Here is a 72,089-nt window from a genome sequence, read left to right as displayed (position 1 = left end):
GCACACAAAAGAGTATATAAAAGAGTACATGACGACATGTCTTAAAGGGTATTAAATAATGTCTACATAAAGACAGTGACGTACCCAAGATTTTTTATTAGCGGTGTCATAATTTTAAAGATTGAATAAATAATAATTCATTATAACAACATCATATTAAAAAATATAGTTAGAATCATATTAATAAAACAACTCAAGAATAGTAAGTGAAATTTTATTTTTTTAAATATACTCAACAATGTCATTAGAAATAATACTAAATATTTTTTTTAATATAAAACACAAGACAATTACACAAAAATTCATCATTCCTTCGATTTTGCACATCATTCTTACTCAATTTCAATATTGAAAAAGAAGATGACAGGAAAAAAATACCTGAGAAACTTACAACAAAAGTCAAATAATTTAGTGTTGCATAAAATATGCTTTTATTTGTAGATGCGGCTCAAGAAATGTTGAAACTAAAAATGAAGTTACCATCCTTTGTACTAGCGACCTTTCCTTGGAAACTGTCACATTTGACCGAATGAGCTAGACAATTGTTTTTGTTAATTGGTGTCACTTTATTGCATATAGCAGTTACTTTATTTTTGAATTTTAATTTTATATATATAATAAAAATTTCCGACCAAGCGGTGTCACGTGACACCGCTTGGCCAAGGTAGATCCGAAGAAAGAAACACACACCTGGTTTAGTTTTTATATATTTGCAATCTCTATATCCAATTGAGAGCCCCATTTTCTTTACTTATTTATTGAGATATATGGCTAAAATTTGGAGTGTAAAGTAAGGGGAGTCTATGACTAACTAATGACAAGGGGGAAATTAATGTTAGTATTAACATTTAAATGGATTGGATCCGTAGGAAATTGGATAAATCTTCAAGAATTCTCAAGTGAGCTCAAGTTAGAGGTTCGACTCCAAGAGATAAATTTTCTACCTCGTACCTAAATACAATTATGGAATAAGTATTTGGGATATCATGTGAAGTAGAAATCAATATATAATTTGAGTTTCATGCCAGTAAATTAAACATACCAGCTAGTCATAAACTAATATAGATATAAAAGTTTGTGCAATCAATATATACAACAACACCAACAACAACGACCCAGTGAAATCTCACTAGTGGGTCTGTGGAAGGTAGTGTACACAGAACTTACCCCTAGTCTGAGGGGATAGAGGGGTTGTTTCTGAAAAGCCATCGGCTCAAGAAAACGAAAAGAGGCAATATATTAGTTCCATCAATAGAAACGATAGAACAAATAACATAATCACCGGAACTAGAAAATAAATAAAAAGCAAAATAATAATCAGTAGATAAAGCTCGGCACTAAATAAAGTTTGTGCAATCAATAAATTTAGGAATAGATGCTTCTAACTGTATTACTTTGAAGAATTAGTTTGTGTAACCTAAAACGAAGAAGAAAAGAAAAGAGACATAATAAAAATGTGAAACATAAAAAGACTTTGATCCGAATTCAATAGCCGCAAACTATTCGATCTGAAAAAATTAAATTATTAAGCAACCCCTGTGGAGATGTCTAATCACATAAATCCAATGTATAGCGAATTTGAATATAATATCTACAGCTAAAAGGTGGAATGAGAGAAACGAGGTTTTACATAATTAATTTGATCTTTAGTTTCTAAATTATTAATATACTCTCTCTATCTCAAATTATATATTATGATTTCTAAAAAGTAGTTGTCTCAAATTATTTGTCATTTTAGAAGTTCAAGACAAAATTATTTTTTTCTCATTTTACCCTTAACAGTAATTGTTTTTGAAGATGGAGATGACAAATAAATAAAATAAATATTCAATAAAAATAAATTATATCTTAAAGGTAAAATAGTCAAAAATTGTTTCTAAGTAATGTTTCTTAAAAGATGTGTAAAAAAGAAATATGACAGATAATTTAAGACGGATGGATGGAGTATATATCTACATTCGAACACCAATCAAGATAATTTATTGTATAACTAAAATGTCCCATGACAGAAATGATACTGGACCAAAAACTTTCATTATACTAGTGTTAAACTTTCAACCAAAATTACACCATGATTTACAAAACAAAATTACATTGAGAAGAAAAGTGTACTTATGAGGAATACAAAAATTTCCTCACTCGAAATTCATCCAAAGAAAAGGGAAAATTTTAAACGAATGCTCGTATTTCCCATGTAAGAACATGAATTTACATTGTCAGTATATAAAAATTAAATCCGATTGTATTTAGTGACGATGCAATATGGAAGAATATTTATTCTTGATCCAACGGAAGCTGTCACGTATAGAATCCTTGAGTTTACCTTCAATGGTATAGGATTTGTAAGAGGCAACACGTTTTCTCCTCTTTGCTTCTGAATTCTTGTTTCTTTTTGTGGGAAATGTATATGATTTAGGTTTTGAAGACGATTTTGTTGATCTTTGTGGATTATTTTCCATGTGATAAATAGGTTGTGGATTATAATCTTTCATTGCATAATTGCCTGATTGAAACTTTTGGTTTAATTGGTTAGAGGTAAAAGACCAATATGCAGATCGATAGTCATTCATTTTTCCTCTCGTCTCTCATTCTCTCTACAGTAATGAATGTACGAGAGACAGAGAGGGGGAAAAGAAGGTAAACAGTTTTACTCTATTTTGAGGAATATTTGAAGGAATGCAAAACTAAGTTACATGTTTTATTATATCGTATTATTATTTTAATTAAATATCATGTTTGTTTTTATTATTACTTAAATTTTATTATTTCATATCGTTATATCCGTTGTTACGTAACAACGAAAAGTATCACTTTATGAAACGGCCGATTTGGAATGATCGCGTCGATACCTCCTTTTCTTTTCCTCTCATCTTGCCCTTCCTTATTATTAAATAACTAGTGGATTTGTCGCACTTCGCGCGGTTATAAAAGACATTAGTGAATCTTTTTTATAAACAATACATATTTGGGTTAATTTATGGGTTAGTCCATAACTTTGGTTTAATATAAAAATTCAATTTAATACTCCTTGAAGTTACGGAAAATTCATCTTAAGACTACTAATGAAACAAATAAATGAAATATTATTGATCGTACATTAGAAGATCAGATTTATGTAAATGACGTATTAACTTTCCAATTAGCATCAAAGGGTCGTTCGAAAAGACTAACGTCAGCAAAATAAAAAAATTGGTATTGAAGTCTTATTCTTGGAAGGTAGATATATATAGAGCAAAAAAAAGTTCATATATATATAACAAAACCATGGATATGAAGGAGTAGCTTTATTATGTTATCTAATTCCTAAGTATCCACAATTTATTTACCTCCCTGGTAAGAATTTACCCAACACACGGTGTTGCACCTATTGGTTTGATTAAAAACCAAGTTCCTACCATTTACCCTTTATTTATAACACCCTTTGCAGTTGGAATGTTGTTTAATGTATTATACTGCCATTTAAAATATTCTTTGATGATTCACACACTATTGAGTAACTTCAGTATTAAAGATAATTACACACAAGTTAATTAAGGAATAAAAATCATCAAGTATCTCATCACATTCAAAATAAAATAAAATAACCAGTTAAAAATAGACCCAAAAATAAAAAACGGCATCAAAACTACAGTAATTGAGTTTGTTAAATTAATTTAGTAAAAATTTGATAATCGTGTAACAAATAATCATGAACTGCACTAATTCTTAAAAGATAGTCCTATCACGTTACAAATAGACTTTAAAGAAGAGAAGGAACCAAACTTAGTTTTGTGTAAATCCTACTGCTAAGATACATTCGACTACGTAGAAGACATTTATGAACTTGCAAAGCTCCATTTGCGCTAAACCTCCATCTTTGTTTCCATCTCAAAGGGTAAGCACGACTCTTGCTCCCTCGTTGCCAGACTTACCTAGTTCTTTTATGTATAAAAAAATATGAGCTTCTATCTTCTTTCCCTAAGGAATAAACGAATGTTGGCTTCTTTCAATAATTAGCAAACTGAATTCTGCCAAAGATGTCATTGTTGAAAGATTTTGGTACATCACAAACACAAGTTATTAGACTATGATATACCTCAATGAATAAACGTAACAGGTTGAAAACTAATCACAAGCCAACAAATTGTAGTTGATCCTTAGAAATCAGGTGATTCCTAGCTATTCTCAAACTCAACCCCTTTAGCAAAGGGGTTCCCACACAATTGCTGCCAACTTCATTTGTTCTAGTATTAGCCTCTAAATGTAGTCATTTAAAGTGATGAAAGCTAAAATGTCAAGTTGAGAAGAATGACAACTACTCTAGATTGAGCGGCTATAGACCACACGAAGAATAAACTTGAGAATGAAAGCAACTCAGAGAAAAAGAATAGATGTTTGATTCTATATTTCTTTTAGGCCGACGCAATTATACAAAAGTCTGTTGCCTGAGGTAGAAAAATAACTGACTTCAATTTCACATAATACTAACAAATAGTGGATTCAATTTCACAAAATATTCTATAAATGACTGATTGGCAAACTATGGAAGGAGTAAAATATACCATTGAGTCAATCATGCTCCAGATTGACTATACTGCAAGGTTATTCACATACTCATATGGAAAAAGAAAAGCAAGAAAATTAGAGCTGAACCATTAACGTTTTGTAAGTATGAAATCTTGATTGGTGGAAAACAAAGGAAATTTCAACTATTTCAATACCTAGAATAGCAGAGATTGTCTTCAAGGCCTTACGCTTGTCGCTGACATTTAGGACTCCAAGTTCAAGATAAATTTTAATTTTCAATAGAACAAAGTGGAAAAAATCCCAAAAAATCAAATTTTCGCGAAATAGAAAGTAAAAAATAGTAGGAACAATCAAACATAGCATGACAGCTAATATAACAGATCTAAATATCTATTAGCACTAATCAAATGAAAAAGTTATCAACCACCACAAAGTTTATGTTGAAAAAGAATGTTGGAGACAATGGAAACTAAAAAGTCCAATACCCAAAAAGAATCAAAAGCAACAGTTATAGATTTTGTGAAATATTCCAGAAGTTGAATAACAAAAGACAATCTTAAATATTAAAATTGGGAATAGATAACAATAGAGATACCATCATCTTGCAGGTAGAGGAAACAAACTAAACATGAAAGAGAATAACTATGTTCCAAAATCACAAAGAAGAGATTTACCTTGAGAATGAGAGAAATAACTTCTCAGTGGCGATCTGAAAAAAAGAAGAGTACTAAGAAACAGAGGATGAAGAGAAAGACAATTATGGTCAAATCTTGTATGATAAAAGATAAGAAGGCATCCCCAAATTTGTAGGAAAAGCAAGTTGTTGCTTCAAATTTGCCAATTATTGATACTGCATCTTTTGCAAGAGTAAGTGCATGTAGTTTATATCATCGCGCCATTGAGTGTTCTCTTCACAAGCTTCATTTTCTCAATTTTAAGAGCATCACAAAACAATTGTCCCCGTTAGATTGATATTGCCCCATTGTGGTGGGCAATTATAATGGGTTGATTGAAAGCTAAGGTAAAAATGGGGTGTGAGAGAAACTACTGGTTTTGCAACTTTAATTGTCACCTTTATTTTAATAAGTTTTAACCGTTCCGATAGCTGTTAGATAGGCATTTTCGTTATCCCTCACCCCACCCCCAACCCCCATTGTATAAAAGTTGATCACCTTATAAGCTATCTTTATACTTCATTTAAATGTCAAACCCCCCAAAAAGACAGAAACAACATGATCTAAGGAAGAGAGAGAACACTTCGATAAAAAGGCAAGAATATGAAAAAAAAAATGTAAAAACAGAATTCCTAAGCATTGCAATGTTGCTGCAAATAAGTCATTTTCTGATCATTAAAATGTTGCTTGTATGTTAAATGCATTAGTCGCTCGTAAATAAGAACATGAAAGAGTAGAGCAGTAAATAATAACAGGAAAATATAGTAATACTAATATACAAGAATTCGGTATAATCAAAAGAAAATATGAATTAACAGGAAATTAAGAATCTAATAATCGAAACTCCATATGACTAAACTATAATGAACATTTAGAGACATTGTATAATTGAACGATCAATTATACAGGTGAGCACCCTCCACTTCCAACCAAGAGGTTGTAAGTTCGAATCACCCCAAGAGCAAGGTGGGGAATTCTTGGAGGGAGTGAGCCGAGGGTCTATCGGAAACAGTCTCTCTACCCAGGGTAAGGGTAAGGTCTGCGTACACACGACCCTCCCCAGACTCCACTAGTAGGATTATACTAGGTTGTTGTTGTTGTTGTATAATTGAACGATCACAATTATTCAAGGACGTTTGTTTCGTTTTTCTCCACACTATACAAGAGTGTAAAACAATTACTGACCTGCATCTATTGAGTGGTTTGTCCTGCAGCCATGGAAAAATGTATCTCTATAGGGTTTTTTGTCGAACACTTCATGGGCATCACCGTAACATGTCCTGTTAATTTGATTTTTTCACAGAATAAACTTAGTAAGCACTTGCAATAAGCAACAATTAAAAATTTTGTGAAATATTTCAAGAGTTAACAACAACAAACAAAGAATATTCATTGAATAATAAAATAACAAAATATTAAAATATTGAAATTGTGTCATGACCAAGTTTTTTCTTCAAAAAGTCATATAGACAGGGGCGGATCTAGTGTTATGGATACGGGTTCAATTGAACCCATAACTTTCGACAAAACCCGAGAATATACTGTGCAAAATTACTGAAATATGATCATATATTAGTGTTTGAACCCATAGACTAAATGAGGCTATGGGTTCAGTGGTAAAACTGATGGGCGAAGTTTCACTTATTGCGAGAAGACTTGAGTTCGAATCTCTGTGTACACAACTTTTATTGCAATTTTATTTAAGTTACTGTTTGACTTCTTTGTTACTTATGGGCTTTTTTTGCCCCTTCTCATTTAAAGAGGTCCGTTTCTTATCCTTAAAAGATGAGGACCACCTAATTAATTTTATTCTTTAATGTGTACTTCATTAATTTGTGGGGCTTTTTAATAATTATAAACAAGTTGGTCTTCACAAAACTTTAAGAGATCAAAACCTTTCATTTTCAGAAGGTTCACGGTTTCCAAATTTTTAAAGCTAGGGTTTCAAAAGAATCAAAGCAAAGGCTCTTCTTCAGTTCTTCTTGGACATAAACTGCAAGTCTGCAATCAATCCTCTTTTTTAGTTTTGCTGGTATGCCTCTATTGCTCTTTGTCAATAATAATGCAATAATATTTATTAATTATAAGTTACAAGATTTGCCACTGCTGTTCTTGGTTCTTGCATTTTGGTTAAAAGGATGTGTTTTGACTTTTGATCTTGTCTTTTTTTTTTTTCTTTTCACAAAGCAGTTCAGCTTATTTTTATAGAAAATAGTTAGAGAAACAAGGAATAGAGAGATGATAAGATTGCTTTGTATTGATGGGTTTTGTCTTGATTCAACTTGTCTCCTAAGAAAATACTGCTCTATGTACTATAGAAAGGGTGTGAAATGTGAACCTTACATTGAGAAGTTTAAGATATAATAATTCAAATAATAATTAAACTTTAAGTAAATTAATGAATTTAAATTTAACTTTTTATATCAACTTAATTACTAGTCAATCCTTTCCTAAACTAATCTTACTTTTAGGCCTAGGGATATTGTATCATATTAACTCCAACTTCATAAGTACTTAAGTTGTTGAAATATTAATTTGGTTGGATTAAGTTTCAATTACACCTTGAAGCGTAATTTTTTGTTGTTGTGATTTTTAGGATCTTTTTAGTGAGTGTGGATATGATCACGAAATTTTTCAAGGCTATTCCAACTCCTCAAAGTTCTGGTTCTGGTTCTAGTCCTCCTATGCCGAGTTCTTTTTCATGTCCAATTATTCATGACAATCTCAATCCTTCGGCGGTCTCAAACAAAGAAAAAATATTGAATTTGAATCTTGAACCTGATCCCGCAGAAAGAAAGCAAATTTCAAAGTATCCTCCGAATTTACGTGACCGAGTGAGAAGATATTATATTCAACAAGGACCTTGTCAACCTCATAATTGTAGTTTTCCAAAAAGAGATTTTGGTGGATTTATGCGTCAATTTAATCTTGAATGGTTTAACACTTCATACTCTGGATGGTTAGAATATAGTGTTAAAGTTGATGCAGCATTTTGCTTATGTTGTTACTTGTTTAAAAATGAGCATGGAGGACATGGAAAAGTTGGGGATTCTTTCACAAAGAATGGTTTTAGAGCTTGGAATAAAGCTACAGAAAGGCTTAACGCACATATTGGAGAGGTGAATAGTCTTCACAATAGATGTTTTATGATGATGAGAGATTTAATTAATCAAGAGCAATCAATTCTAACCTCTTTTGACAAGCAGTCTAAAAAAATTAAAAGTGATTATCGAGTTCGGTTGAATGCTTCGATTGATGTGGCAAAATTTCTTTTAAAACAAGGAATGTCTTTCCGGGGCCACGATGAAGGTGAAACTTCTATTAAAAGAGGAAACTTTGTAGAACTCTTACAATGGTATGCAGATAGAGATGATGAAGTGAAAAAAGTTGTGCTACAAAGTGCTCCACAAAATAACATGATGATTGCTCCAAATATCCAAAAAGAGATCGTGAATGCTTGTGCGAAAGAAATAATTAAAGCAATAGTTGAAGATTTAAATGGAGATTATTTTGGAATTTTGGTTGATGAATCTAAGGACGTCTCTCATAAGGAACAAATGGCTCTTGTTCTATGGTATGTCAACAAAGAGGGAAAACTTATTGAGTGATTCCTTAGTATTGTTCATGTTAAAAAAACAACTTCATCGTCATTACAAAAAGCAATCTATGATTTGCTTTTAGAGCACTCATTGAGTCCATCTCAAATACGGGGACAAGGTTATGATGGAGCTAGTAACATGCAAGGAGAAATCAATGGTCTTAAAACTTTAATTCTGAAAGATAATCCTTCGGCATATTGTATACATTGCTTTGCCCATCAATTGCAATTGACTCTTGTAGCCGTTGCAAAAAAATATTATGATGTAGATAAATTTTTTGATATTGTTGCTAATGTCTTGAATATTGTTGGAAGTTCTTTTAAGCGTAGGAATATGCTACGAGAGGATCAGGCGAAAAAACTAGAGGAGCTACAAGTGCTTGGTGAAGTTCATACAGGAAGTGGACTAAATCAAGAACTTGGACTCCAAAGGTCAGGTGATACCCGATGGGGTTCTCATTTTAAGACAGTGCGTAATTTTATTGCATTATTCTCGTCAATCATTAATGTACTTGAGTTTCTTGCAAGTGAGGGTGTAAATTATCTTGAGAGATCAGTGGCAAAAAGTCTAGTAAATGACATAAGATCTTTTGAGTTTGTGCATATGATATTTTTGATGTTAAAATTATTAGCAATCACAAATGATTTGAATATAGCTTTGCAAAGAAAAGATCAGGATATTGTAAATGCTATGAAGCTTGTTGGTTTCGCCAAGAGGCAATTGCAAGTGATAGAGAGAATCTAAATGGGAATCATTGATAGATGACGCCTCTTCATTTTGTTCCAAGCATGATATTGTGATCCCTGAAATGGATAAGAACTATCATCTTGGAAAGTCAAAGCGTAGGAGTTCAAGTGTTACATATTCTCATCATTTGCGTGTCGAAGCTTTTAATACTGTTATTGATTTGCAACTTTCGGAGCTTAACAGTCGTTTTGATGCAGTGAATAGTAATCTACTTCTTGGTATGGCTAGTTTGAGTCCGGATAATTCTTTTGTAAATTATGATAAAGACAGAATTATAAAACTTGCTACACTTTATCCTCATTAGTTCAGTGGTTCAAAGCTTGAAGATCTCAGTTACGAGCTTGACAACTATATTCTCTTTGTGAAAGAAGACAATGATTTCTCTAACTTGAAAGGACTTGGAGATCTTTCAGAAACATTAGTTGAAACAGATTTGTACAAGACTTGGAGACTTGTGTTTTTGCTTGTGAAGTTAAGTCTGATATTGCCGGTCGCTACTGCAACAGTAGAAAGAGCTTTTTCTTCAATGAAGTACATCAAAAATTACTTGCGTAGCAGAATTGGTGATGAATTTTTGAATGACTGTTTAGTTTGTTATATAGAAGATAAAGTATTTGAAAGTGTACCTAATGATGCGATTATTGATCATTTTCAAAACATGACAACCCGTCGGGTACAATTGTAATGGTGATATTTATTGAACATATATTAGGTTAGATGGTTCGGTACTTGTTACATATATATTAAATATCATTGTTCGTATTTCATTCGATTATTATTGTATAGTACCTTGAGGTATATCCTAGAGTCTAAATCTTGAACCCATAAAATTAAATTTCTGGATCCGCCTCTGGTTAGAACGCGGAGAAAACAAACTAAACATGAAAGAGAATAACTATGTTTCAAAATCATAAAGAAGAGATTTACCTTGAGAATCGAGAGAAACAACTCCTATGTGGCGATTGGAAAAACAGAATTGAGTAATAAAACACAGAGGATTGAAGAGAAAGCAAGTATGGTAATTAAGAGAGGGAGAGTTAGCGACTGTTACGAAAGGCATGTAAGGAGAAGCGACTGATGGGGGTTTCTGCCTTGATACATGACTGTAACCGATGGAATTTACAAAAATACGAGACAGTTTATTTCTCAGTCGAAAAAGATTTTCTCTTTATTTAAAAAGACAAAGCTCTAAGAAAAGAGATAAATAGAAACCTTGGTATTTGAGAGATGCCACGACGTTAGGTTTGTATTGCCGGGCTTTATATAGATTTATATAGATTCTATTTTATCTGCAACCCTACCTTTTATATATAATAATTTTACTTTAAACTTTATTTTTTTTTAATAATATTACAAGTTTATTTTTCATATTGTTGGTGCATGATATCATGAAACGATGGTAAACAATACAACCTATCCTTGATGATTTAAAGATTTTATATATATATATATATATATATATATATATATATATATATATATATATATGAACTGCACAGGTCTAAAAATAATAGTAGTATGTATTATGTTGAAGATCATTCTAAACAAGCTCTGGGAATAAAAGAAATCCCGGACATGGAGCGAATTTTTCTTTAATGAATCGTACACATATAAAATGAATCTAAATTAACTAGATAAGCAAATTCTATATATAAGATGATTATATATAAAAAGGAAGGGTCTATAAAAGGAAGGGTATTTTCATATTTTCAAAGTTTAAGCACACTTGGATAGTCTTTTATCATTTTACTCCTGAATAATACCTTTTCTTAATCAAATAATTAGATGCATGTTGAAACTAACATCTCTTTGGTTGAAATAGATGGCCTTCTACTTCCTAAGGTTGATAAGAGGGAGTTGCTGTGAGACCTCCAATCAAAGCAATGTGACATGGCCTTAAATTTTTGTTGAATAGAAACCTAAATTTTTGAATTTTTTTTTGGAATTCATGTCCAAACGCCTACTAATTTTCTGCAAAATTCTAAGAGGCAGGTACGCAGATAGTCATTATCAGGGATGTTATTTAGATATTAGTCAGTACTTATTTTGTCCTGAAATTTTAAACTAAAAATCTTAATTTCGGGACAATTCAGGACATTTTTATCTTGAAAAACTGAAATTTAGAACGCACTGACTAATTTCTAAATAACAGCCATTTGGAGTGGTTATCTAGTGTCATTTTTACAAATTCTAAACAATATCCTATTTAGTTTATAATCTTAAATCTGTTGATGGCCCGTCCCTGCAAAATAATTTGAAGAATTGGATTTTTCCTCCGGAAAAAAGAATTAATAAAGATAACGAAATGATCAAAGAAGTCATTACCACTATCTGCCTTTCCAATAATCCCATGTTATAGATGACCAGCTCAGCTCACGGAATTTTTAATTTACTTGTTTAGTGTGAGGCAAATAATTAAATAATTATATGCTCAGAATATTTGACAAATATCCAACTGTTTTACATGTTCAAATAAAATAAAGCTCCTTATCAAGTTGATGACTTAACCATGGTTATGGGAACTTTTACTAACCTCTTTTACATTACTCTATACAGTAAATGGTAATATCTAGATCCTTTTCTTGAGGTCTGATTATTATGTCCTTACAAAGGCAATGTGTATGTTTTATCTTAAGTACCCCACAATGGTATGCCTATCCTAATTAAGGAAGAATATCTAATAATATCTTGTAAATTTAGCATGGATTATTAGTTTTATTCTTAAATTATTCGTAGTCAAAATTCCAATTGTTGTTCTAATATTATTAAAAACTAGTATATGTACTCGCGCGATGCGCGGATCGATTCAAAGAAACAAAGAGCGGAGAAAAATAGTAAAAACATATGTATATTGCAGATTAAATTTAACCAATCGCAATCAAAATAATTAAAACCAAAAAACAAATAGATGAATTTCATCGGATTATCTCTATATTATTGTTACCAAGGAATATCAATCCCAAGCGACTTGTTAAAAAAGGGCCTCAGCATGACAGAAGAAGATGAAGATGTCACGGCCTAATTTTCCTACAGGCTGTGGTGGCACCCAACGTTGCCACTAGGCAAGCCAACGGTACACTAACCACGTGTTTATTCTTTTAACATTTTAGAATAAGTTAATTTTTAATTATTAAATAAGAGGTGAGAAGTTTAGTAAAATGAAGTGTAAACAATTATAAGAGCAAATGTGGTGAAGTAAATACTCAAAACCATCAAGTGTCTACTAGCGAAATTTCAAGACCTGGTGTCACAAGTGTATTAGCTACTAGTAGAATATACAAAAATACTAAGCTACTGTCTGAAATAAAATAGGCAAAAAACAAAACATCAAAGAAAGACTTTGGGTGCTGCAGAACGGGCTCGGGAAGCAGCTCACCGCTAAGTCTCGGGGTATTAGGAGTGCGCGTCGGGATAACCACCAGATGCACCTGCCTCGGAACCTGCACGGTTAGTGCAGAAGTGTAGTATGAGTACATAAACAAATGTATCCAGTAAGTATCTAGTCTAACCTCGAAGAAGTAGTGACGAGGGATCGACATCGACACTTACTATGGGCTAACAATAAAATGCAGGAATTATAAATAAGCAAGGATTATGTAAATAATTAATACAACTTAGTAACAAGCATTGAATAATAATTCTTTCACTAATAATAAATTTCAAGTCAATTCCTGTCATTTAAATAATTATAACCGCTCAAGCCATAAATTAATACCAAGTATAATTAGGCTCCGAGTGTTATCACACACGATTTATGCCGAAGTCGTACGGCCCGATTCAGAAATATACTGTGTGTACTGCCGAGGGTCGAACGACACGAACCATAGATGCATCTATTAACCTACCGAGACGAACGGTCTGCTCCCATGAGAGTAGGGGAAATTTACCTCACTCGCGGAACTACTTGCGACGCGAGCGAACATGGATTTATCAGAGTTATTATAAAATTCTTCAATTCTTTCCAAACATAAGAAATCCAAACTAGAGACTTTAAATCTAAAAATCATTAATCTCAGCTCTATTCAAGACAATTAATAAGCATAATCAACATAATAGTGCAAACAAGATATGATGTAAATCTAAGACTACTCGGACATCACATGGAATATAGCTACGCACGGGCTCTCGTCACCTAGTGCGTACGCAGCTCCCCACATAAGTAATTCACAACAAAATATACCTAAGGGGGTGAGTTCCCTCTTACAAGGTTAGGCAATAGACTTACCTTGTTCTCAAGCTCACCTCCGGTCCTCAAATCCGTCCTAAAGCCTCAAGTAGATGCCAAATGTCACACCTCTTTTTTTTCGGGAAAAAGCATTTTTCTGATTTAAGTGACATTATTTGAAAATGGATTGTTTATTTTAATTTTAAAGAGTCGCCACTTGGAATTATGTATTTTCGGTGTTCCAAATCATCAAATTTATTAATCCCAATCCAAGGAAATTTGACTCTGAATATGGTCCGCGAAACACAGAAGATCGGGTAAGAAATTCTGTTAACTCAGAAGAAGGTGTGAGGCACTCCTGAATTCCGTGGTTGTAGCACGGTCGCTTAATAATTCATACTTGACTTAATTATCTGAAATATCTTATGTGTTTAAAGCTTATGTACATTTTTACCTTTTTACCGCTTTTAGATTACTTTATATTTATAATTATGGAATTATCTTGAAACGTACCGCATGTGCGTGTATTCGTTTTATTTTGTATGTCAAAATCATGTCACGAGTACGTGTACACAATCGATAACACTTTATTATTATTAAGATTATTTTCCCCAAAGTTGCGCGAACGCATACCTTAGTTTTAAATTTGAAAATCGTAATTATGTCACGCGAACGTATACATAATCACGATAATTTTATTAATTAAGAGTGTTCCTAAAAGCACACTAACATATTCATGAATTGTTAATTTTCGTTACATTTAAAATTATTGTGAGGTCATGAGTTACGAAAGTCTTTTGTGGATGAAGTGTAAAATTTAATTAAGGAGAATTAGCAAGATAGCTGATATATCTAAGTTGGTGGAAGCATTTGATAATTATGAAATTTTAATTATTAAACAAGCCAGGCGATAATCTATAAATTAGTAATCATTTAAAATAATAAAATGAAACCATAAGATCATTACACATCCCAATTACGTAATCAAAATGGCACACTTATCAATTTAGACCAATTACTAGTAGATTTAAACCAAGTAAGCTATTATAATAAAATCTGCAACGATACTTCATATGAACAAATATATATATTTCAAGAAAAAGCATCATCATTTATCCAAATCTTATGGCAGAAACCATATACGAATTAAAAGGGGCAAAAGCAATAGAGGAAGGATTAAGAATGCACCTCAATATGACCCTTTCTTTAATTTATAATGAAATTTTACATATAAAACTCAATAACTACTAGTCACGTCTGTTTAGAACATATCAATACGAAGCTTACGGGATCGGAATCGTGAATCTCGAACAAGATCTCAATCGAAGACTCGACAACCTCGCTTCACTCAACTTTGGAGCTGCTCCTTTTGTGCGAAAAGGGGATTGTTTTTAGGTCATTTTCGTAGCTATTTTTGCTGGGTTTAACGGGTGTTTGTGGTTGATTTTTGAGATAGTTATTGGATCTGGATTAGCAGCTATTTCAAGGTGGTTTTCGGTGAAGAATAGCTACTTTTTTTGTGGCTAAAACCAGTAACTAGTGATTAAAAGGAGTAAAAGAAAGCTACTTATTTTGAATGTGAAGATGACGAACTTAAATGCGGCGCTTTGACGCGAAGAAGTTGCCGATTTCAAACTCTTGTTTTAAGCTACTCTAAGTTTATTTTCTCTTTCTCTTTCTTTCTTAATTACTCAATAGTTTCTTTTTTCTTTCGTCCCCTTTTAAATGCTAAAAGTGAGTGTATTATATAGTGCATTGTGTGAGTTGTTGATTATGCATAATGTGTGTGCAGATGATTGTGTGTGTAGATCGTGTGACGTGAGAGATGTGAAGTAGGGAAGGATGTGAAGGGGGAAGTTTATTAACAAACTTATCTAACTTCATTATGTTTTTTTTCTTCTTTTTTTATCCTTCACTTCAAAAGATAAGGTTAATTATAAAAATAATAATATTGAACAATCACTTTTTTACTCCAAGATAAATACACTAAGAAAGATTCTATAACTTACTTATTAAAATTCTAATTAAAAGATACCATGTACAAGTACATAAATATAATTTTGATTTTTTTTTTTTTGAAATAAAATTTATACTGTAAGAATGTGAGTATTTTTGTAGTTTTTAAATTTATTTATTTTTTAAATAAAACCTATTAAGAGTAAGATACAAGTTTAAAATATCAAGATTAGACCGAAAAGAAATATTTACACTAAAATAGTATAGAATTCAGGTGTGGTCAAAAATTAGTTATTCACACCAAACGACACGAAACTAGTCAAATGTTATATAATTTAGTCAATACATGTTTAAAAGTTCATAATTTAACTATTAGAGTAATTACCCAACCCAAATTGGAAGATTCCCAAAATTTATCCCCAGACCCACATGTCCGGATTTCGGAAATTTTTCAATAAAATTATTACCCATAACCTTACAAACTCAAATATATAATTTTTATCCCATTCCATAATCATTTTCGTGGTTAAATTTCATTTTTCATCAAAACCTAGGTTTTTCATCTAAATCAATAATTTTCACAAATTTGCATGTTAAAATCTACCAATAATCTATGTATTTAACTCACATTTGATAGAAATAACTTACCTCCAAATTGCTAGGTGAAAATCCCTCTCAAAAAGCTCCAAAATCGCCCAAAAATGAGAGTAATATGTTAGAAATGGCTCAAGTCCCGTATTAAATTAAGCCTTCTGCCTCCAGGACTTCCGCATCTGTGGTCACAGGGTTGCATCCGCGGCACCACTTCTGCGGAACAAGGTCTGCTTTTGCGGAAATGCCTAGGTTGGCTGGTTTCGCTTCTGCGGACGGGATCCTGTTTCTACGGTCCCGCTTCTGCGGATGGTGAAGCGCATATGTGGGTCCCCTCGCACTTGTGGGCTACTCATCGCAGAGGCGACGCCATTTCAGTCCGTGCTTCTCCGCTTCTGCGGACCACTGGCCAATTTCCCAAAGCCACTTCTGCATCCAAGAGCTCGCATATGTGGGCTCGCACCTGCGGCCAAAACCTCGCAGGTGCGGGCACACCAGAACTGGTGCACCAGCGGCCCTTTTTAGCTCTAAATCGGTATGTGCATCGTCCGCCCCCGAGGCCTCATCCAAATATACCAACAAGTTTATAAACATGAGACAGACTTGATCGAACCCTCGGAACGCGGAATACAACACCAAAACTAAGAATTGTACCGCAAACCAAATTGAATCAATTTATGAACTTCAACTTCTTCCAACTTGCTTTGAACACGCTGAATCATACCTAGGCTAGTCGGAATGACACCAAATTTTGCATGCAAGTCTTAAATCACCATACGGAACTATTTCCAGTCTCGGAATCCCAAACGGACCTCGATAACACTAAAACCTACTCCAAACCAAATTTAAAGAACATTTTAAACCTTCAATATGCCAACGTTCAACATTAAGCGCCGAAACGCTTCCGGGTCATCCAAAACCCTATCCGAACATACGCCCAAGTCCAAAATCATCATATGAATCTATTGGAACCGTCAAATCCCAGTTTCGAGGTCGTTTACCCAAAATATTAACTCAAGTCAAACTTAGCCCTTTTTAGCCAACATTAAGGAACCAAGTGTTCCGATTTCAACCCGAACCTTTCCAAATTCCGAACTAACCATCCTTGAAAGTCATAAAACAGTAAAAGCACATATGGGGAGTCTTATTTAAGGGAACGGAGATCTAGGAAGCAAAATGACCGGTCGGGTCATTACATTCTCCACCTCTTAAACAAATGTTCGTCCTCGAACGGGTCTAGAATTGTACCTGAAGTGTCGAATAAGTGTGGATATCTACTTCGTATGTTCTTCTGGGCCTCCCAAGTCGCCTCCTCGACTAGTTGGCCCCTCCACTAAACTTTTACTGCAGAAATCTTCTAGGACCTCAGCTGTCGAACCTGCCTGTCAACAATGCCAATTGGCTCATCCTCGTAGCCCAGGCTCTCATCTAGTTGAATCGTGCTGAAGTCTAAAAAATACGACATGTCGGCATGATACCTCTAGATCATAGACACGTGAAAAATCGGATGAACTCTAGATAGACTGGGAGGTAAAGCAAGCTCATAAGCAACCTCCCCATTTCGCCTCAACACCTCAAATGGACCTATAAACCTTGGGCTCAACTTGCCCTTCTTTTCGAACCTCATCATTCCCTTCCTCGGCGAGACCTTCAAGAGAACCCTCTCGCCCACCATAAATGATAAATCATGTGCCTTCTGATCCGCGTAACTCTTTTGTCTAGACTGTGCTGGGTGAAGTCGCTCCTGAATCAACTTTACCTTTTCCAAGGCATCCTTCACTAAATCAGTACCATATGACTTATCCTGGCCGGGATCAAACCATCCAATGGGCGAACGAAATCGTCGACCATATAAAGCCTCAAATCGATCCATCTCGATGCTGGACTGATAACTGTTGTTGTAAGCAAACTCGGCTAAAGGCAGGAATAGATCCCACTGCCCTCTGAAGTCAATCACACATGCTCGGAGCATATCCTCCAAGATTTGAATTGTACGCTCCGACTGCCCGTCGGTCTGCGGATGAAAGGTTGTGCTGAGCTCTACCCGGGTCCCCAACTCACTCTGTACTGCCCTCTAAAATTGTGAAGTAAACTGAGGGCCTGTATCTGATAAGATGGAAACAGGCACACCATGCAGCCGAACAATCTCCTGAATGTAAATCTGGGCCAATCTCTCTAAAGAATACGTAGTCACAATCTGAATGAAGTATGCTGACTTGGTCAACCTGTCAACAATGACCCAAACTGCATCAAACTTTCGCAAGGTCTGCGGTAATTCAACTACGAAATCCATAGTAATGCGCTCCCATTTCCACTCAGGTATAACCATCTGTTGGAGGAGGCCACCTGGCCTATGATGCTCGTACTTAACCTATAGGAAATTAAGGCACCTCGCTACATACTCAACTATGTCCTTTTTCATCTTCCGCCACCAATAATGCTACCTCAGTCGCGATACATCTTCGTAGCACCTGGATGATAGAATACCGAGAACTGTGTGCCTCCTCTATGATCTTCTCCCTCAAGCCATCAACATTCAGGACACATAGAGGACCTTGTAGTCACATAACACTATCCTTACCGATAGTAACCTCTTTGGAACCACCTTGTAGTACCGTCTATTTGAGAACCAATAAGTGCGGATCGTCGTAATGGCGAGCCTTGATCTGCTTGAATAGTGAAGACTGGGTCGATGACGCATGAAAAAACTCGGTTGGGCTCTGAAATATCCAACCTTACAAGTTTGTTAGCCAAGGACCGAATGTCCAAATCTAGTGGCCTCTCCTCTGCTAAAATGAATGCCAAAAAATACATACTCTCCGCCTTTCTGCTCAAGGCATCCGCAACTACATTAGCCTTGCTTGAATGATAAAGTATGGTAATATCATAATCGTTTAGTAACTCAAGCCACATGCGCTACCTCAAATTGATATCCCTCCTCTTGAACAAATGCTGCAAGCTGCGATGATTGGTGTAAACCTCACAAGACACCCCATAAAGATAATGTTTCCAGATCTTGAGAGCATGAACAATCGCGGCCAACTCCAAATCGTGTACATGGTAATTCTTCTTGTGGGGCTTCAGCTGGCGTGAAGCATATGCAATAACTCGACCCTCCTTCATCAATATACAGCCCAAACCAACACGTGAGGCATCGCAATACACAGTATACATCCCTGAATCAGAGGGCAATACTAACACCGGTGCAGAAGTCAATGCAGTCTTGAGCTTCTAAAAGCTCGCCTCACAATCATCGGACCATCGAAAAGGAGCACCATTCTAGGTCAATCTAGTTAAAAGTACTGCAATAGATGAGAAACCCTCTACAAACCGGCGATAAGAGTATGTTAACCCCAAGAAAATCCTGATTTCGATCGTTGTAGTAGGACGAGGCACATTCTGAACCGCCTCGATATTCTTGGGATCTACCTTAATACCCTCACCTGATACAACATGTCCCAATAATTCAACATAATCTAACCAGAACTCACACTTGGAGAACTTAGCATATAGCTTATGTTCCTGCAAGGTCTGAAGTACCACTCTCAAATGTTGCTCGTGCTCCTCCATGCTATGTGAGTAGATCAAAATAACATCAATGAAGACAATGACAAACGAATCAATATATGGCCTGAACACCCGGTTCATCAAATCAATAAACGATGTTGGGGTGTTAGTCAAACCGAAGGACATCACTAGAAACTCATAATGGTCATATCTAGTCCAAAAAGTCATCTTCGGAACATCCGAATCCCGGATCTTCAACTGTGGTACCCCGATCTCAAGTTGATCTTGGAGAACACCCTAACACCCTGAAACTGGTCAAATAAATCAACAATACGCGGCAATGGGTACTTGTTCTTAATGGTAACTTTGTTCAACTGGTGGTAATCAATGCACATCCGCATAGTCCCATCTTTCTTCTTCACAAATAACACTGGTGCACCCCAAGGTGACACACTAGGTATGACAAACCCCTTTACTATCAACTCCTTAAGATGTTCCTTTAATTCCTTCAACTCTTGCGGGGCCATGCGGTACGGTGGAATAGATATAAGCTGGGTACCTGGAGCCAAATCAATACAGAAATCAATATCACGGTCTGGTGGCATGCCTGGAAGATCAGAAGGAAACACATCGGAGAATTCTCGGACCACGAGCACTGAATCCATCGTCAAAGTCTCTACAACAGTATCCCGAACCTAAGCTAGATAAGCCAAACACCCCTTCTCGGCCATGTGTCGAGTCTTCAGAAAGGAGATAACCTGACTAGATGTACTGACAGACGAACCCTACTCTAATCTAGGCAACTCTGGTATCGCTAAGGTAACAATATTGGCATGGAAATCAAGGATGGCATGATATGGAGACAACTAATCCATGCCCAGGATGACCTCAAAGTTGGTCATATCGAGCAACAAAAGATCCTCTCGGGTCTCATAACCACAGAAAGTAACAATGCAGGACCGATAGATTCGATCCACAACAACATAATCACCCACTGGTGTGGACACATAAATAGGATCACCCAAGTACTCACGAGTAACACCCATGAAATGATCAAACAGAGATGAAACATACGAATATGTAGACCCTGCATCAAATAGTACCGAAGCATCCCTACTGCAGATAGAAAAAATACCTGTGATAATGGCATTTGAGGCCACTGTATATGGTATGGCCAGAAAAGCATAGAATATAGCCGGAGCGCCACCTGACTAGCCTCCACATGTTTGACCTCCACCTCTAGGACGGCCCCTACCCACCTGCTCTCCGCCTCTGGGCGGCTGGACGACTGGTGCGGCAGCGGGTGCTGTAATCGTAGGTTGATGTCCCTGTTGCACTACATTGCCCTGAAGTCTGGGACAAAACCTCTTCATGTGGCCAGGATCCCCGCACTCATAATAACCCCTTGGAACGGTAGACTGTTGACCGAATGTCTGACCCTGATATCTTGAATACCCACTGGAGGAACCCTGAATATATGGTGGCCGGTAGGAACTCTCTGGCATGGCGCTAAAATAGGGTCGCACTAGAACACCCTGAGGAGTTGGCGGTGCTGGAACTCCTTCCATGCCCATAATAATAGTACTAAACTTTCAAAAGAAGAGAGATGAGATCAAGCTTTGAAGTTGGTAGCTGAAAGAAAGTTGTTCGTGAAGGTCAGACCAGAAATATGTAGGCCCGCTAGATTGACCCCTGCCCCCAGCCGGGGCACCACTTAACTCTCCAAAATATCGAAACCGCTTATCATTCGTCGCCTGCTCTCGGCCCCATTGACGAACACCCTTGATCCTATGAGCTATCTCCACAAATAGCTCGTAAGAAGTCTTCATCTCAACCTCTCGGGTTATAGTGGCCTGGCTACCAGAGTGCAAACCTGCAACAAACCTATGCACCCTCTCCTCATCGGTTGGAAGTATCATAAGTACATGGCGAGACAACTCAGAGAATCTCGCCTCATAGTCGGTCACCGATATCTGGCCTTGCTGGAGCTACTCAAACTGAAATCATAACTCTTCCGTCTGAGAGGGTGGAATATACATGTCCAAGAATAGGTGTATAAACTGATCCCAGGTCACGGGAAGAGAACCTGATAAGACTGCCACTATCTACGGTCCCTGCCCTCCAGTTGAATTATGGTAAAGTCCACCTCGTGAGACTCCAATATCCTCATGTTGTGAAGTTTGTCCCTGCACCGATCAATAAAGTCTTGGGGGTCCTCATGTCGCTCATCTCTAAAGACAAGAGGATGTAGCCTGGTCCATCTGTCCAATAGCCTCTGTAGATCACCGGCCGCAGCTCGTATACGCTCAGGTATAGCTGCTACAACTGGCTGAGCTCCACCCATGGGTAGTGCTCCCGAGGTCTGATATACGACAATTGAATGCCTTGGAGCCTGAGCGCTAGGGGTCTATGCTCCCCTTCCCACCTAATAAGTGTATGGGTCTACTATAAATAAACCAGCCTGAGTCATAGAATCCATGAATCGCAGCATACGGCCCATGACCTCCTAGAATCCCGGTGCGGACGTGAAATCCACCGAGGCTGGCTCTGCTGCAGGCACCTTGCCCTACTCCTCAATAATTGGATTCTCTGTTGGATCCACTAGTGGCATGACTGGAACAACTCTAAGATGCCTTCATCCTCTACTACTAGTTGGAGCCCTCCCTCAGCCTCTGCCTCGGCCTCTAGCAATAAGGGGAGCAGCCCCTCCATGATCGGGTACATCTTCCGTGTGCGTTCTCACTATCTGTGAGAGAATAAGAGAATGATACTTAGCACAACATCAACTGCACAATAAGAGATGAAGAAAAGAGTAGGTTCCTAACACCCTATAGCCTCTCGAAGATAAGTGCGGACGTCTATGCACCGATCCGCAAGACTCTATTAGGCCTGCTCATAACTTGTGAGACCTACGTGAACCTAGTGCTCTGATACCATATTATCACGACCCAATTTCCCTACGGGTCGTGATGGCACCTAACGTCGCCGCTAGGCAAGCCAACGGTGCACTAACCACGTGTTTATTCTTTTAACATTTTAGAAATAGTTGATTTTTAATTATTAAATAAATGAGAGGTGAGAAGTTTAGTAAAATGAAGTGTAAACAATTATAAGAACAAATGTGGTGAAGTTAATACTCAAAACCATCAAGTGTCTACTAGCGAAATTCCAAGACCTGATATCACAAGTATATGAGCTACTAGTAGAATATACAAAACCACTAAGCTACTTCCTGAAATAAAGTAGACAGAAAACAAAACACAAAAAAAATATTTTGGGTGCTGCAAAATGGGCTCGGGAAGCAACTCACCGCCAAGTCTCGGGGTATCAGGAGTGAGCGTCGGGATAACCACCAGATGCAACTGCCTCAGAACCTACACGGTTAGTGCAGAAGTGTAGCGTGAGTATATAAACAACATGTACCCGATAAGTATCTAGTCTAACATCGAAAAAGTAGTGATGAGGGGTCGACATCGACACTTACTATAGGCTAACAATAAATTGCAGGAATTATAAATAAGTGAGAATTATGTAAATAATTAATACAACTCAGTAACTGGCAGTGAATAATAATTCTTTCACTAATAATAAATTAAAAGTCAATTCCTATCATTTAAATAATTATAACCGCTCAAGCCATAAATTAATACCAAGTATAATTAGGCTCGGAGTATTATCACGCACGATTTATGCCGAAGTCGTACGGCCCGATCCAGAAATATATCGTGTGCACTGTCGAGGGTCGAATGACACAAACCATAGATGCATCTATTAACCTGCCGAGGTGAATGATCCTCTCCCATGAGAGTAGAGGAAATTTACCTCGCTCGCAGAAATACTTGTGACGCGAGTGAACATGGATTTATCAGAGTTATTATAAAATTCTTCAATTCTTCCCAAACATAAGAAATCCAAACTAGAGACTTTAAATCTAAAAATTCTTAATCTCAGCTCTATTCAAAATAATTAATATGCATAATCAACATAACAGTGCAAACAAGACATGATGTAAATCTAAGACTATCTGGACATCACATCGAATATAGTTACGCATGGGCTCTCGTCACCTAGTGCGCATGTAGCTCCCCACATAAGTAATTCACAACAAAATACACCTCAAGGGATGAGTTCCCTCTTACAAGGTTAGCTCACCTCTGATTCTTAAATTCGTCAAAAAGCCTCAACTCGGTGCCAAACGACTCGAAACTAGTCAAATGTTATACTCCCTCCGTTTCAATTTATGTGAACCTATTTCCTTTTTAGTCTGGGTCATGATGGTGTCTAACATTTCACTTGCTAGGCAAGCCAACGTTAGAGAATCATTAAGCGATTTCTTATACATTTCAGTAAATAACAGCAAATAAGCTAAAACGAGTTTTAAAATGATTGCGGAAGTATACAATAGACTAAATATATATATACTACTACTACCCGGATCTGGAGTCACAATTCACGAACTTCTAAAACATTTCTACAGGTAAATGTCCGAAAGAAATACAACTGTTTTTGAAAGGAAAGAAACAGTAATATGCAATGGCTAGAAGGGGACTCCAGGGTCTGCGGACACCAGCAGATCTGCCTTGGGTCTCCTGTCGGATGAATCCAGCAGCTAACCTCACGGTCAGCTCGGACCAGCACCAAAATCTGCACAAGAAGTGCAAAGTGCAGTATCAGTACAATCGACCACATGTACTAGTAAGTGCCGGGCCTATCCTCGACGAAGTAGTGACGAGGCTAAGGTGGGTCACTCACACTACAACTTATACGCAGTATATATAATAAAAGGAGAATAGGAAATACATCATAGAAGAAAGCAGTAAATTGCAAGAAATACAATAACTCCTGGAGATATATCAACAGTGTTAAGAAATTACCGATCCTTAAGTGCAAAAGAGAATACCGTAAGGCTAACACAGCTCAGGGAAACATAAACACATAGGTTGTTGCGGAGCGCAACCCGATCCCACTGTATCATAATAACACAATAATAGTTCACCCTTATTCCACCAAACAATCCACCCTTATTATACATGTTGCGTCGTGCACCCGTTCCCACCGTATTACAATAACACAATCATAGTTCACCCTTATTCCACCAAACAATCCACCCTTATTACACCTGTTGCGGCATGCAACATGTTCCCACCGTACAGTATAAATTCACCCTTATTCCACCTCAATATATCACCCTAATTCCTCATGTTTCAGCATGCAACCCGATCCCACCATATCAATATTAATTACTCAATATGTACAGAGATTTCACAATTTAAATCACAGAAACCCTTGCAACCCGATCCTACCATATCAATATTAATTACTCAGTATGTACAGACATTTCATAATTTAAATCACAGAAACACTTCACAATACTTAAACTCCAAACCGAAGCAAATAGGAAACTTGTACACCATGAAAATCTACATAAATAATACTACACAACGAGATCAATTCAGAACCTACAACAGAAAGGTACCGGTAAACCAGCTTAAGCAAATAACATGAAATAATGAAACTATGGAAGAACTAATATCATTAACCGGAGGAAACAATGTCTGACACGTAGCAATTAGGCATGGGAACACCAGTAAAGTATGTAACAATTAAGACAGGGAAAGAGACAATATGAGAAAAACGGGAGAAACAGGGAAAAGAGATAAATTGGCGGTGCATAAGTACTCGTCACCTCACATATACGCCGCTCACATGAATTTCACATAGCAAATAGTCTAAGGGTTCCCAATTCCCTCAATTCAAGGTTATACATAACACTTACCTCGCTCCAAAGGCCACTCAATGCTCAATTACCGCTTTTCCTCTATAATCCACCTCCAAACTACTCGTATTTATCTACAAACGACTCAATAAAATCAAATATTGCTAAAGAAATCAATTACAATGCATAAAATTAGATTCCCCAAATTTCCTCCCAAAAAGTCAAAAATCGACACCGGGCCCGCTTGGTCAAAACCCGAGGTTCGGACCAAAATCCATTCACCCATTCACCCCGAGCCCGATTATATAATTTATTTGGAAATCCAATTATGCAAAAATCCCTAATTCTACCCAAACCCCCAATTTCCATAATGAAAAACCTAGATTTTAGGTTGAAATCTTAGGAAAAGTAGTGAAAGATTGAAAGAAACTAGTTGAAAATCACCTTTAGGGTTCTTGAGTTTCAAAATTTGAAGAATGAACCAAAAATCTCGTATAAGTCATATTTGATCAGGTGCAAATGTCGCATATGCGAACCCCGCAAATGCGAAGAAACCATCGCAAATGCGAAGCTCTCCACACTTATACTTTCTTCGCAAATGCGAATAATGGTTCGCAATTGCAAACAATGATCTTCGCAAATGCGACTATTTGATCGCATTTGCGATCACTGTCTCCCCCTGTCCCTCTTCGCAAATGCGAACTCAGGCCTTCCCAGCTACTCTTCTCAAATGCGAACCCATCAGTGGTCGCAATTGCGAGATCTGAGGCCTACAATAAAACTGAAGCACACCAACAATGCTCTAAGTCCAATTTTTCACTCTGTAGTCTATCTTAAACTCACCCGAGCCCTCGGGGCCCTAAACCAAAAGTGCACACAAGTCTAAAAACATCATACGAACTTGCTCGCGTGATCAAATCGCCAAAATAACACCTAAAACTATGAATCGGACACCAAATCAAAGGAAATTTTCAAGAAGACTTTAAAACTTCTATTTTCACAACCGAACGTCCGAATCACGTCAAATCAACTTCGTTTCTCACCAAATTCGATAGACAAGTCATAAATATTATAGTGAACCTGTACCGGGATCCGGAACCAAAATACGGACCCGGTATCAATAATTCCAAACATCAGTTAATTCTTAAAAACCATTAAATTTTCAGATTTTAAGTTTTTAACAAAAATTCATAACTCAAGCTAGGGACCTCTGAATTCGATTCCGGGCATACGCCCAGGTCCCATATTTCGATACGGACCCACCGGGACAGTCAAAACATGGATCCCGGTTCGTTTACTCAAAGTGTTGACCGAAGTCAACTCAAATTAATTTTTAAGGCAAAAATTCTTATTTTTATCAGTTTTTAACATATAAACCTTCCGGAAGAATACCCGGACTGCGCGCGCAAATCAAGGAAGGCTAAAATGAGGTTTTTGAGACCTCAAAACATAGAATTAGGTTCTAAAATATAAGATGACCTATCGGGTCATCAAATTCTTCACCTCTAAAACAACCGTTCGTCCTCGAACGGACATAGAAAGGTACTTGAACTGGTGAAAAGATGTATATATCTACTCCGCATATATGACTCGGACTCCCAAATAGCTACCTCAATGGGCTGACCTCTCCACTGCACTTGCACTGAAGGATAACTCTTAGACCTCAGCTGTCAAACCTGCCGGTCTAGAATAGCCATCGGCTCCTCCTCGTAAGTCAAATTCTTGTCCAACTGGACAGAGCTAAAATCTAACACGTGGGACGGATCGCCGTGATACTTCTGAAGCATGGACACATGGAACACCGGATGAGCTACTGATAACTCTAGTGGCAAGGCAAGCTTGTAAGCCACATCTCCCATTATCGCCAGAATTTCAAAAGGTCTGATATACCTAGGGCTTAACTTTCCCTTCTTTCCGAACCTCATTACACCCTTCATGGGTGATACCCGGAGAAACACTCTCTCCCCGACCATGAATGCAACATCACGAACTTTGCGGTCGTTATAATTCTTCTTCCTACACTGAGCTGTGCGAAGTCGATCCTGAATAATCTTGACCTTATCCAAGGCATCATGTACTAGATATGTACCCAATAACCGAGTCTCCCCCGGCTCAAACCACCCAACTGGCGACCGACACCACTTACCGTATAATGCCTTATATGGAGCCATCTGAATGCTTGACTGGTAGTTGTTATTGTAGGCAAACTCTGCAAGGGGCAAGAGCTGATCCCACGATCCTCCGAAGTCTATAACACATGCACACAGCATATCCTCTAAGATATGAATAGTGCGCTCTGACTGTCCGTCCGTCTAAGGATGAAACGTTGTGCTCAACTCAACCCGCGTGCCCAAGTCACGTTGTACTGCCCTCCAGAAGTGCGAGGTGAACTGCGTACCTCGATCAGAAATGATAGACACGAGCACATCGTGAAAACGGTTAATCTCGCGGATGTAAATCTCTGCCTACCGCTCTGAAGAATAGGTAACTGTCACAAGGATGAAATGCGTTGACATAGTCAGCCTGTCCACAATGACCCAAATGGCATCGAACTTCCTCTGAGTCCGTGGGAGTCCAACAACGAAATTTATAGTGATACGTTCCCACTTCCACTCAAGAATCTCTATATGCTGAAGCAAACCACCGGGTCTCTTATGCTCATACTTTACTTGCTGATAATTTAGACATCGAGTTACATAAGCAACTATATCCTTCTTCATACTCCTTTACCAATAATGTTGCCGCAAGTCCTGATACATCTTGGCGGCGCCCAGGTGAATAAAAATACCGGGAACTGTGGGCCTCCTCAAGAACCAACTCACGAAGTCCATCCATATTAGGCACACAAACACGAACCTGCATCCTCAAGACTCTGTCATCTCCAATAGTAACCTATTGGGCACCATTGTGTCGCACTGTGTCCCTAAGGACCAACAAATGAGGGTCGTCATAGTGTCGATCTCTGAACGCTCAAACAAGGAAGACTAAGTGACTGTACAAGCTAGAACACGACTGGGCTCTGAAATGTCCAACCTCACAAACTAGTTGGCCAAGTCTGAACATCTGATGCAAGCGGCCTCTCACCAACAAGAATAAATGCAAGGGTGCATATACTCGCTGCCTTTCTACTCAAGGCATCGGCCACCACATTGGCCTTCCTAGGGTAGTACAAAATAGTGATATCATAGTCTTTTAATAGCTCCATCCACCTCCTCAGCCTCAAATTGAGATCCTTTTGCTTGAATAAATACCGAAGGCTTCGATAATCCGTGAAGACCTCACACGATACGCCGTAAAGATAGTGCCTCCAAATCTTCAGCGCATGAACAATGGTTGCCAACTCTAAGTCATGGACATGGTAATTCTTCTCATGAACCTTCAACTGCCATGACGTATATGCAATCATCCTGCCATCCTACATCAATACCGCACCAAGCCCAATACGGGACGTATCACAATATACCGTATAAGATCCTGAACTTGTGGACAACACCAACACCGGCGTTGTAGTCAAACCAATCTTGAGCTTCTGAAAGCTCGCCTCACACTCGTCTGACCATATGAACGGGGCACCCTTCTGGGTCAACCTGGTCAACGGGGCTGCTATAGATGAAAACCCTTCCACAAATCGACGGTAATAGCCCGTCAAACCCAAGAAACTCCTGATCTCCGTAGCTGAAGTGGGTCTAGGCCAGTTCTGAACTGTCTCAATCTTCTTAAGATCTACCTAAATGCCCTCTGCTGATACAACATGCCCCAAGAAAGCAACTGAATCCAACCAAAACTCGCACTTTGAAAATTTAGCATATAACTGGCTGGCTCTTAGAGTCTGAAGTACAATCTTGAGATGTTGCTCATGCTCCTCTCGATTGTGGGAGTAGATCAAGATATCATAAATAAACACGATCACAAAGGAGTCCAAATAAGGCCTGAACACTCGGTTCATCAAATCCATGAATGCTCCTGGGGCATTTGTCAACCCAAAAGACATCACCAGAAACTCATAATGACCGTACCGAGTCCGAAAAGTTGTCTTAGGGACATCAGATGCCCTAATCTTCAACTGATGGTAGACAGATCTCAAATCAATCTTCGAAAACACCTTGGTACCCTGAAGTTGATCAAATAAATCATCAATCCTCGGCAATGGATACTTGTTCTTGATGGTGACTTTGTTCAACTGTTGATAATCTATACACATCCTCATCGATCCATCTTTTTTCTTCACAAACAACACAGGTGCATCCTAGGGTGAGACACTAGGTCTAATGAACCCCTTATCAAGCAAATCTTGCAATTGTTCCTTTAATTCTTTCAACTCTAGCGGGGCCATACGGTATGGCGGAATGGAAATGGGCTGGGTGCCCGGAGCCAAGTCAATACAGAAATTTATATCCCTGTCGGGTGGCATCCCCGGCATGTCTGCAGGAAACACCTCTGGAAACTCACAAACAACTAGTACTGAATCCATGGAAGGAACCTCCGCACTGAAATCGCGGACATAAGCCAAATACGCTAGACACCCCTACTCGACCATACGCCGAGCTTTCATATAAGAGATAACCCTGTTGGTAGGATGGCCAGGAGTCCCTCTCTACTATAATAGAGGCAACCCCGGTAAGGATAAGGTCATCGTCTTGGCGTGACAATCCAATATAGCATGATAAGGTGACAACCAATCCATACCCAAAATGACATCAAAATCGACCATATCGAGAAGTAGAAGATCTACACGAGTCTCAAGACCCCCAATGGTGACCACACACGAACGATAAGCACGATCTACAACAATATCATCCCCCACAGGTATGGACACTTACACAAGAGCACTCAAAGAATCACGAGGCACAACCAAATATGAAGCAAAATAGGATGTCACATATGAGTAAGTAGATCCCTCATCAAATAGAACTGAAGCATCTCTACTATAAACTGAAACAGTACCTGTAATAACAGCATCGGATGACTCAGCCTCATGCCTTACTGGAAAAGCATAACATCGGGGGTGGGCCCCACCACTCTGAACTACGTCCCTGGGACAGTCTCTAGCTGGTTGGCCTCCACCTCTAACGGCCTAACCTCCACCTCTAACAGCCTGGCTTCTACCTCTGTTTGCCTGACACCTGCATCTGGCTGGCTGAGCAGGCAGTGCAGCAACTAGTCCAGAACCATGGCACGAGAACCATGATGCTATGGCGGGACGCCCAATAATCTCGGACAGGTATTCCTGATATGCCCATAACCACCATACTCGAAACATCCATCTTGGTATTGTGGCTGTGAATACTAAGACTGACCCGAACGGGCCAGATGACCACGGTAATAACTCTGAATAGGAGGTGCGCTGATAGGAGCTGGTGGTGCATTGTAGGCTGGCTGTACAAAATTAGAGTCACATAAGGACCATGACTCCCTGAAGCACTATGGGATGCCTAAAACGCTGAATGAAACGGCCTGGGAGGATGTCCCCTACCAAAAGTACCCCTGCCTCTAGATGAGGCACCGCTGAACCCACCAGAATGACGAGGTATCTTGTCAGACCTCTGACCTCCCTATGCAAGAACCATCTCGACTCGCCTGGCAATATTGGCAGCTGCCTAAAATGCAATCTCACTCCCAGTCTCCTTAGCCATCTGTAATATGATAGGCTGAGCAAGTCCGTCAATAAACCTCTTCACCCCATCTCTCTCGGTAGGAAGCAGAAGAAGCGCATGACGGGCCAAATCCACAAAACGGGTCTCATACTGGGTAACAATCATACTGCCCTGCTGGAGATGCTCGAACTAATGACGGTGCTCCTCTCTCATACTTGGTCCCAAGTAAGAGCAGGCGACCCAGCTGGTCTGGTTAACAAATAATCCTTCCACCATTTCTTGGCAGAACTAGTCATCTGGAATGCAACAAAGTCGACCCCATTGGTCTCCATTATACCCATGTTGCGTAGCACCTCATGATAGCTGTCAAGATACTCTTGGGGATAATCTCTGAAGTAGCACTACTGAAATGAACTGGGAAGAGCTTGGTAAACCTGTCCAATCTCCACAAAGCCTCGAAAGACATAGCTAGCCCAATATCAGTATGTGCCGCAACAACCGGCTGAACTAATCTGACTGGATGAGCGGCTGGAGTTTGATACTGGAGAGCCATCTGCTCCGGAGTGTGAGTAGCAGGATTTTGGGCTCCTACTCTAGCCTGAGAGACGGTTGGTACTATGGGAAATGCGCCAGTCTAGGCCACACTCTCCATAAGGCCCACCAAACGGACCAAAGCGTCCTGAAGCATTGGGGTGGCAAAAACCCCTCCGGAACTTAAGCTGATCCGACATGAATAGTCTGGGCTAGAACCTCCTCGTCAAACTCTACCTGAGGCTCCATTACTGGGGCTACTGCTCAGACGTTGGGCGGAGCCCCTCCCCTGCCTCGGCCTCTAGCACAGCCTCGACCTTGACCTCTGCCCCTCGTAGGAGCTACTATGGAGGCTCTGGCTGCTGCTCATCTAAAGGAGCAATGCGTGTTCTCGCCATCTGCGAAAGAATAAGAGTAAAAGAGTTCAATCAGTATTGAGGAAACAAAATCGCACGATAGAGAAGAATAGAAGTGAAATTTGTTCCTAAACTTCATAGCCTCTAAGAGAGAAGTACAGAAGTCTTTGTACCGATCCTCCAGACTCTACTAATCTCGCTCGTGAATTGTGAGACCTAGGCAACCTAGTGCTCTAATACAAACTTCTCACGACCCATAATTTCCACTGTCGGGTCCGTGATGGCGCCTAATATTTCACTTACTAGGCAAGCCAACGTTAGGGAATCATTAAGCCACTTCTTATACATTTCGGTAAATAATAGCAAATAAGCTAAAAACGAGTTTAAAAATGAGTGCGGACGTATATAATAGCCTCAATATATATATACTACCCGAATCTGGAGCCACAATTCACGAACATCTAAGATTTTTCTACAGGTAAATGTCTGAAAGAAATACAATTGTTTTTGAAAGGAAAGAAACAGTAAAATGCAATGGCTAGAAGGGGACTCCATGGTCTGCGAACGCCGGCAGATCTACCTTGGGTCTCCTGTAAGATGAAACCAGCAGCTAACCTCACGATCAGCTCAGACCAGTACCAAAATCTACACAGAAAGTGCAGAGTGCAGTATCAATACAACCGACCCCATGTACTGGTAAGTGCCGAACCTATCCTCGACGAAGTAGTGATGAGGCTAAGGCGGGTCACCCACACTACAACTTGTACACAATATATATAATAAAAGCAGAATAGAAAATACATCATAGAAGAAAGTAGTAAATTGCAAGAAATACAACAACTCCCGGAGATATATCAATAATGTTCAGAAATTACCGATCCTTAAGTGCAAAAGAGAATACCGTAAGGCTAACACATCTCAAGGAAACATAAACACATAGGTTGTTGCGACGCGCAACCCGATCTCACTGTATCATAATAACACAATAATAGTTCACCCTTATTCCACCAAACAATCCACCCTTATTATACATGTTGCGTCGTGCACCCGTTCCCACCGTATAACAATAACACAATCATAGTTCACCCTTATTACACCTGTTGCGGCGTGCAACCTGTTTCCACCGTATCACAATAACACAATCATAGTTCACCCTTATTCCACCAACCCTTATTACACATGTTGCGATGTGCAACCCGTTCCCACCGTACAGTATAAATTCACCCTTATTCCACCTCAATATATCACCTTTATTCCTCTTGTTGCGGCGTGCAATCCGATCCTACCATATCAATATTAATTACTCAGTATGTACAGAAATTTCATAATTTAAATCACAGAAACCCTTCACAATACTTAAACTCCAAACCGAAGCAAATAGGGAATTTGTACACCATGAAAATCCACATAAATAATACTACACAACGAGATCAATTCAGAACCTACAACAGAAAGGTACCGGTAAATCAGCTTAAGGAAATAACATGAGATAATAAAACTATGGAAAAACTAATATCATTAACTGGAGGAAACAATGTCTGACACATAGCAATTAGGCATGGGAACACCAGTAGAGTATGTAACTATTAAGACAGAGAAAGAGACAATATGAGAAAAATGGGAGAAACGGGAAAAACAGATAAATTGGTGGCGCATAAGTACTCGTCACCTCACATATACGCCGCTCACATGAATTTCACATATCAAATAGTCCAAGGGTTCCTAATTCCCTCAAGTCAAGGTTAGATACAACAGTTACTCGCTCCAAAGGCCACTCAATGCTCAATTACCGCTTTTTCTCTAGAATCCACCTCCAAACCACTCGTATCTATCCACAAACGACTCAATAATATCAAATATTTCTAAAGAAATCAATTACTATGCATAACTTTAGATTCTCCAAACTTTCCCCTAAAAAGTCAAAAATCGACTTCGAGCCCGCTTGGTCAAAACCCAAGGTACGGATCAAAATCCATTCACCCATTCACCCCCGAGCTCGATTATATAATTTATTTCAAAATCCGACCTCAATTCGATGTCTAAATTTTAATTATGCAAAAATCCCTAATTCTACCCAAACCCCCAATTTCCACCATGAAAAACCTAGAGTTTAGGTTGAAATCTTAAGAAAAGTAGCGAAAGATTGAAAGAAACTAGTTTAGAATCACTTACCAATAATTTGGGGAAGAAAAGTTCTTTGGAAAATCGCCTCTAAGGTTCTTGAGTTTGAAAATTTGAAGAATGAACCAAAAATCTTGTCTAAGTCATATTTGACCAGGTGCATATGTCGTATTTGCGACCTTGCAAACCCCGTAAATGCAAAGAAACCATCGCAAATGTGAAGCTTTCCACACTTCTGCTTTCTTAACATGATTGACCTCGCAATTACGAGGTCTGAGGCATGCAATAAAACTGAAGCACACCAGCAATGCTCTAAGTCTAATTTTTCACTCTATAGCCTATCCGAAACTCACCCGAGCCATCGGGTCTCTAAACCAAAAGTGTACACAAGTCTAAAAATATCATACGAACTTGCTCGCGCAATCAAATTACCAAAATAACACCAAGAACTATGAATCGGATACCAAATCAAAGAAAGTTTTCAAGAGACTTTAAAATTTCTATTTTCACAACTGAACGTCCGAATCACATCAAATGAACTCCGTTTCTCACCAAATTCGACAAACAAATCACAAATATTATAGTGGATTTGTACTAGGCTCTGGAACCAAAATACGGATCCGGTATCAATATATCCAAACATCAGTTAATTCTTAAAAACCATTAAACTTTCAGATTTTCAATTTTCAATAAAAATTCATAACTCAAGTTAGGGACCTCCGAATTCGATTTCGGGCATACGCCCAGGTCCCATATTTTGATACAGACCCGTCGGGACCATCACAACATGGATCCGAGTCCATTACTCAAAACGTTGATCGAAGTCAACTCAAATTAATTTTTAAGGCAAAATTCTTATTTTTATCAGTTTTTAGCATATAAGCCTTTCGGAAGAATACTCTGACTGTGCACGCAAATCGAGAAACACTAAAATAAGGTTTTTGAGATATTGAAACACAAAATTATGTTCTAAAATATAAGATGACCTATCGGGTCATCACACTCGCACCTACAAGGTACTAATCGCATAGGCAAGGCTACTTCTGCGCGTGCTTCTCTGCTTCTCTGCTTCTGCGGACCACTGGCCAGTTGTCCAAAAATGCTTCTTCGGCCAAGAGCTCGCATATGCGGGCTCGCACCTGCGGCCAAAAGTTAGCAGGTGCGGGCACACTAGAACTGGTGCGCCAACAACCCTTTTAAGCTCTAAATCGATCTGTGCATCGTCCGGATTGCACCCGAGGCCTCGTCCAAACATACCAACAAGTTTGGTAATATGAGATGGACTTGCTCGAACCCTCGGAATGCAGAAAACAACAGCAAACCTAAGAATCGCACCCCAAATCAAATCGAATTAACTTATGAACTTCAAGTTCTTGCAAATTGCTCCGAACGCGTCGAATCATACCTAGGATATTCGAAATGACATCAAATTTTGCGTGCAAGTCTTAAATCACTATACAGAACTATTCCAGGTTCGGAATCCCAAATGGACCTCAATAACACCAAAACCTACTCCAAACCAAATTTAAAGAACTTTTTAAACCTTCGATAAGCCAACTTTCAACATTAAGCGTTGAAACGCTCCCGAGTCATCCAAAACCCGATCCGGACATACGATCAAATCCAAAATGATCATACGATCCTATTGGAATCGTCAAAGCCTGATTCCGAGGTCGTTTACCCAAAATGCTGACTCAAGTAAAACTTAGCCCTTTTTAGCCAACATTAAGGAACCAAGTGTTCCGATTTCAACCCGAACCTTTCCAAATACCGAACTAAGAAGAAGAAAGAAAAGTTGTTAGTGGCATATGGAGCCTATCCGATATTAAAGAATATATATGATTTACTGGAGAAGAAGAATCTCCAGTAAATCATCCAATATTTTGCAATTGTCTTTCTGATCCTTTCTTCTTATAGGAAATCAACTAATGCCGAAAGAATAGCACTTGTCTGCAAGAAATACTCTGCAATTTGTATAAAGTAAAAAAGTGATTAAATGACAAATAATATAAGACTGCAATTTGTAATTCAGCCTATAACATAAGATTTACATCACCTTCGTCTAATTGGAATACTAAAAATATGAAGCAAATGAATCGATTTAATAGAATTGAAAATAAGACATTCCAAAGTGAAATTTGAACCGCCAACTTCACTTGTAGAGATGCACCAAATTATGTGCTTAAAATAAATGCAATTTAGATATCCAGGCTAAGTCATTAGAAGAACGGTATGATAGATAAAGATGTAATAGATAGAATTCAAACAGGACGATTGAAAAGGAGGAGCCTTACGGGCTAGCAAAGTGAGTGCGATTTTTTAGAATAATTGGAAGACCAACAATGTTACATGTGTGTAAATACTGGGCCTATGTGTCTTAGAAATTTTAATGCCACGATGGGTAATACCAGATTATAGAGGATTAGAGATGGTGGCGTCCACTGAAAATGCGACTAAATCACGTAGATGTATATGATAAAATGAGAAAAGTTAGCCTAAGATGGTTTCGCTATGCTCTCCGTAATCCTACAAATACATCATTTCGTATGTTCTCATCCTTCACCCTTGGCTATTATTATCTACTCTCACATCAAAACAATATGCACCACATAAATTGAAGGCAGCAGAAAATGATTGTTACAGAAATTATATTGATATAGAAATAAAAGTTGGTAACAGTCAGAGCAATTTAAAAAATTACACAAGATATAAGATGATTGGAAAATAAATTTGTCAACTGAATAGATTTAAGCAAAGATTTCGATGAGTAAGACTTCCTCAAAGATTAAGCAAAAATAGCAATGCTTGCTAGCACCTCCAGGAATGCGAGACCAAAGGAATTCATGATTTATCCTTAAAGTTCAAGAAAATAATCAATTATCTTAAAATTTAGTCTCAGTACTTGAATATCGAGTGGAAATAACCTATACTATAGTTCCACTCCCTTTTAAAGTTTGCAACACTCTGCGGTCTGATTACTGTTGAACTTCTCCAACCAACTTCACGTGATCACGTTCTTTTAGAAGCGAGGTTTATAAGAATACTTTATTCTACTCTTTTACAATAGATCATTCACTATAGCGAATGCATAACCTATACCTGAATTTTATATACCATCATTATCACCAAAATTATCTTGTTCCCCATTTATATATAGAGAAAATCAGAGATTATAATAATTTTTTCCTCTAATGGTCTTATATGTAACAACTTGACCGATCGTTTTGAGCTCTAGCACGCCGCTCGGCGGTTTGAGGCCTTAAGTAGTTTCACTTCATGTATTATGACTTGTTGGCGTTATTCCGGAATGCTTAGGCATAATTCGGACGCGTTCGGCGAAGTTTGAATGATTGAAAGTTTAAAGAAAGGCTTCGATCGTCGCATTGTACTTTTGATATTATTTGGCATAATTTGAGGCTTTGACTAAGTTCGTAATATGTTTTGGGATGCGTTGGTATGGCTGGATGGGGTCCTGGGGCCCCGGGGTGCGAATCGGATTGAAAATGGAACGAGTTTGGACTTGGAAGAAATGTTGAGGCAGCTGAGATCTGGTGCAATCGCACCTGCGTGGGAAGTGGCCGCAGGTGCAGTCACGCATGTGTGTAGGGGCTATTGCAGGTGCGATTTTGGTAGAAGGGACCTGGGGGCACAGGTGCGAAAATAATTTCGCACCTGCGAAGTCACAGATGCGGAGACGTGATCGCAGAAGCAGAAGGAGCTGGGCAAGACTGGAGTCGCAGAAGCGGAAGGGTTCAACATGTGCGAGTGCGAAGGAGCGAAGGTTGGACCGCATAAGTGGTCGCGCATGAGAGAAATTTGGTCCGCAGAAGCGGATTTGCCTAGGCTTAGGGAGAACCGCACCTGCGATGGATTTGTCCGCAGGTGCGGCTAATGGTCCGCTAGTGCGAAAGTCGCTAGGCAGTAGGGTGGTTTATATCCGAGACTTAGCCCATTTCTCTCACATTTTCATTTGGTTGGGCGATATTTGGAGCTCTTGGAGGGAAGATTTTCATCATCCATGTCAAGGTAAGTAATTCTCATGTTAGTTAAATACATGGTTTATATATAGATTTAAACATGAAAATTAGTAGAAATTAGGATTTTGGTAGAAAACTTAGAAATTGGTATTTTTAGATTTTTACCACGAAATTGGACGTGGAATTTAGGATAAATTATATATTTGAGTTCGTGGTATTATGGGTAAAGTTTATCTTTAAAAATATTTGGAATCCGGGCATGTGAGCCCGAGGGTTGACCTTATTGACTTTTCGAGCGGAGTTGAGAATTGTTATAAACTGATTAAGTATAAGCATTGGAGTATATTTTGATTGATTTGCATATTGTTTGACTAGTTTCAGATCGTTTGGCTTTGAATTGAAGAGTTAAAGAGGCATTGGAGCCGGTTATGAAAATTCGGAGTGAGATAAGTCTCTTGTATAACTCTGTGAGGGGGAATTTACCATGTAGGTGTTGTTCTTGTTGTATGCTACATGTTATGGGGGCTACGCATGTATGAGGTGACGAGTGTCTGTGCGTATGCTAGAGTTCCTGATTATGTTCAGGTTCACGTTATGCTTTAATTGTATTATTTGAGTCATCTTTGCCTGTAAAATTCCTTATTTCGCTTTGCAGCCTGAGACTAGGCTTGCATAGAGTGATAGACTCGTTATTGTAAAGATTTGATGAGCTAGTTGATTCATCGCGAAACAATTATGTCTCTCTTACGAAATCCTCTTGCATTGTGCGTTTTTATTGAAGAGCTTCTTTAAATCTCATAACTCACACGTATCTTCGTGACTGGGGTCAAGGACCCGTTAAAGTATTATATTCTCATGGGAGCGGGTCGTTCGCCTCGGTAGTATAATAGATGCATCTATGGTTCGTGTCATTCGACCCTCGGCAATGAACGCATTATTTTGGGATCGAGTCGTACGCTTTGGCATTTCTATAAATACTCTTATGGGATCGTGTCGTTCACCTCGACAACATCGTTCGTAATATTTGGCAAGAAGCCATCGTATCCGTGAGTTTTTCTGATTTGATTTGTGACGATCTATCTGGTGGGATCATTTCTCATATCCACTCAGGTTAAGGAGGTAACCGATAATTTAGGGCTTGCGTTTACTGTTCAGGGAGGATAGTACCGCGTGCTAAAAAGTTGTTTACACTATTTTTACCATGCCTCATACTTGTTTACTTTCTATTGTACTTGATTTATTGGACCACTAGTAAGTGTCGATGTTGCTCCCTCATCACTACTTCTCCGGGGTTAGGCTAGATACTTACTGGGTATGCGTTGATTTACCTACTCATGTTGCACTTATTATGCAGATACATATATGTCTGGTGGTCTTCTGGGCGCAAAGGCGCGGCCATTGCGGGAACTTTACATGTATATATATGTATATTTTTAGTGGTCTTTTGGGCTCAGAGACGCGGCTATTGTAAGAACTTTATGGTGAGTTGCATTCCATGTAATGATCCGCAGCATACAGAGTCTCCATCAGGGTTATTTACATTCTTCTGTCTAACTTATATTTAAGACAGATGTTGTATTTTATTATATTTTTCAGTAGATGCTCATGCACTTGTGACACCAGATTTTGGGGGTTCCTACTAGGATGTTCATTATTGTAGTTCACGTAATTATTATTATTTTATATTATAATTTATTCTTTATACAAAAATTTATAAAGAGAATTCACGGGCTCCTACGAGTACCCGATGTTTATTTTATTTATTTAATGGGATTTATGATTTCAAAATTTTTAAAATGAGTAGTTAAGTCAATAATTCACCGTTAGCTTGCCTGATGACGACGTTGGGTGCCATCATGGCCTTTAGAGGATTTTGGGTCATGACAACTTGATCTATCTGGTGGGGACCATTTCCCATATCCACTCCGGTTGAGGAGGTGATCGATAATTGAGGGCTTGCATTTACTGTTCAGAGGAGGATCGTACCACGTGCTAAAACTTTGTTTACACTATTTTTACCATGCCTCATACTTGTTTACTTTATATTGTACTTGATTTATTAGACCACTAGTAAGTGTCAATATCGACCGCTCGTCACTACTTCTCTATGGTTAGGCTAGATACTTACTGGGTACGTGTTCATTTACGTACTCATGCTACACCTGTTGTACTTTTTGTGCATGTATATATATGTATATTTTTAGTGGTCTTTTGGGCTCAGAGACGCGGCTATTGTAAGAACTTTATGGTGAGTTGCATTCCATGTAATGATCCGCAGCATACAGAGTCTCCATCAGGGTTATTTACATTCTTCTGTCTAACTTATATTTAAGACAGATGTTGTATTTTATTATATTTTTCAGTAGATGCTCATGCACTTGTGACACCAGATTTTGGGGGTTCCTACTAGATGTTCATTATTGTAGTTTACGTAATTATTACCATTTTATCTTGTAATTTATACTTTATACGGAAATTTATAAAGAGAATTCACGGGCTCCTACGAGTACCCGATGTTTATTTTATATATTAATTGGGATTTATGATTTCAGAATTTTTAAAATGAGTAATTAAGTCAATAATTCACTGTTGGCTTGCCTGACGGCGACGTTGGGCGCCATCACTGCCTTTAGGGGATTTTGGGTCGTGGTAGTTTGGAATCAGAGCTCTAGGTTCACGTGGATCTCATGAGTTATGAGCAAGTCTAGTAGAGTCTTGTAGATCAGTACGGAGACGTATGTACTTATCTTCGAGAGGCAAGGTGGTTGTGAGGAGCACTTCCCTTCTTGATTCCTTGTCGTACGATTTGATTCCATCGAGGCTTATGCCTTCATTTCCTTCCCACTCACTCTTACACGATGTTGAGTTATCAATGGGGCATCGAAAAGTTGCAGTGGTACTACAGATATAGTGCATGATGTATCTCTCTGTGTATTCGAACGAGCTATTGTCGTCGAACTGTTGAAGGGTGTTGTGTCGTTTCAGGCTTTCAGCAATGTATTAGTATTGTATATGGTTTTGAGGCTATGTACGGATTGCTATGATGTTCATGAGTGGTTATCGCGCAGTGTTGGCATGATGGCAGGGTGCTTGTTTATGTGTCGAGGCAGTGAATGACTTAAAAGAAGGATTTTTCAGTGTATGGTTTAGAGGTTCGGCACTTAATAGCAACAGAGAAGAGGCAATCAGACTATGAATGTTCAAGCTTTGGTTGATGGAGTAACGGGACTTGATATTTTCGAGCGTGGTGGAGTTCTCGATTGTGATGTGGTGTCGTCGTCCTTGTTGAACGCATTAAGGCTCGTCGGTATTATGGTCTTCTTGAATTGCCTTCTGGGTAGGGTGTGGTGAAATAGTGTCTAAGAAGCGGTTGTCAGAGATAGCGGTGTGTAGCGGTTTCAGAATCGAATCGGTATTTCGAATGTTGATGGCTCGAGAAAGATTACCTTCGAAGAGGCTTAGAGTTGGAAGCAATTTATTAGTTCAGGTTCTACATAGATGGATTTTGATTTGATGTAACATTTGGGTAACGAAGGATAATGAAGGACATGGCAGAAGGTGTCTCGCGGTGTTTGAATTGCTAGCAGGTCAAGTATGAAAAGCAGAGGTCGAGAAGTTTCTTAAAGGTGATGGTTTAACCGAAGTGGGAGTGATAGAGTAGCATATGGATTCTGTGGTTGGGTAGCCATATGCCTTGAGAAAAGTTTAGAGCGGTTTGGGAATCATGGTGGACAATGATTAAGTCTATAAAATTCATTTGGGATAGTGGCTACTGTACCGAGGAAGGTTTAATATGACTAGAAGCAGTGTGCTTGAAATGAAGAGGGGTGTGAAAACTTGATTATCGTTTTTGGATGCAACATGACTTCGATTTTGGAATACATTGTCGGACTTTCAGCGGATGTCAATGGGGAATGAACAGACTTGTACAGCTTGTGGACGAGCATGGGCTTAGGAGGGTTTACTGATTTCGTGGTAGTTGTACCCAGTACAGTGTCGTTGGAAAAAATCGGTAAGAAATTCCACAGGTGGGTTATCTCTTATGAGCAGGTTAGCAGTTGCGTGATTTTGATGAAGTTTCTACAAAGAGTTCTACTTACTACCCGATAGAAGGTCGAATATGCGATTGTGGTTGATAATTTGGAATGTTTATGAAAAGTTTAACAAGAGACCACGAGAAATTTGGCAGGTTGATGGTGCGAGATCATGGTAATTGAGAAGGAGGAATCTTTGTGGGTTCTACATTTATATGATGGTAGCTTAAAGCTATGTGGGGGAGCCCACCGTCTACGATTGGTTTGCTTGGTTGTCTGCTTGTGCGGTTTTTGGTTATCGGTGCATTGGTGGATTATTTATGACTAAGAAAAGAAACAATCTGGGGTAATTCAAGCAAAGAACTTGATGAATGTGCATTATATTTCGCCTTATCGATTCATGTGTAAGTTTTAGAAAGACTCAGAGTTTATGCTTCTTGTGGATGTGTTCTACAAGGAAAGGATTTCATCCGGTTGCTTCTCTAGAAGTGCTCATGTGCTAACAGAGCAATTGAGTTTGATTATTTGGACAAACCACGAAATTCTTCATGATGTACAAACCCATTTCCTTAATTTGTTGTTTGAACCTTTGGATAAAAAGACTTGCCAATACTTGCGTGAATGCGGTCATCCTAAAAAATAGTCAATTAGTTAAAATGACTAAGTTATTATGTATATGATTTGTAATATACTGACGCATACGTAAACTATGCAAAATAAAAAGTAATCGTAAATTTTAAAACAATACCTTTTCATCTATCAGAATAATCTCAATTGAAAAAGGGGTATTAGGTCTTTTGCGATCCGGATTTTTCCAAAGCCTGATAATACGAACCTTTAATTTCCAATTCATTGACTTACTGTTAATTTCGCTAACGAAATTTATTTCAGCCGCCATTAAGTCCTGAAAACAGATAGAGGGATTTATAAGTATATGTAGGAACTCCAACAAAATGCTTATAAAAACACATATGAGGCAAGAGATCATCTGAAATAATTGACTTTTTGGTGATGATTCTCCAAAAAGTCATCAGCAAGAATCGGTGGTATAACCCCAAGATTGGTAAACAACAGTTGCCATAGATACCAGATCTTTTTTATATAATATACGCCGTCAACAAACTTCACAGAAATTATTTGTTACAGAAATACAATCTCAACTAGAATAAAGATTGTTCATGAATACAAATAATACCAATCACCTCTTGTAGTCCAGAATTGTTGTTTGATATGCGGGAAAAAGAATAAAATTATATATTGTAAAAGTAGTAAACTGATTTGACAAAAATATGAAATCATGTTACTGGGAATCTAGGGCAGAAGAATTCGTGGGTGAGGAGTTGAATTAGTGGGATTGAAGTCGAATTTGTATGATTTGCTACTTTTAGGGCAAATAGGCGAAGGAATGGCGTGAGACTAAAGCGTTGAATTCCCAATTCCTCTTTCTTATAAAAAATACTATTTTTTAAAAACAGTAAAAACTACTGGTTCTTTAAAAAAAATATATACCTATTTAATTAGTTTTAAATTCAAAATTTAAAAAGAGAAACTAATTTTACCTAAACTAACACTAATGGCATGGGATTGAAGTGCCAAATTCCCAATTTCTCTTTCTTATAAAAAATATAGTATTTTAAAAACAGTAGAAACTATCGGTTCTTTAAAAAATATATATATACTTATTTAATTGTTTTCAAATTCAAAATTTTAAAAAAGAAACTAATTTTAACTAAACTAACTAATTTGTCCCAAAGTTGCTACATGACATTTTATGCACACAACACTTACAAAATTTCAGTGCTCACTTTCTTCCTTTTAAGTAAATATAGATATCTTTTAAATTAATTACTCAAAATTAAACTGTTACTCTTCAAAATTATTTTTTGAGAAACACTTTTGCCGAAAGTATTTTTTTTAAATAGACAGAAAGTACTCATTTTTTTAGAAGTCCCTTCCCCCTCCCCAATTCCTTATTATTACTACGGCCATAAGAAGGACAGTTCAATGCACAAAGTATGTCATATTCACGTAAGGTTCAGGGAAGAGTTGCATTGTAAATCGTCTACCATAATACAAGCATTACTGATTGTTTTCGTAATACAACATTGCTAGTATAATTTAAGGTCAAATGCAAAAAGTACATATGCTTCTTCCCTGTTTCCCTCATATTTTGGGAGGGGTCTAAACAACAAAATCACATAAATCAATATGATTTGATGATAGAAGGCTAGAAGCTTCGTGTATAAATCTCCTCTATACGTTAAATTTCATTGGCTTTTACTTCCTTTGTTGTTTCGTTTTTTGGCTCTTTTTTAAACTCAGGTATTAAAAGAAAATAAGGGACATAAACTAAAGGAAATGGCAAGAACATCTCTGCCACTAACTTTACAATCAATTTTATACATTATAATATATATATCGTGGAAACCACTTGTCTATCTCTTCTATCAATTTATTACTATTATTAAAACCCCACCTACTCAAATAAATCCCCAGATCCATAAAATAGCTGACACCCATAATTACTCAGATAATTCAACTCCATTTTATAACCCAAAAACCCCTTCAGGATTCAAAACCCAAAAGTTTCCTCTTTTAGAAAGAAAGGAAAACATGAGAAATCTTTCATTTAGTGATGAAGATAATCAAAGTGAGTTACCAAAAACAGCAATTTGGTGGTGGAGAACACCTCAAGATTTTGATGAAAATGGTCATCTTAAAGTTGACATTTCTAATCTTTCAAACCTTACACCTAGGCTTAAACTTCTTAGAGAAATGGAGAGATTGGCTTTGATTTCAAGTGAGGGAATTGAAGATCTCAGACACAAGCTTATTACTTACAGGTTAGTAGGTTGTTTGCACAATATAATATTGATTTGAAGTTGGAAAATTAGTATTTAAAGTTAAAGTTGAAATTCTTTTGGTTGAAAGTTGTAAGTTGTGTTTGAAAAACTTTAAGTGGACGTTTGGATATAAGAATTGTGAAAGTACGGAAAAAAGAAAAAAATTAAGTGAAAATGATATTTAAAAATTAAAATTTTATTTGAACATGAATACAGAGCTGTTTTTGAAATTTTTGTGAGTTATTTGAAATGAAAATTTTAAAAAACAAACTTTTTGCAGTTTTTCAAATTTAGAAAAATTTCAAATTTTCAACCTCAGGTGAAAATATCACCAAACACTGGTACGAGAGTTTGATCATCGAAATTCGATATTTGCATATATTGACTTACTATTTCAAATAGTGGCAACACCATATTTTATCTAAAGGGGTTTAACTATAATCTTTATCGAATCTCTTTGATAAAAATTCTGGCTCGGGTATTAATATATAGTGAAATATTATTTACAGGTGTGGGGATTTTTGGTTACCAGTAGGAGGAATAAAGAAAGAAGATATGGATATACCGCCAGTGATCACACTTCTACTAGTGGGGCTATCTGCTTCTGGGAAAAGCTCTCTTGTTAATTATATGTATAGTGTTCTTGGTCGATCTGGCCTCATTCCTTTTGCTCAAACTTCAAGTATGTTTTCTCTATCACTCTTCTTTTTTTCTTTAGTCAATTTTTCACTCTTCTCTATTGCCACACATTTCATTGCCCGTCCACCATAAAATATTTCCGTTTAAAAAAGAATAAACCTTTTACCGACAAGTCGAATAAAGTTCTCTTTGAGTATTTTGAAATTGTTAGCTATTGTCATTTATAGTACTTTTTATATATTTTGTAAATATGAAATTTTGTTTCAATTTTTTTTTTATAAAAATTTAGTCAATTTAACTATTTTACTTCGATAAGGTTCAAACATATATTAAAACAGATGGAATATTATTTTTTTGTCTTCCCAAATATTTTCAACAATGACATCTTAGTAGGCGTTTGGACATAAAAATTGTGAAATAGTAAAAAATAAAAAAAATAAACAAACAAATTCAAGTGAAAATAGTATTTGAAAATTAGAGTTGTGTTTGGACATGAATACAATTTGGAGCTGTTTTTGAATTTTTGTGATTCTATTTGAAGTGAAAATTTTAAAATTAGCCTTTTGGAGTTTTACAAATTTTCGAAAAATTCAAAAAATTAACTTCAAGTGAAATTTGAAATTTTATGGCCAAACGCTGATTCCGAAAAGAGTAATTTTTTTTTTTTTTTGAAAAAAGTAAATAAAATTTATCGCCAAACGACCCCGTTAGTTCCCTTTATTTATACAAAAATTCACATGTGTGCTAGGGCTCTAAGGGTTACCAACATGCCAAAGTGGCTATAAAATGTTTAAGTCAAACAAAATTTTAATTTCTTTACTCTATCCACATTTAAACACAAGTGTGAAAATGGCCCATTTATTCGCTGTCACGGAGAGGTGATGAATTGGACAACGGCTTCTAATAAATTCCACATGCAAGATGTGAGATGCGTTTAAATAATATCCATTTAAAAGAATTTTTCCAAAAAATATTTTGACAGAATTTGAGACTCTATTCTTGCTAACAAAAACAGAAGTTGGGTCGATGCAATTATCCAAATTTAATGGAGTTGTTGTGAGACATTGTTTCCCCTTTTACCTCACAAATGTACATATCTTTGTTAATGCTGTGAAAAAAATACTAGCAAAGTCCCATCCTTTTAATTCTAATGGATTTAAATAAGATATCGTAGAATTTCATTGTCCGTATTTTTTTTACTTGTTTTTACATATAGCCTGTCTTATTTTTGTTACAAGTAAATATCTTTAACATAATCTTATATACTTTTACATTATCAGTATATAAAAATTAAACTCTTTCCGTTATCTGTATGTGTGTGCGTCTTCCAAAAATTTACGAAAAAAATAATAATGCTAATTTCGAACATAAAGGTAGTTCGCATATATTGGACATAACTAAAATCCCAGATCCGTCTTCATTTATTGACACTATGGTAACTCTTGTTATAGGTGGGAATTCACACTATACAACCATGTTCTTGGAAGAACACAATGTTTTGAGATCAATGAGAAGTGGATTTTGTGTGTATGATACAAGGGGCTTGGATTCTAATGATATGAACGAGGGTTTAGAGGAGGTTTCGACATGGATGACTCGTGGAGTTCGCCATAATCAACCTTGTCTTAGACATGGTGATTATAAGCTTATTAATGGTGGCGGAACAGATGCTAGTTCTTTACGATCAAATACAAGGTACACTAAGAGAAAAATTGATTGTGTAGTAGTTGTGGCTGACTTATCGGAGATTAACAAGGCTTTCAATTCTGGAGATTTGAAGCCTGTGGAGACCTTGAAGAATCTCTTCAACAACCCTTGTATAAGGAAATCAAGTAAGCTCTTTAACTTAATTCAACTAAGTAATAATTGTTTACTGTAATTACTAAAGGATTCTTAAAGGACAACTAGAATAAACATTAAGTGTCAGAAACCTTACCTCTACCTTGCGAACGTAGAGCGACTGTTTCCGATAGACCCCACTTTACTTTGTGGGATTACATTGAGTTTATTATTGTTGTTGTCAGAAAACACATTTGTTTATTATGTGTCGCTTGTTCTTTTTACACGTGTAGTAGGTCAATGGAGGTTGGTTGAAGATGATATTACATTTTGGTTGGATATGAATCTGCTCTATTGTTATTTAATCTCTTTCTTTTTTCAGCAGATGAGAATCCGTCGTTAATACTAACACATGGTGGCACGATTTAAATGTTAAAAGGATAGGAAGGGTAGAAAAATGATTGTTTACAGTAATTACCGGAGGATTCTTAAAGGACAACTAAAATAATATTACGTGCGAGAAATCAATATTTGTTTATTTTGTTTCTAATGATATTTTACATTCACTTGATTTGCTACACATGTAGTGCGTCGATGGGGGTTGGTTGAAAATGATGTTATGTCTATTTACCTTACTAGTTGAATCTGAATCTGCTCTATAGTTATCTAATCTCTTTCCTTTTTAACAGACGAGAATCCGTTATTAATACTAACACATGGTGACATGATTAGCGCGGAGGAAAGGATTACCAGCAGGCTGAAAATATGCGAATATTTAGGGATACCGGAGACGACAGGCGCCTATGATATAGCTTGCCTGACAGAGCAGGGGATATTGCCAGAAGAATCAGATCCAGTAGCAGCATTTGCCCTAACTGAAGCAGTGTATAGATCTCTAATGCAATCTGATAGAAACCATCTCCCTAAGAAGAATTGGAAGGATTGGATTGTGCTTTTTGTGGCATGGATCATGTGTTGCATTGGTTCCTTCTTTGCAATGCTTGCACATTTCTTCTCAAGATTTAGCCATCACAATAACAAACTTAAGTATTAAAAGTACTTTCTCTATTAGGTCCAGTGGCGGAGCTACATGTAATAAAGGGGGTTTAATGGGATTTTATTTATTCTAAAGTTATACCGTGATAGGTTTGGTTCAAAATTGTTTTACGTCTCCGGTTCAAATTTTAAGAATGATATTCTTACATTTTTTTTAGTTCTATGTTGAACTTTCTTGCTCCGCCACGGATTAAGTCTGCTTGTGAAGGTCTCTAGACTCTATTGCCTTTTTTTTTTTTTTTTTTTTTTGGACTGGTGGAAATTTTCTATTTATAAGGTGTGTTGATTGAATTAATGTCTAGCTAACAAAAGTGGGCCTTTGTGTTAAATATGTAATGCTAAAATTTTTTTTTTGCTTTTTTCCCCTTGAGCACTTGGCATTTGGATGTGGATATGAGATGCAAATTACTCTTAGCATTTGGCATTTACAATATTTTCTCGTGACAAGTTGTTGCATTGTGAGTATTTTCCTTTTTTTGTTTCTTTTTGGTATCATATAGAGGAAGACCCATTCTTTGTTTGTCCCAAAGTTTTGTTTTTCTTTTTTTGTTCTTTCCAAAATGTTGTTCCTTTGTTTTATTTCTACTGCTATAGTTTGTCCCACAATGGAGTAGTTTTCCCCCTACTCTTTCGAACATTATTCATTTGTTTTAATTTCTTGAATAATACTAAAATACTTTAACTTTTTGTTTTTTCCTGGTCTACAATATTAGGTACAACTATCTAAATTTAAGTGATTTCATCGATAATCATTTAACTTTGAATTTGTTACACAAAAGTCATTTTTTTAATTATAAAATTCATTCAGTTTAAAGTTTATCACACTAAAGTCACTTTTCTAGTACATAAAAGTCATCCAACTTTGACATCATTAACTATATAAAGTAAATCTCACCTCATTTTGTTTTTACTGAAAATATAACATGACACTCTAAAATTAAAATTATGTTGAACATAGAAAAGACAAAAGGTAAAAGAAAGATATAAAATATAAAAATTAAAGAAAGGAAGGAAGAAAAAGAAAAGATGTCTTCGCCCGAGGTGTCTAAGTATGATTTTGTTTGAATCTCATATATTTAATTCATATGATCTGAGTTGAGCGATCTCATATACAAAATACAAATAGATCTGATCAACTATTCCAAACACAATTACAAAACTAAACAAATAGACAACTATACTTAGTACTTACCGCCAAAAGTTGTGGTGGGAAGATAAGATCCCTCCGTCCATAATTAGAGCAGAAAATTACATCTAATGACTTTAAAAATGGATGATCTTGATTTTTTGACATCTGTTTGCCCCATGAACAAATAGGGTCAAAAGTCAAAAGTATTGCTCATAGGGCAAGCGAGGAGCAATACTTATTAAATATAAAGTTCTCCCATATCGCATGACGGGTTAAAGAATCAATAGTGGCACCGAAGTGTCCTATTTGTGCAAATCACCCTAATCAGAGTTTGTGTGTTCGAGCCCTAAGAATGAAAAAATCTGATAGGAAGATTTTTTAATGAATGAGTCTTACGTGGAGCAAATCTAAATTAATCGAGATTGCAATATGATTATTAAATACCGGATGGAAAGCCAAAAATAAACACACAATTACTTCTCAGAATTATTTCACCAGCATTTTGAAATCAATTTTTCAAAAAGCTAAACCATAACCTAATGTAAACTCCACCACCATATGTACATTTTGAAACCAATGTACATTGATCTTTCTATTTCGGGCAAATAAAAAAAGCTCATAAAATACATGAAAGATTACTCAAGGGTCGGCTTAAATTCATTTTTCTTTTCCATTTTTTTGTTTTGTTTTGCTTTTGTGGAAAAGAAAGAAGAAAGAGTTTATTCTTTTGACCTTTTAATTATGACATTTGTGTGCAGTTAAATACAATTCCCAAAATAGCTCCAAACCCTAAAAATTAATTGGCGCCCTTTTCAGTTAAAGCTCAACTCTTTTGGCGGGTAAAAACTGAAAAAGGTTCTCAAATCAAGGACACTTTCGTCTTTTCAAACTCCCGCGTACCTAGGGTTTTCGTCTCCTCCTTTATAAACCCCACCGCTTCTTTTTTCCCCCGCCTGATCGCCCAGTTCACTCTTCTCTTATCTTCATAACAAATCCCGCATTTCTTCAAACTGTTTATTTCTAGTTTCTTGAGCTTATAGTAGAATTAAGAAAATTTTGGGTCTTTTGATTAGGTGATCTAAAATGGTGGATTTAAGTGATAAGGTGAGTGATCGTTAATTATTCTCGTTTAATTACTTTGTTTATAGCTTGTATCTGAGTTATTCTATACGTGTATTTGTGTTTGATTTGGAATTTTTTTCTTGTTGCAGAGTATAAGATCTGAAGAAATGAGTAGTGAAATTTCTTCACCAGAAAGGAGTGATGTTAAGACTTGTGCTGATTGTGGTACAACTAAAACTCCTCTTTGGAGAGGTGGACCTGCTGGTCCCAAGGTTAGTGTAGCTCTTTGTAATTTCAATTTTTATCTAATTTTTATAAAAGGAAAATAAATCATGTTTTAAAAATTACAAGTTATAAAGTAAGTAGTTAAATATAAGTTAGGCGCGATCAAATTGGCTCAAACATCATAGTTATCAATAAGATTACAAAATCATAACTATTACTAAGAACTAAAAATGTATATTAAATTTCATGAAGTAATTTTAGTTGAATAAGAGATGTTTGATTTTGAAGGGGAGCTTGGAGCGATATTAAAGTTGTCTATGTGTGACCTTTAGCTTACTGGTTTACGCTTTGAAAGTTAGTCACTAATGCTTGTATTATGGTAGAGTGTATACATCACATAATTGTAAAAGCTCTCACTAATGCTTATATTAGGTTAGTGTGTCTACATCAAATCTCTAGGGGTATGACCCTTCCTTAGACTCCGCGTGAGTGCGGGATGCTTTGGGCACTGGTTTGTCCTTTCTTTAAATAGTTGTTTGATTCTTGATTTAGTACACTTTCTATTTCATTTTATATGGTGTTTTGTGAATGAAGTTATATATTGAAAGGAAGAAATACTTTTAATATATTCAAAAAATGCTATTGGAACTTGTAGTATTAAACATGCTACTATTTTATTAAGAGTAAGCATTCTGTCTTTAGGATTAGAAAGGTGTCATATTTTTGGAATAGATTAAAAATGCAAAATTATGACAAATATATAAAAGAAGAATTAACGCAAATAGCCGCCCACTTAATCTGTTAAATTAAAAATAGCCGTTGAATGTATTATAATACATGTATAACTGTGTATAATTATTGTATAATCTATGTATATCGGCTAGAAAAAGTAAACCTTGAATCTGGCCGGCTATTTGTGTAACAATCCCTATATAAAATAGAACGGAGAGAGTAATAGTTGTGTAAAATGAACGATAACTCATTTGAGTAGAGTGATTATGGTTATTTTGGTACTTTTGGCTTTTTGAACTTGAATTTGATGATATTGATCATTCTGGATGCAGTCACTATGTAATGCCTGTGGGATTAAAAGCAGGAAAAAGATAAGAGCGCTTCTGGGGTTGAACAAAGAAGACAAGAAACCAAAGAAATCAATGGCATTTGGAAACAAAAGCATTGGACTACAGCACCAAAGTTGTAACAGTAGTAGCAACAGTGAAGATAGTAGAAGCAATAATTTTGGGAAGAAAACTGTTTCTTCATTGAAAAGGAAAGTATTTCCTTTTGGAAGAGAAGTAATTTTGCAGAGACCAAGATCAAGTTCTACTCAGAAGAGGAAGTTGGGAGAAGTAGAACAAGCAGCATTTTTATTGATGGCTCTTTCTTGTGGCTCTTTTTGTAACAAGTACAATAATTATGTTTCAATCCGAAATGACCATATGAAAACATGAAAGAAAAAATTGTAGTGGCTGTAAAAGTAGTGCCATTTGTGAGTTGGTTAAGTGAGTGAGTTAGTGTATGAGTTGAATGATCAAGAAGGAGCTTAATCAAGTTGAGAGCTCTACATTTTAAATTTAATTTATAATTTTATAATATTTTAATTACAAGTCATGGATATGCTAACTACTTATTTGATCTGTGTGTTGTGGAAGGTGTAGAACTGTTTTAACGATGATTTATGCAACAACCTTAAGTATGGTTTTGGCGAAAATTTGATCTTTTGGAGAAAAGAAGACAATAGATCAGATTGATATTGGAAAATGAAAGGGATTATTATGTACTCGGTGTTTTATATTTAAAGTTGTACTCTTTTAGGTAATAATCAATTTGCTTCACTGCTAGTGAAATTTAGATCTTACCAAATTGATTTAAAAAATGAGAGGAAAATCTAGATCTGGATTTCATCACTTGGAAAAATTCTTGTACAATGAAAACTGCAACTTAGAAACATTTAAAAGTAAATGTAGTCTTTAGATGGATCTTCCTGTCTATAAATACTATATATTGAATAACACAAACCTTCACATTTTTTGTTTTATTAGCTGAATCCAAGTTAAAGTTAATCTTTAGAAAGAATATGTTGTTAACAAACAGAAACTGAGGTCCCAATTTCTAAACTGCTCATACAAAAAATTAAAAACATGAAAGGAAGCAAAAGAATATCAGCTAAATGAGCAACTAAAAGAATCCCAGAGAGTTGCACTCTATGGCAATCCAAATTTAATCTGTACATCAAGATCAACTTCTGAAAGTGAAATATGTAACATAAAATCGGGTTATTTCAGTTAGTAAAGAAATCCGACCATTCAAGAAAATCCCTACACCAACGCGTTGCACCCCACAAACAGGACACCTTCCACAAATTACTTGTAGGATGTGCAATAGTCCTAAAATCACCTAGCTATATAGCAGTCAAAACTTTGCATATATGCCTTTGCATATTATCATGCAGAAGTATCATACACAATTACCCTTCATACTTGTCATCCGACTCCAGTTCAATATTTGCTCTAATTCCACAAGAATCAAGAATCAGACGAGAAGATGCAGCCAAACAAGAATCCAACATCAAGAATTGGAACAGCGAGCTAAACTCCAGCGTTTTGGTTTCCCAGTAGTCATTTTTCAGCTGTAAAGACAACTATATACAGTAGTGACTATGAAATATATGTTCACAGTGTAAGCTACCGTAACCTAAACTCTTTTCACGTCTTACACAGGAAGATTGTCCAGTGCATATCCATCAAAGCCAAACTCAGTTTCAACTGGTCCAACACTTTCTTGCTGTTGGAAATTCATAAAATTTCAAGTTAGTAAAAATAATGTCATCGCTACAATGAAAATTCTGAAGGACAAGAAACTCGGACTAACCTGCTTCAGAAGGGCACTCATGAGGTCATCCTGTCCAAATTGGTCTGGAAAAAAGCTACTTTGGTAGCTCGCATCAGGAAGTTGTTCAGCTTTAACAGTAAGCAAATTTCCACCCATAGGATTAACATTTCCACTTTCCTCCCTGCTAGAGAAAGCGTTGCTTATAGGAGAAATCCCATTTTGTCCATTCCTCTTCATTGAAGAAATACCTTGTTGAACTAGCATGGACGGTGAGATATCTAGGGTTCCTGGTATAGTTGAATGATGAGAGGCGTTGAAGGTTGAGCCAACACTTGATAAACCCCAATCTTGTGATTTTTGCGGATGCAGTTCATCAAACATATTATAATCAGAAGGGAATCCTCTAGATCGTCTAATATCAGAGTTAACCTCTTCCTGAAGCATTCTTTTGGATGTCATAGTTGACATCCCCGAATCACTACTCACAAGAGGAAAGCTGTTGTTTTGCAACTCCGTGTTTTGGTTCAGCGAGAAATCTACCATAGGAGATGCTTGGGAGACTGGACTGTATACAGGCCCTCGTACATTGGCAACAATACCACCACTCCGTGATAAGACTGCACCAGGTATACCATTTGACGACAAAGGTTGTTGTGACATGGACAATGGAGGCCGCGAAACTTGACTACCATTATTGGTTTCATTTAGCATTTGAGCCCTAGACGGTTGTTGTTGTTGTTGTTGAGACATATGCATCAGTAGAGTGTTATTTTGCTGCACTCTGGAGTTCCCTTGCATATTCATAGCCACAAAGGACGGCGAGTGCGAGGACTGGTGCAGATCTGCAAGCTGCTTCGGTTCCATGGTTGTTGGTATCCCATGAAGCAAGTTAATTTGCTTATTGCTATTATTTAGTTGTTGCTGTCCCTCGGGAAATCTCAACTTGGGATTTTCAAAGCTGAAAAGGTTTCTTTGATCTACTAGAGGCATAGATATAGCAGCTTTTGTTGCAGACCTACCCAATGCAGCCGCTTGGAGGGTAGCAAGACTTTGCGCAGGTAGTTGACCTGTGGCAGCTAAAGCTTGAAGCTCAAGCCCATTGAAAGAAGACATTCCATATGTTGCTTCCGGGTGCCCCATGAAAGAGTTATTTAGTCCATTCGGATGCTGTGATACACCGCTCAACCTCCTGAGATACAGCCGGTATTTCTGCGATACATGATTACCACTAATAAGTGCTTTACTAGGAAATCCGAGAAATGTTATTAAGTACATGTTACAAAACAAAGATTAAGGGTGTGTTTGGTATGAAGGAAAACATTTTCCCAATTTTCCCATGCTTGGTTGACTTAAATGCTTTGGAAAACATTTTCCTCGTGAACTCACTTTCCTCCAATTGGAGGAAAATGTTTTCCCTATCAAGAGAAGGGAAAACATTTTCCAAAACTCTATTCCAACCTTCCCCCATTCCCCATCCCCTACCAACCCACCCTCGCCCCACCCCACCCTAAATAGAAATATTATTAATAGTACTTTCTTTTCTAGTATTTTTTTTATTTCAACAAATGAATATTTTCTTTTCACGATGTATTTTTTTTCATTTTAACAAAAAAAGTACTTTCTTTTCATGATATAGAAGAAATATTTTTTTTCATTTCAACAAAATGATGTAGTAAAAAGTATTTTCTTTTATTGCAACAAAAAGAATATTTTCCGGAAAAAAGTGTTCACCCACGAACCAAACAAGGGAAAATAAGTGATAAAATCACTCATTTTCCATGAAAACATTTTCTAGGAAAACATTTTCCTTCGTACCAAACACACCCTAAGTCTTCCACTAATCAACTTGAAAAGGGAGGAAGTAAAGTTCCTCAGTACCTGAAGGTGGCTAGCAACGTTTTCTCTGGTTAGCCCAGGAACATTCATCAGTTCGAGAATTTTCTTGGGAACAGCCTCTGAAATCATAGCCAGAATTAGAAATGAATAATAAATGAGTAAGTATCCAGAATATAGGTAAACATTGTTTTTCCAATTCAGCAAAACACATTCTAAGGTAAAAGACACAGCAATACAGTTAGACTAAGCAATTTGGCTGAAGGAAAGTTAGAAAATTTTGAACTAAGCCTCACACAATTGTAACTGGACTATATCACAGTTTCCTCTTTGCTCCCCCATTCCCAATTTTCTTGAACCACTTCCCAATTTAGCCTGTCCGAGGTTTTACTTGATCCATGTTCTTACAACTAAATTTTCCATCTCCAAGTCTAACCACTTGAAATAATAGTGACTTTACACTATCAATTGAGCACCGATCTAAAACATAATTTGAGTACTAACTTAAACATATGTGTGCTTTAGTGTAATTGAATAAACTGTTCATAAGGAGCTAGGAACTCAGTTCAACGACTAACTCTGTTGATGAGGAATTCATAGCTTTATCGATTAGTATGTATTACTGGAATGAGGTTTCTCCACCCTCCAACCCCCAATAACCGGGAACAAGAGAGAAGCAATAAAATAAGGCAGAAATTAGGCTAGGCCAAGGGTTAACTCAACTGGTAAGAACTCTTTTTACCAGGTATAATGCCAAGCATTTCTACCGAATTTCCCTGCCACAAATATCAAATAACACGGAATAACAGGGAAAATCTTTCTATAAACGTAGATCCTAGTGAAAGAAGTATTCAAAAGGGGGAGTCGTGAAGATACAACAACAGAGAATATGTTAACATATCAAAGGGATAAATAAATATCCAAAAAGAGAAGATTAACGTCATGTAAATATTGAAAAAATCCCAGCACAAAGAATAAGGAAAAGATAATACATCAGACAGTTTCGCTTGACACTAGGCGAAGCCCAGGTTCGGCACTTTGCCTTGCTTAGGCGGCGCTTCAGTGTAGACACCAAGGCACTAAGGCATATGCCTCATCGGCCAAAGGCTCGTCTTTAAGAAGGCATCACGAGACAATAAATCTAGTTGACAAAGCGTTATTAACTCTTAAAAAGATTATGGATGAATTTCTTTTTTTTGTTTTTTTTTGTTTTGGTAACTAAGAGTAGGAAATTAGTAATTTAGTGTAAAAGCACTAGTCACTAAAAACCGAAAAACTTGAAATGAATTTTACCTCATATAATTCACTTAATTATAGTTCTTTTTCAATTCATTTGTCCAAATAATTATTGTTTGCATTCATGTTTCTTTTTTGGGCACTGTCAATATAATCTTTTTTTTTTCTTTTTCTTCAGTAGCGCCTTTCTTTGCAAAGCTCACGCTTTCATAGCTTTGCGCTTGAGGCATCAACAAACAGTACTTTTATATGCTTTTCGCCTTTAACCTAAGTTCTGAGCAATATGGAACCATAGACCTAGGGAAATATGAAGATAAACATATAGCCAAGAGAAGTAAATAGTCCATACTGTCAATTCCAAGTTGATTAACAGCTTGTACAAACTGTTGATGAAGCTCAACTGACCAAACCACACGGGGCTTCTTTAACGAGGACGAGTCATCCCTTTCTTCAGTTTCATCTTCCTCCTCCTTTCTTCTCTTTGAGCTTTTCCAGTTCCCTCCTTCATTAGCTGAAGATGAATAATCAACATCTTCTGGTGGTTTCTGCTGTCGATCTCCCGCTTCCGCCGTTGCTGATTGATCAAAATCTTTGTCCTTCCACTCATGCTTCTTTTTACGAATCACATGCTGCCAAATGTTCTTCAATGCCTCAATGCGCACCGGTTTGATCAGATAATCACATGCACCATGAGTAACACCTTTCATAACGACATCTTTACTGTCATCCGCAGACATCACTAGCCAATGACAAATTTGAAATCAATCAATTAGTACAACATCAGCAGTTCCAAGACTCGGAAAAATACAGTTGTTACTAAATGAATCGGGATACTCACTTATAACAGGCAGGTCCATTTCCAGACCAACATGCTCAAGAAGTTTGAAACCATCCATGTCTGGCATGTGGACATCACTGATAACAATGTCGAAACCATTTCTGTTTTCCCGGAGCAATGATAATGCACTCTCTGCTCGATTAGACTTGGTGACTGGAAGAAGCACAACAGTGAAATGATTATGCGGGAAAAAATGAATAATGAATAACAACAACAAGAGGTCTTCAATGCGCTCAAAAGCTATGTTGCATGGATTCTCCAAGTTGCTTCTGCACCCTCGTCGGATCCTTCAAAAATGCACTACTCTTGGAGGATACGACATGCACCAGGCGACATTTTCAGAGAGTCCAAGCAACATAGCTCAAAAGCCTAAAGTATTCTATTTTGAGACCAAGGTCATAGTCGTCATGTGACGAGGTCACGGGTTCGAGCAGTAAAAAAAGCCTCTTGCGCAAGATAAGGCTGACTACAATAGACCTTGTGGTCAGGCCCTTCCCCGGATCCGCGTTCTTAGTGCACCAGACTGCCCTTAAAGACTAAGGTCATAGATGAAAGATTTCAATTGACCCTAAAAGTTAATTTGAGGAACTTTATTCTAATAAACATGTAAACAGGAGATCTAAACATAGATCTTCTTCCATCATAAATTCCCAACCTATCATTTCGAAATCTCATGAAAATCAAATCTTATAATAACTATACTCATCCTAAGAAACCAACCAAATTAAGTTATAAACACATCCAATATCTACTCCACAAACTCAAATTCAACATAAAACAGAAAAAAGAATAACAAAGATTTGAACTTTAATAACTAAGGAGCATAAAAAAAAGGTCAACTCTTGAAAACACAAACTACAAGTACCATTCTTGATTTACAAAACAAACACATAGCTCATAACAACAAGGGTGAAATTAATTTACCTTCATAGTGGCAATTCCAAAGCATCTTTTCCAAGATCCTAAGACAAGTAGGATCATCATCTACAACAAGTACCCTTAAACCAGCTGGAAACTGGTTGTTATCATTGGACTTCCAAGAAACACTACATCTAGCACCAGACATATTTTTCACAACTGACCCAACACCAAGATTCATACTTTCTTCAAATTTTCAGCAAATTTACATGGAAATATTATGAAAAAAGTAAAAAAGAAAATACCCACAAACAGGAACAAAAGTATCTTATAAAAGTTAGCAAGCACATATCTCAATTGGTACATCCATAAAGAATCATATTAGTACACCCAAAATTGCAAGAGAGAGACAGGGAGAATTTTTTTTACTTTTTAAGGAAAGAATTTATTTGGGCTTTAAGAGGAAGAGAAGAACAGAAAGAGAAAACTAAGGGATGAAAATTATAATTTATATATTTTTGTGTATGCTGGAAGAGATGAAGAACATGGGTGTCTGTGTTTGGAGTTGCCCAATTTGTTTTTGGTTTATCTTGTTTAAATAATAACCTATTTTATTATTCCTAAAAGTTGTGTTGGAATGGAATTATTTTATTTTTAATTAATTAAAGATTACGAGAATAGAAAATTTTAAGGAGCACGTCCTATATTGTGACTTACATAAATAATAACATACCCAGTGTGATCTACAAGTGAGAGGTGTATGCAAATTCACTCTAAATTTGTGTAAGAGAAAGATATTATTTTTGATAATATCGGCTCAAAAAAATATTTTCAAAATAGATATGAAAATACAAGTTTAAAAAAATCCCTTTAATGTGACTTGTATGGTGCAAAGCCAGTTTATTAAAGCGGGTATGGGGACACCAAACTAAGGACAAGATACATTCCGCATGTAGTTAAAATATTAAATTTTAGATGTATATAATATATATTGAATATTTTTTATCAATTTTTTTATTTTTTTTCAAGTTTTAACACCAGATAAAAAATAAAAATAATTATATTATTTTATTTAAAAAATATTTTGTTTTTCCTTTTTCTTCTTATTTTTGATAAACTATAGTGGGTCACTCCATTGAGCGTGGATCCAGCTCATATATGAGCTTAACTAACCCCACGCCAGCCAAAATCATTTTTGTACTATTTTTTTAGTCTTTGTGGATAAATATAATATTGTTTTTTATAGTCTTTGTGGATTTACGTAATAGACCATCATCTAAAAATTTCATCTAGCTATAGTTATGTTATTTTACTCGTCATTTTCTTATTTGTCCTTTAACTATTTTAATGAACTTGAGTGATCGATTTGTATTTGTCAATATCTTTTAATCTTATTTAAGTAAAGAAAATTATCATGTGGCAGAGAATACATATTTTATAATATTGAGTGTTAATTTTATCTTTCTCCATTTTGAGGTAAGATTACAATAGATCTAAAGTCATTTATCCCATGCCATTACTATATTTACAAGCTCATTTGTGGCTGTTTCCAATATCTCATATACTATAAGCTCTTATAAAATTGCATGTTGTGTCATCTTCTTGCACTTCTTTATTATTCTATTTGTAATAATTCCATATTATATAAATAAAAAATAAAAATAATGGAGAAATAGAATTTTAAAAAAATTAAATATGTGATCTACGATGAGCTTGAATTGAAAATAATTTTATTTGATCCCAAGAAAATAATGTATTAGCTTGATTTCTTGAGTTACTTAGCTGTCTGATTTGACAAATCCCTTTGATTGTTCATCTGATTTTAATAGCAAAGACACAGCTAATTAATACCACATAAGCAAGTGTTAATTAATTACTTTAGCAATGAGTGATAACTAACTTCTTTTCTTTTTCTTTTTGTCGATTCATTATTGCTCAGTGCTCACTATGGGTATCAAAGAGCGCGGGACAGTTCGGTACACAAGGAATTCTGCATTTAGACAGGGTCCGGAGAATGGCTGCACGCTAATAGATGTGATGTATACAGCCTAATCTAATACAAGCATTAATAGTTATTTCTACGATTCGAAGTTTCGAACTCATAATCTATAAATCACTCGAAGACAATTTTAAGATAAAGTTGTCATTCTAATACTATACGTACAATTAAAATCAAATAATTAACAATTTTAAAATATGCTCGTAACTTTAAAAAAAAAAAAAAGGTGGTGGAAACCAACTTCGTTATATGTCACGTAATAAATAGTTCTAGTACCTTTTTAGATTATTAATTATTGAAGATTAGATAATACTCCCAGTCCTAGACAAGGCAAAATTCTTTAGAAATCGAATTCAATGTGATTTCCAAAAAGCCATGAAACACAAAAGACCTTCTTATAAGTATACAAGAGCTTAACTGACCACATGAAATAATATCTATGATCACGTCACATTAAAACTTAAAACCATTGCAGTACGTGAGTTTTAAATAGTGTGAAATAAATCGAAATTTAACATTTATTACCATAGACATTAAGTATAATTATTTAAGTTATCATCAAATGATACTGGTGAAATGGATAAAATTGATTTACTCTTAATCAAAGGTCACAAATTCGAGTCTTGGGAATAAAAAATTTTTGGCAAAGAACGCTTTCGCCTTTCAATAGGCCTTACCTAACATGATTTCGAATTAACCGAGATTCAAGTACGGGTATCTCAATCGGAAAAAAAATTAAAATTAAAAAGTACCACTAATAATTATTCGGGTTGACCCAAGTAACTATTTTCTTTTTCTTTTTTCTTCTTATTTGTGTAAGTGTTTTTTTTTAAATACCAAAATTTCGTACAAATTAAACAGCATCAAACAGAAGACCAACAGTATATTCTAAAACAACCTTTTCTCTATTCCAATGAGTAAAGTAAAACTTAACCAGAAAAAGAACTAATTCCCAATAAAATACCCAAAAAAGCCTGTTTCCCCATCGACTTCGACGTCAGTTACCTTCAGTTAAACCATAATTTTAGGTTAAAAAGAAAGAAGAGCTAAAGTTATCTTGGTTTCCCCAGCCAGAATTTTTTCACTTTTAATTTAACTTATTTTACTTCTTTCCCATCTTTTAATAAAATGACTTTAACAAATTAAATTAATTAACTAATTAGTGAAGTCCTAAAGGGGTCTGAGGAGGGCTTAGCTTTTTATGGAGGCGTCGATGCTTTTAAGGGCGATATACAAATATTTGTGGCAGTGAGGTGACCATGCTTTCACGCCCAAATAGAAAAAAATATAATTTTTCCTACTAAAATAATCAATCCATATATTTTAATTTAGTCATCCGATATTTAGAACATGTCATGTCTTTAGCTGACTGAGGTCATGATCTTTGATAGAAGGGTGTAGAGATCGAGAATTAAAGTACGAGGGTAGTAGATAGTCGAGTGTTCTTATTTTCCATACGAATAGTATTAATACACATATTCTCATATTTTCTTACCCTTAAATTTTTATTACTACTTGTGTTTCTTTGCATCGGTCATCTTATTAGTTTATTGTTGTTACTGTTTCTTTTTTATGACTTCTACGTTACCATATTTCTTTTTTATTATTGTTGTGCTTATGCTTTTCTTAAGCTGAGGGTCTACTGAAAATATTCCCTCCACCTTCACAAGATAAAGTAAGATTTGTGTACATATTATCATCTTCAAACCCCACTATGTAGGGTTACACTGGGTATGTTATTATTCGTATTCAAAATTCATTGCATGATTAATGAGGAATCGTGCTATGTAGGTTCACTACCAAGATATTCTTCATTCACAAGATTCGAACTCAAAATATCTGATTAAGGTTGAAAAAATTCCAATTATCCCACCATATTTCTTGGTGATATATTTCTTTTATTTTTGCAAAAGAATGCGGGAGGTAATGTACCTCTTCTTTAAATATCTTGTTGTCACGACCCAATTTTCCCTCCGTTGGGTATCGTGATGGCACCTAATCTTAGGAATTAGGTAAGTCTAACATTTACTGAATAACAACAATAATTAAATAACATCTAACAACTTTTGAAATAGCAATCTCTATGAAATTTACAATTCCCAAAACCGTTAGTACAAGTCATAAGCTCTACAGAGTTGGCTACAATTTACTAAGTACAACTGTTTGAAATAAAGTAAACAGTATGAATACAAATCAGAATGTGACTCTGAAGCCTACGGACGTAACAACAGATTTACCTTGAGTTTCCACAACAACAATCCGCACGGCTAGCTAGTGATCAACTGACTTCGAAATACCTGGATCTGCACAAAAATATGCAGAAGTATAGTATGAGTATACCACGGCAGTACCCAGCAAGTAACAAGACTAACCTTAGTGGAGTAGTGACGAGGAACAGTCAAGACACTCACTAGTCAAATAACCTGTGCAATATAGCATACAAAAATAATAGAAAACAAATAACAGTGATAGCAACACCAATCAACTAGTGATTTAAACAGCAAGGCAACATGAACATCATAAATATTGCTCAAACGAATAATAAATACAGGTACGACCAATTAATCAAGTCCTTCAAAATATACATCTTTTATCTATAAGTTTTTCAATAAAAGTCTTTAGAATATAATCCTTTCCAATAAATATATTTCGAATATACTTCCTCCAAATAAATATCTTTCCATTATAATTCTTTTCAAATAAATATCTTTCGAATATAATTCTTTCAAGTAAATATCTTTCAAATATAATTCTTTCAAGTAAAAGTTACCATATGACACCTCATTTAACTTTTCTGGCGTGAGAAATATATTCAACATATCACATCAAATGACACGGCAATACCTTCATGCACTTGTCTCATTCTCACCCAATCAACTAGTACAGAAACACCCTTCGTGCATTTATATCTTTCTCACCGTGCATACATATAAAGTACCAATTATATATATATATATATATATATATATATATATATATGTAGATCAAATCAATTGGCACGACAACACCCTTCGTGCATTTATCTCTTTCTCACCGTGCAAACATATAACAATACCAACTAGGCGGGAGAAAAGTCAATAACAATAAAAGAAATAAAGTGGGAGGCACACAGTAAGCAACAACGACTACAAGTCACATAGAAATCATAGGTGCACAATAACATCTCGAGATAAAGGCATGAATGTATACACAACAAAATGATATCACAATATAATGTATGTCTCTTGTCCTCGCCTGCACGGAAATACCCTTCGTTCCATGAATATATGATAATATAAAAATAATGGCACGACATCACCCTTCGTGCTTTTATTCTCATCCTCACCTGATAATATAAATGAAATGGCACGGCATCACCCTTCGTGCTTTTACACTCTCAATGGCACGACATCACCATTCGTGCTTTACACTCTCAAATGGCACAAAATCACCCTTCGTGCTTTACACTCTCCCTCACATGATAATATAATTCAAATGGCACGACATCACACTTCGTGCTTTACACTCTCAAATGGCACGACATCATCATTCGTGCTTTTACACTCTCAATGGCATGGCATCACCCTTCGTGCTTTACACTCTCCCTCACATGATAATATAATTCAAATGGCACAGCATTACCCTTCGTGCTTTACACTCTCAAATGGCACGACATCACCCTTCGTGCTTTTACACTCTCAATGGTATAGCATCACCCTTCGTGCTTTACACTCTCCCTCACATAATAATATAATTCAAATGGTACGACATCACCCTTCGTGCTTTACACTATTCCTTACCAAGCACATGTATATCATTGATCGGATCCAAACCTATACCACTATTGAGTAGTGAGGATGGTCGATGCAGTTTTACCCAACAAGGTCGGGATCAATTTCCACAGGGAGTTAATTGATTTGGAATTAGGTTTGTATCTAAATCTAGATACGTGTGTTGCTCCTAATTGCACTTCCAAACATGATGGTGTTGATTCTACTTCTAATTCTATTCTATTGTATGCAATGATTAAAGGTAAGTACAATATTTTTGATGTTGGTCTTCAATAGTTAAAAAGGACTAAGGTAGTGACTTTCGCCTAGGTGGACATCTAACGGGTAGTAAGAATCTAGGGCAAGCTTGATTAATTTGGGATCGTAATATAGCCATCACACCCAAGTACTCACTCTATATCTCTCAATAGTTTGAGTGATTTTGCCCAATTTGGCTTTCTCAAGTCCAACTGGGTATTCATGCAAGTCATGTGATATTAGCTCAAGTAGGGTATTACTATCTCTAGGTTTAACCCTTTAATTAGGGCTATCAATTTCTTGAGTTCACCCCAATTCCTTGTTAGCCTAGATTTCCCAGACTTAATCACTTTTTCTCAAGAAGAGACCAAATCATAAAGGCATGAATCAGTGTTTGCAACCACTGATTCTATAATTCTAGCAAGAACTAAGCTAAATATCACTAACCCAAAGACATTCAAGCCCTAAAATTCAAGACCCATTAAATACTCACACTAGGGTTGAGTCACAACCCTAGCTATGAGTCTAGCCACTCATAATAATAGCAGAAATCAAAGATAAGGAGAAGATATAATCCATAATACTAAATTAAAAAATGAAAATCTAATGTTATAAAGTAAATCTTGTACAAAATTGCCCAAAAAGGTAACCTAGCCATCTCACGTACTCAGCAAAAATATAACATAACCTAACATTGACAAAAAGATCTATTTATACTAAGCTAAAATTTTTGAACAAAAATACCCCTGCGGAAGTTTCACGCCCGCGTAATTCTGACCACGGTCGCGCACTTGCTTTTGCGGCCGTGTAATTCTAATCGTGGTCCGCGTTTCTTCATATATGGACCTGGTTTGAATCTTGTTTCGCGGACCACGTAATTTCTACCGCATCCGCTAAGAGACTTCCGCGGTCGCGTAATTTTGACGTGGACCGCCCTTCTCATTTTTGCTTGAATTATGCACTCTCTGAACCTTAGCAACCGCGGTCCGCAAAATTTCCATCGCGGGCGCGCTGGTACTTTCGAGGCCGCATCTTCTTGTCGCGGTCCGCATTCATGTTTGTGCCCAAAAAACCATCTCTCTGATTCTTCATATCGCGGATCGCGAAATAATGGCCGCGTCCGCGTTGATACTTTCGAGGCCACACTTATTTGTCGCGGTCCGCGTTCCACACCTCTTGGCCCAAATTTGTTTTTTGTTCAAGTTTTGACTCCTTTATGAGTTGATTATGGTTCCTTTGGCTCATTTTGAATAATCCCTGCAAGAAAGCATATTAAGTTAGTTTTCGGGAATACCTTCACGCATTTTTTGCCCAAAACACAAGTAAAAGAGAGCAATTAATAGGCTAAAATCCCTATTTATCAACTCCCCCAAACTTAAGCTTTTGCTTGCCCTCAAGCAAATAAGATAAGTCCCACATCTACAAGAAAAGAAAAGGATATTTCAGCTGGCCTAAGGTGACTTCATCAGGCATCAATTGGGACTAACAATTACCTCCAACACAAATGAATTATCAACAACGTCGTGTTATGCCCTTTTGAGTTCCATAGTTCTAATGTGACGCTAGAACATCAAGAGTTGACCCAATTCATCAAGGAAGCTCGCTCTCTCACGTAGGTCATTGTGGATCCCAAACTCCTCATCCTCTACTCTCCATGACCAAATCTCACTTTTTAGAATGTACCACTCAGAACAAGGATTGTGAAGAAGTGCGCTCAGCGCTCTCAAAAGAATGCCACAAGTCCGGCTCTAAGTACCATAAGCTTGCCCCTTATGTAAATCACCACTAATATAAGATCACTCAACTTGAAATCATATAAGAATTTAGCAGGGATGTAATGAAGGCTTTTGGATCAAGGTAGGACATAACGAACTATGATGGTTTCATCTTTCCTTAAGCATTCCATTTTCTCATTTCGGCTCATACTGTCTTGACTCTTTGAGTCATTTTTCTTCTTCCTTAGGGGAACTAGAGAGACAAACCGTCACTCTTTCTTACTCATGACAATCATTTTTCTCCGTTTCTCATCATTCCTTGCCTTTCATCATTATGTTCTTCGAATCCCTTCAACCTTCTCTTTCTTTTTGACGTATTTCTTTATGGCTTTTCTTCCTTTTATTTGCCTTTCCTTTTTCAACAATTTTTTTTTCTTCTTTGAACCTTTTATCACTTTCAATTTACTCGTCTCTCCCCCAAACTTATGCTTTTGCCAATTGTTCGTCATGAATGTTAAGGAATGATTGGGTGCCAAGAGAGGGTCATTATAGGACGGATAAAGGCTTGTAATGTGGCTATTGAATGAAAAAGACTTAGGCTCAAAGGATTTGACTAGGGATATCATATTGGTAGGCTACAGAAGCTTTCAAAGTTCAACTTGGACCAAGGAGAGCCTACAATTATTTTTCAAGTCAAGCTACATTTAGAATTTTGCCTAGATAAACATTCAGGGCAAGTTCTAGACTTATTCGTATGGGACTTAGACTTGCAATTCAATACCTCACCTCTCAAGCCGTTGGATTGTTAAAGAGAATAGAGTTGAAGGCCCACAGCAACCCTAGCTAAGATTGAAAATCACAAGTGGCTTAAGGAAACCACTCGATGATTGTTTTAGCCAACGCAAAAGTCTAAAGGTCACAACTAGAGCTAATCTCTACCAATCAACTTGTCTCTAACCATGAGGTCAAAGGTAAATGTGTTAGTACCAAGTGAAGCCTGCTTGAGACACATTTATTCATTACTACTACTATATACACCAAAACAAAAAGAAAACGGACTCGATCCCTTAAGAAGGTTGTCACGCCATCCATCGTTGGGAAGAGCCACCCGGTTCACACAACATCCACCTTTGGAAAGAACCATGGCATTAAGAAAACCAAAGACTTATTGATCACGCAGAATGTAAAAAGAAGCTAAAAACTCAAAAATAAGCTACAAAAGGAAATAAGAAGCTTAGCTATTAAGGAAAAATACGAAAGAAGTTATGGAGTAAACTACGGAAAGTAAAATGAATATGTACAATAATGGAGTGACACGAATATATATACAAAATGGAAATGAATATCTACATCGAATGGTAAAGTTATATACATACCAAAAGTGAAAAATAACGAAAGTGAAACTAACGATAAATAAAGGTAAAGAAAGAAAAAAAATAGTATCATAATTATTACATACCAATGTCATCAAATCATAACCAACTCAAAATGGACCACCCCCTCAAATAAAAGATAACATTGTCCTCAATGCTAATATCAAAATAAGATTAGGGAAGGGTTAAAGAGTAAAGAAAACTCCCTATGTGGTCTCTGGCTGCATGGGGTCAGGCACATGAGTGAGGTCCTCGGATTGCATAGGATCATCAGCTCCCTCCGGGTCCTCTAACTGGATCTCCAAATCCTCTGACTGGGGGACCACAAATCTTCTAACTGGAGCTCTGTCTACCTCATGCTCTGCTGCCTGTGCTGCTGGGACAGTCTCCTCCATAAGTAAGTCAAGTGGGATATCTCCAGCAGAAGTGAACTTCTATATCTCCCTCTTCAGCTTATCCACCGACTCCTTTGAGGCTTGAGTCTTTATCATCTTCTTTACCTGCTTGCCCAGATCCTTGATCACCTTGCCATGAGTATCCAAAGTCTCCAGGATCTTCGTTTGGTTGTCCATGAGCTTTTTCTAGTTGGCCAGAAGCTCCGTCAATGAATCCTCCACTGATGGAGGTACCTAAAGTTGTGTTGGGGCTGACTGTGCTGCTAATGCACTGGATAAGACATACAACTTTGATGTAGCTGCCTGCATCTAGTTGTTGATGCTGGATAAGGTCTGAGAAACCCGCATTGCAGTTTGGGGGTAAGTAGAAGATGAGGGTACAGATAGTGGCACAGTGATGGATGGCCCGGAGGAAAGAGGAGGCATGGCAGCTGAAGGTCCCGCTACTGTGGAAAGCTCTGACCCGGTGGCCACTGCCCTTGGCTCTTCAGACTGGCCAGTGGAGGTAGTGGCTTTACCCTTTGATTTAGGGTTGTCCGGTCCTTGGAGGCTATACCAGGAGAAAGGTCTCTTCGGCTTCACCTTCGTGTCATAATGTCTCTCCTCTACCCCTTGGTCCTCGAGATACATAGTGATGAAGCTGGGTAGGGGTAGGACCTTTCTTCTTTTCTGGTTCCTTTGGAGATGTGGTGGGACATGAGGTTCCCCACATTGATTGGATACCCCACCATGATGTAAGCTATTAGTATCGCCCGGAAGAGTGGGATATCACTATCATGATGGCTAGGATCAAGCCGGCTGCATACAAATGTGCAGCACCCTTTGGCTTCAAAGCTGAGGGTGTTTCTGGCGATTGGGACTCCAGTTGTGAGCCAGGCCGGTGTTGTCCCTGGAATGGCTATTACTTCCGCTAGCCAAGGCCGGTATGCTTCATCTAGGGCCATCTTCTTCATCTAGGGGCCTGCCCACCGATTATAGCTCGATGGTGGTAAAAATACTGTAACACTGTATATATATATATACACTTTATGCTCTCTTAGATGAAATAAGACAATACTAAACTGAATATGAAGTCCCGATAAGGGAGAATACTGTAACTTCTGAGACTAGGATAATATGAATAAATTCAGGAATACAAACTTCTCTTTATGCTTCGTTTTCAAACTCATGTAGTTATGAGATCATGCCAAAATGAAGAAAGGTTTAGCCTTAACATACCTTATCACAATCTTTTCAATCACCAACTTGAACTCGCCTCTTCTCACCTTAATCTACAACAACGATAATAATACTATCTTTAAGTTACGAAAGGTACAACTATCGCACAACGAACGACAAACTTATTTTATATTAAAACGGACAGCATCTCCCCTATAATCCTTACTTCCTCCAAATTCAAGATAACACCAACAATACCAAAAACAATAATAACAACATATATATATTATTTTCCAACCTTATGTACACCACACAATACTACAAAATAGCCCAACACACCCCAATCTCTTCATACACAAAACAACTACCGTAGTAGTGTCAACAACTCAAAAATGTTATGACGAACGACCAGACCAACATCCTGCATTTATGTGGTGTTTCTCCACACCCTTCCTCCTCCAAAACTCCACAAAAATAGTAGTAAAACACGCAGCCCAACAGCACCACAAAACAGTCCGCTACAAGTGAATAACTCGAACTCACGGCTTTCGATCACCGTCCCATGAGTTCTTACAAATAAAGAACGACTTACTATGCATCTACAGCAGAAAAAATGGATGAAAGAGAGTAGTAAACTTACCTTATTTGTTGGATAACTCGGCTCCTATCTTGGTTCTTCAAACTCTAGGCTTTACCTCCAATTAGAACTTGAAAGGGAGAGAAAATCAATTGGGGTTTGTGGGAAATTTTTGGGAGGATTTTTGCAGAGATTAAATCTGGTTATTTTTCCCTATTATCTCCCTAATATATGAAGGGATAGGCATTTAAAAAGGCCTCTTTGAACGACCCGAATTGGCCCATTTATGGACGACCCGAACAGGCCCAGTTTTGGATTCTCGTTTAAGCAAGTAGGTGACAATCTACACAGTCTCGGAAAAATGCCCATATCTATCTACTCCGATATCGTATTGACAAACGGTTTAATGCGTTGGAAATTAGACTCATAGATATTTTATTTTATGGGTGGAACACCCCATAACTCTACATATATGGGGAGAAAATGGCATTTACATTTGACCCAAAGTTTCAGTAAAACTTATGAACGTAACTTGTGATGACTTTCATCAACTTTTGTTCCACTACTTGCTTGACTTCAAAATATAACACACGACTATCATACGACTAACATAATTCATAACATAACTTCCTTATCAATTTAAACACCCTGGTCTCACTCCAAAAGTACATGTTATAATATTCCCAATTTGTCAACTTTCGACGAAACATTATTATTTTTCAATTCCTTTAGCTTCTGAACCTTCCAACCATCTTTGTACTTGTTGTTCATGATCTTCAATATTTGTAACCTCCGAGGTAGTATGATTAGCTTACTTTGCAAGCTTTTCAAATATGATTTCATTTCTAAGCTTACATCAATTGACTTACGATGTACTCGTACGTACGAAAGCATGGGTTGTAACATCATTCCCCCCTTTGGAACATTCGTCCTCGAATGTTGACTGGTGCACTTATTAGTCTCATAACCTATAGCTCTCATAAATAATTTATTGCTAGCCTTTCGATCTAGGCAACTGTTCTATGAATAAATTCATAGGCCAGGGCATTCCCCCCTTTTAGGCCTCTTTCTGACACCACGACTTTTGGTCTGAATCCTTCCAACCTCGTAATTATTGCGACATTCTGTCATGCAGCCTGCATGACTTTGTCCTTGTATGTGCGCCTATGCGACTCTTCTGTTCCTTTTCCTCCAGCTTTTAGCCGATCTCTAGGCCTCACTTTGGGAACATATATAGAACTATGACAAGTTATTCCTCCCGGTGTATATAGGTGTAGTGAAGTTCTTTGCTCGGTACTTTGTCAAACTTACGACTGTTACGATATCTTGTTTCGTAGCCTTCTAAATATATCCTTATGGCTTTACTACATCTAGGTAGGTTATACTACACCATCACACTTACTTCGTTTTATTATTATCGAGGTTTGCTACCCAACTCTAGGTTACCCTCTCGCTGCTTATCCTATATGTATAAATCTAAGTCCTTTAGTTTTTCCTCATTACTGTTCATCTTAAGAATGACGGCCTAATATCATCTCATACTTTGGAACTTTTATCTGCCTATTGTTGATTCACCTTAATGTTGATCTATAACCTACCACTGATAAATTGAAACTTCTTATGTAATACATTGTCCTTAGGGATCACGTCTCATCAGAGAACATCTGAAGTTATTTGCTCGATCCACCTAGGGGCGATACTATACTTCAATAACCGTATTTCATCGCATCCCAACGTGATTCATCTTATGAGGGGTATTCTAATATCATGCAATTAATCAAAATCCCTTCTTTTTGAATCATTAACCAATCAATGGCCTTAACGTCATCCTCTTATCTATCACAATTACACTCTTATTCTACTACCAGGGCAACATTTCATCCCTTCAAATTTCTCATAGTCTTAGACTCCTCTGAGTTCATTCAGGCTATACTGAGTCTTTTTTTATAACTTACGGAAACCATCAGCTCTCTTGTTTTGATGGGCTTAATTTTGAGGCCTTACCTATTCTCGTCAGCTTCTCAATCACCTCTTCTTATCCTTACTCATGTCCGCCTAAAACCCTGTTACTCTACCATACTTTATCTTGCGACCTACACATATTTATTTATAGTACTCACAACCTTCCTTTAACTTTCTAGCACCATACATTTCATTATGTTATCCTGGAACTTCAAGCGAGACATCAAACCGTCTCTAACTCTTCTTTAATCTCTTAACTAGACCTTTCGGTACTTAGAAACTATAGGTTAGAAGATATGCCACTGACAATACCACTATCATTTGTGGATACTGAATCACGGTGCTTTTAGCCCTCTATCTGATGTATGGACTATTCACAACCTCCTACACTTGTGCATCTCGTACCTTCTTAACCTTTACCTTACTTAGCTTTTAATCTCGCATTGCATCTTCTATCTCTTTCGTAACCTCTCTTCCACATAGGTAGAATTCACATCCA

General features: G+C 37.0%; 6 protein-coding genes across 6 annotated transcripts; 5 read left to right on the top strand and 1 right to left on the bottom strand.

The window, feature by feature from the left end:
• The first annotated feature begins 7,798 nt into the window (after positions 1 to 7,798).
• LOC142168010 (uncharacterized) lies at positions 7,799 to 8,788 on the top strand. Its single transcript, XM_075228658.1, has one exon. The coding sequence runs from the start codon at positions 7,799 to 7,801 to the stop codon at positions 8,786 to 8,788; it is 990 nt and encodes a 329-aa protein (XP_075084759.1).
• A 129-nt stretch (positions 8,789 to 8,917) lies between these two features.
• Positions 8,918 to 9,523, top strand: LOC142168009 (uncharacterized). Its single transcript, XM_075228657.1, has one exon. The coding sequence runs from the start codon at positions 8,918 to 8,920 to the stop codon at positions 9,521 to 9,523; it is 606 nt and encodes a 201-aa protein (XP_075084758.1).
• Positions 9,524 to 9,587: 64 nt separating this feature from the next.
• On the top strand, positions 9,588 to 10,211 carry LOC107807553 (uncharacterized). Its single transcript, XM_016631963.2, has 2 exons — positions 9,588 to 9,776; positions 9,831 to 10,211. Exons 1-2 carry the CDS (start codon positions 9,588 to 9,590, stop codon positions 10,209 to 10,211), a joined length of 570 nt encoding a protein of 189 aa, XP_016487449.2.
• Positions 10,212 to 44,418: 34,207 nt separating this feature from the next.
• Positions 44,419 to 48,915, top strand: LOC107807557 (uncharacterized). The gene is made up of 4 exons (XM_016631967.2): positions 44,419 to 44,917; positions 45,427 to 45,599; positions 47,008 to 47,388; positions 48,025 to 48,915. The coding sequence occupies exons 1-4, from the start codon at positions 44,433 to 44,435 to the stop codon at positions 48,387 to 48,389; spliced, it is 1,404 nt and encodes a 467-aa protein (XP_016487453.2). The 5' UTR covers positions 44,419 to 44,432; the 3' UTR covers positions 48,390 to 48,915.
• A 1,557-nt stretch (positions 48,916 to 50,472) lies between these two features.
• Positions 50,473 to 52,418, top strand: LOC107807554 (GATA transcription factor 15-like). The gene is made up of 3 exons (XM_016631964.2): positions 50,473 to 50,624; positions 50,732 to 50,854; positions 51,872 to 52,418. The coding sequence occupies exons 1-3, from the start codon at positions 50,604 to 50,606 to the stop codon at positions 52,256 to 52,258; spliced, it is 531 nt and encodes a 176-aa protein (XP_016487450.1). The 5' UTR covers positions 50,473 to 50,603; the 3' UTR covers positions 52,259 to 52,418.
• A 537-nt stretch (positions 52,419 to 52,955) lies between these two features.
• Positions 52,956 to 58,986, bottom strand: LOC107807556 (two-component response regulator ARR2). The gene is made up of 6 exons (XM_016631966.2): positions 58,471 to 58,986; positions 57,547 to 57,699; positions 57,058 to 57,447; positions 55,518 to 55,594; positions 53,679 to 54,848; positions 52,956 to 53,591 (listed from the first exon to the last, which is right to left on the bottom strand). The coding sequence occupies exons 1-6, from the start codon at positions 58,643 to 58,645 to the stop codon at positions 53,520 to 53,522; spliced, it is 2,037 nt and encodes a 678-aa protein (XP_016487452.1). The 5' UTR covers positions 58,646 to 58,986; the 3' UTR covers positions 52,956 to 53,519.
• Between the last annotated feature and the right edge of the window lie 13,103 nt (positions 58,987 to 72,089).

Source organism: Nicotiana tabacum, chromosome 13, assembly GCF_000715075.1.
Source record: "Nicotiana tabacum cultivar K326 chromosome 13, ASM71507v2, whole genome shotgun sequence".
Classification (NCBI taxonomy): Eukaryota; Viridiplantae; Streptophyta; class Magnoliopsida; order Solanales; family Solanaceae; genus Nicotiana; species Nicotiana tabacum.
Note: the sequence above shows the minus strand (reverse complement) of the source record. Positions and strands in the feature narration are given on the sequence as shown.

Coding starts and splice junctions, on each gene's coding strand:
- LOC142168010 (XM_075228658.1), top strand. CDS start 7,799: ATGATCACGAAATTTTTCAAGGCTATTCCAACTCCTCAAAGTTCTGGT.
- LOC142168009 (XM_075228657.1), top strand. CDS start 8,918: ATGCAAGGAGAAATCAATGGTCTTAAAACTTTAATTCTGAAAGATAAT.
- LOC107807553 (XM_016631963.2), top strand. CDS start 9,588: ATGGATAAGAACTATCATCTTGGAAAGTCAAAGCGTAGGAGTTCAAGT. Junction 9,777..9,830: donor TGAGTCCGGATAATTCTTTT/GTAAATTATGAT, acceptor TATCCTCATTAG/TTCAGTGGTTCAAAGCTTGA.
- LOC107807557 (XM_016631967.2), top strand. CDS start 44,433: ATGGCAAGAACATCTCTGCCACTAACTTTACAATCAATTTTATACATT. Junction 45,600..47,007: donor TCCTTTTGCTCAAACTTCAA/GTATGTTTTCTC, acceptor CTCTTGTTATAG/GTGGGAATTCACACTATACA. Junction 47,389..48,024: donor CCCTTGTATAAGGAAATCAA/GTAAGCTCTTTA, acceptor CCTTTTTAACAG/ACGAGAATCCGTTATTAATA.
- LOC107807554 (XM_016631964.2), top strand. CDS start 50,604: ATGGTGGATTTAAGTGATAAG. Junction 50,625..50,731: donor TGGTGGATTTAAGTGATAAG/GTGAGTGATCGT, acceptor TTCTTGTTGCAG/AGTATAAGATCTGAAGAAAT. Junction 50,855..51,871: donor GTGGACCTGCTGGTCCCAAG/GTTAGTGTAGCT, acceptor TTCTGGATGCAG/TCACTATGTAATGCCTGTGG.
- LOC107807556 (XM_016631966.2), bottom strand. CDS start 58,645: ATGAATCTTGGTGTTGGGTCAGTTGTGAAAAATATGTCTGGTGCTAGA. Junction 57,448..57,546: donor AATGGACCTGCCTGTTATAA/GTGAGTATCCCG, acceptor GTCATTGGCTAG/TGATGTCTGCGGATGACAGT. Junction 55,595..57,057: donor TAATCAACTTGGAATTGACA/GTATGGACTATT, acceptor CTATGATTTCAG/AGGCTGTTCCCAAGAAAATT.